The sequence below is a fragment of the Nerophis lumbriciformis genome, linkage group LG17, assembly GCF_033978685.3.
Source record: "Nerophis lumbriciformis linkage group LG17, RoL_Nlum_v2.1, whole genome shotgun sequence".
In the NCBI taxonomy this organism is placed as follows: Eukaryota; Metazoa; Chordata; class Actinopteri; order Syngnathiformes; family Syngnathidae; genus Nerophis; species Nerophis lumbriciformis.
Genome location: NC_084564.2, coordinates 12789522 through 12842500, shown reverse-complemented (window position 1 = coordinate 12842500; position 52979 = coordinate 12789522). Strand labels below are relative to the sequence as shown.

The following is a 52979-nucleotide window of genomic DNA, read 5'->3' as shown; positions in this document are numbered from 1 at the left end:
CCCCCTCATGAAACAGGCCTGTAGAGATGAAATAGTCTTGTGATTTTTTTTCCCACACATACATATATTGCGCTCTACTACGGTATCGAGCACTATTTTTTGGATAACCTTATTAAGACATATATATATATATATATATATATATATATATATATATATATATATATATATATATATATATATATATATATATATATATATACATACATATATACATACAGTCGTGGTCAAAAGTTTACATACACTTGTAAATAACATAATGTCATGGCTGTCTTGAGTTTCCAATACTTTCTACAGCTCCTATTTTTTTGTGATAGAGTGATTGCCGCACATACTTGTTGGTCACAAAAAACATTCATGTAGTTTGGTTCTTTTATTAATTTATTATGGATCTACTGAAAATGTGACCAAATCTGCTCGGTCAAAAGTATACATACAGCAATGTTAATATTTGGTTACATGTCCCTTGGCAAGTTTCACTGCAATAAGGCACTTTTGGTAGCCATCCACAAGCTTCTGGTTGAATATTTGACTACTCCTCTTGACAAAATTGGTGCAGTTCCGCTAAATTTGTTGGTTTTCTGACATGGGCTTGTTTCTTCAGCATTGTCCACACGTTTAAGTCAGGACTTTGGGAATGCCAGTCCAAAACCTAATTCTAGCCTAATTTGGCCATTCCTTTACCACTTTTGACTTGTGTTTGCGGTCATTGTCCTGTTGGAACACCCAACTGCGCCCAAGACCCAACCTCCGGGCTTATGATTTTAGATTGTCCTGAAGAATTTGGAGGTAAATCTCCTTTTTCATTGTCCAGCACCAGTTTCATTGGCAGCAAAACAGGCCCAGAGCATAATACTACCACCACCGTGCTTGACGGTAGGAATTGTGTTCTTGGGATTAAAGGCCTCACTATTTTCTCCTCCAAACATATTGCTGGGTATTGTGGCCAAACAGCTAAATTTTCGTTTCGTCTGACCACAGAACTTTCCTCCAGAAGGTCTTATGTTTGTCCATGTGATCAGCAGCAAACTTTTAGACGAGCCTTAAGGTGTCACTTCTGGAGCAAGGGCTTCCTTCTTGCATGGTAGCCTCTCAGTCCATGGCGATGCAAAACACGCTTGACTGTGGACACTGACACCTGTGTTCCAGCAGCTTCCAATTCATTGCAGACCTGCTTTTTGATGGTTCTCTGTTGACGCTTGATCATCCTGACTAATTTTCTCTCAGCAAAAGGTGATAGCTTGCGTTTTCTTCCTGATCATGGTAGTGACAAAACTGTGCCATGCACTTTATACTTATGAACAAGTGTTTGCACAGTTGCTCTTGGGACCTAAAGCTGCTTTGAAATGGCTCCAAATGACTTTCCTGACTTGTTCAAGTCAATGATTTTTTTTTTCAGATCTGTGCTGAGTTCCTTTGACTTTCCCATTGTCGCGTTTGTAACCGAGTCTAATGACTGCATCACATGAGCCCTATTTAAATGGGCTCAGAGAAGTCAACAGGTGTCGTCAATCATAATCACTCACATGAAGTTAAGAGGCCATGTCATGAAGCTAATTTGATTTGATTTTAACTTTTCTACATTATCAAAATGTATAATGTATGTTGCTGTATGTATAATTTTGACCCAGCAGATTTGGTCACATTTTCAGTAGACCCATAATAAATTCATAAAAGAACCAAACTTCATGAATGTTTTTAGTGACCAGCAAGTATGTGCTCCAATCACTCTATCCCAAAAAAATAAGAGTTGTAGAATGTATTGGAAACTCAAGACAGCCATGACATTATGTCCTTCACAACTGTATGTAAAATTTTGACCATGACTGTATATACATGTACAGTACAGGCCAAAAGTTTTGACACACCTTCTCATTTCAATGCGTTTTCTTTATTTTCATGACTATTTACATTGTAGATTGTCACTGAAGCCATCAAAACTATGACACCTGTGAAGTGAAAACCTTTTCAGGTGACTACCTCTTGAAGCACATCAAGAGAATGCCAAGAGTGTGCAAAGCAGTAAATCAGAGCAAAGGGTGGCTATTTTGAAGAAACTAGAATATCAAGCATGTTTTCAGTTATTTCACCTTTTTTTTGTTAAGTACATAACTCCACTTGTGTTCATTCATAGTTTTGATGCCTTCAGTGACAATCTACAATGTAAATAGTCATGCTAATAAAGAAAATGCATTGAATGAGAAGGTGTGTCCAAACGTGTGTGTGTGTGTGTGTGTGTGTGTTTGTGTGTGTATATATATACAGTATATATATATATATGTATATATATATATATATATATATACGTATATACATATATATATATATATATATATATATATGTATATGTATATATATATATGTGTATACATGTGTGTGTGTGTGTATATATATATATATATATATATATATATATATATATATATATATATATATATATACATGTGTATATGTATGTATATATATATATATATATATACATGTATATATATGTATATGTATGTATATATGTATATTTATGTCTATATATGTTTATATGTATATTTATGTATATATGTATATATGTATGTGTATATATGTGTATATGTATGTATATATATATGTGTATATGTATGGATATATATATGTATATATATGTGTATATATGTGTATATGTATATATATATGTATATATATGTATGTATGTATATATATGTATGTATATATGTATGTATGTATATATATATATATATATATGTATATATATATATATATACATATATATACACATATATATGTATATATATATATACATATATACATATATATATATATATATACACATATACATATATATATATATAAACCTTAATAAATACACTAATGCAGTGGTTCTCAAACTGTTTTTACCAAGTACCACCATAGTGACCAACATTAAAATACAGTAGCATAGTAGGCCTAGGCATTCATTAAAAACAAGGCAGATGTTTGTTTTTAACAAGTATATATGTAACATTACACACCGTTTGAACAGTAACACTATGTTTGGATATATGAAAATAAAACACTGTACTTTAAGTGATTCTTTGGCGTACCACAGTTTGAGAATCACTGCACTATAATAATTCCATGTAATATTATTACTCTTTATGAAGGCAGTTTGTGCATGTGTACCTAATGGAATGTTATGATTGTGTACTTATTGTGTGCTGTACTGCACTCTAAACAATGTGTGTTGTTCCTGCAGTCTGTCCTTCTGAGCAGCGACGGTCACAATCTGGTGACGGGCGGCGACGACGGCGTGGTGCAAGTGTGGCAGGCGTGGAACTTCAAGCGGCTTTACGTGTACCCGGGCTGCGACGCCGGCATCAGAGCCATGGACCTGTCACATGACCAAAGGTCAGAACAGTTGTTGTTTTTGCCAGGGGTGTGATCAGGACAATTATTTAAGCTGCGGCAACCACCAAGTGAAAGACGTGTCGATAACGCTGCCGGGAGGGGGGAAACAAATTCATGGTGCCTGTGTGACTACGTCATGGTTGTCACTGAGACTTTTGATTAGCGGATCATCTTTTTTCAAACGCAGCCTCAAGCAAGTCATCTTCTGGGAAAACAATTCTTATATTTTTCTCTTGCAATGACCGCAGTACACACAGACACACACACACGCCGTGTCTCGGGCCTACAAACGGTGCCGCCATGTCGCACGCTCGGGGGGCTTGAGGGCCTGGACAGTCAGGAGAGTTTTGAACGCCGTTGATCTTCATCAGCAGATAGAATGAATAATCACTGTGATGACTAAACGACATTTCAAACACTGAGTAAGCGGGAAGGGATTAGGGACCCGAAAGGGGCGAAGGTTTGAATCCCAAAAACAGGTTGATCTTCAAAAAAATTTGAAATATCATCTTAGTAATTAATCTGTTTTTAAAGTCCAACACTTTTCCATCGGAAATCATGTCAGTTAGTCTGTTCCAGGGTCAAACTGTCAGCATAAAGAAATACATTTACAGGCAATGTATCGCGTTAGTCATCCCTTTTTTATCGCTGTCAATTGGTGCCGTGATAAATACATTTCTGCAAAGGAGGAATTAATAATTATAGATCAAATATTTTCATAGCTAAAGTATAAAAAAACGGTTTGCCTGCCCCAAAAAACATTTTATTACCATTATGAGAGCTTTTTAGACATGAAATAACACCCACATAGTCACCTTTACACTACTTTAAAGGGGAACATTATCACCAGACCTATGTAAGCGTCAATATATACCTTGATGTTGCAGAAAAAAGACCATATATTTTTTTAACCGATTTCCGAACTCTAAATGGGTGAATTTTGGCGAATTAAACGCCTTTCTATTATTCGCTCTCGGAGCGATAACGTCAGAACGTGACGTCACATCGGGAAGCAATCCGCCATTTTCTCAAACACATTACAAACACCGAGTCAAATCAGCTCTGTTATTTTCCGTTTTTTCGACTGTTTTCCGTACCTTGGAGACATCATGCCTCGTCGGTGTGTTGTCGGAGGGTGTAACAACACGAACGGGGACGGATTCAAGTTGCACCAGTGGCCCAAAGATGCGAAAGTGGCAAGAAATTGGACGTTTGTTCCGCACACTTTACCGACGAAAGCTATGCTACGACAGAGATGGCAAGAATGTGTGGATATCCTGCGACACTCAAAGCAGATGCATTTCCAACTGGACTGGACAGATCAGCTTTCAGGAAAAGAGAGCGGATGAGGGTATGTCTACAGAATATATTAATTGATGAAAACTGGGCTGTCTGCACTCTCAAAGTGCATGTTGTTGCCAAATGTATTTCATATGCTGTAAACCTAGTTCATAGTTGTTAGTTTCCTTTAATGCCAAACAAACACATACCAATCGTTGGTTAGAAGGCGATCGCCAAATTCGTCCTCGCTTTCTCCCGTGTCGCTGGCTGTCGTGTCGTTTTCGTCAGTTTCGCTTGCATACGGTTCAAACCGATATGGCTCAATAGCTTCAGTTTCTTCTTCAATTTCGTTTTCGCTACCTGCCTCCACACTACAACCATCCGATTCAATACATGCGTAATCTGTTGAATCGCTTAAGCCGCTGAAATCCGAGTCTGAATCTGAGCTAATGTCGCTATAGCTTGCTGTTCTATGCGCCATGTTTGTTTGTATTGGCATCACTGTGTGACGTCACAGGAAAATGGACGGGTGTATACAACGATGGTTAAAATCAGGCACTTTGAAGCTTTTTTTAGGGATATTGCGTGATGGGTAAAATTTTGAAAAAAACTTCGAAAAATAAAATAAGCCACTGGGAACTGATTTTTAATGGTTTTAACCCTTCTGAAATTGTTATAATGTTCCCCTTTAATGCAATATAGCCTGAACCAATCAGAGGACACAATACTGAACATCTGTGATTATTTTGGTCTCCTCTAGTGATCAATGCTCCTGTAGTGTTGATATTTTTTAGTATATCTAGTCATTTTTATGCTTGAAAATGCTTCATTTAAGACCAAAAAAAGTATAGAATATTAAGAGTGTGAAACTTTGGGCACCTAACGATTCTATTATGATTCCATGGGTGACTATTCGGTTCAGAATGGATTCTCGCAATGTAATATTTGGTATAATAATAATTATTCAAAACATGATTGCATGGGGATGGCCTAATAATCTATTTTATAAAAAATGGATTCTTATGAGGAAAAAAAAAAAGGCTAACAATTTTGAAAACTTTTTTTTAATAGATTTTTTGGAAATTATGAATCGAGTTAGATTCAGGATGAATAATAATGGAGATACTTAATTGCAATGTTTGAAGCGTGATGTGACAGGTGTAAAAATAAGCTCACTGCTGTAAAAAGTATGCAGCCTTTGAAGGCAGTAATGAGACCTAAGCAGGAAGCTGTTTGCAGAGCTCTACTGTCACCTAGTGGTGCTTTAGAGCTATTGCTGGAATTCAACTGCATCGCAGTAAGTTTAATGTGTGGTTCTGTGGTTACCATCACCTTCCTCCCTCCACCAAAAAAAAAAATCACATATAACTCACCCTGTTGATGACGGTTTGAGCTCCATAGTCCAACACTTTCAACTGGGGAGAGGTTGCTGCTCACTCAGCAGACAGTAGGGGGATTTCTGCTCTGTGTTCTTTGTGTTGCAGTCTTAAAAAGCCTTCAGGCTGCAATCAGCTGCTTTAGTCAAGGGAGTGCATCATAAAGTCACAGGCAAGTCTGCAACTGTCACTCTGCAGACCATTTACTGTCCAGACCCTCGTTGGCCTTCTGGACGCCGTTTGAACAAACCGCTCCGTCTGTTGCCATGGCAACAAGTCCAACAACTTGAGTCTTTGATCCTGCTCGGCTTAAAAATCACTCAGAATCAATGCGCTTCTTTGTTTGGACAAGAATACAAATGTAAGAGCTTGACTATGTGGGTTCTTGCTGCAACTTTAGATTATTAATCATTTTGATTAATAATGACCATGAACAGGTCATCACTTGACCTTTAACCTCCTGTTGTATTGTCAGTCAAAATCAATAGGCTTCTTGCTCTACAATATAACATTCTGTATAACTGAATGAACATAAACACATCAATACAATTGTATGTTTTTTTCTTACCCACAAAATAGACAATATTAAAACTTAGTACGAGAGAACTCATGTGATTAATCACACAAATAGATTGCAATAATCACGTATAAAGGAAAATTAATCATGCAGTTTATTTTGAGTGCACATGTTCTTACCTTTAAGAGCAGCATGAGTTGTTAGACGGTCAGTGATCAGGACAATATGTCAGACCAGTGAGGACACTCCGATTGATGGATTTTACCTTCAAATAAACCCTGACGCCAGTTTAGTTCAGGTGAGTCCAAAAGGTGGCCCGGGGGTCATTTGCGGCACGCAGCCAATTTTTTAATGGCCACTGGCAATTTCTAAAAATACTATTAAAAAGAAAAAACATAAGAGGAAAGAGGTGAAATGTAACGAGAAAAAGTTGCGATGTTGACTCGAATAAACACAAAGCTGACACGTAGGCTGTTTTTTTTCCTTTAAAACTGTCATTTCTCAAAAATTAATAATGAATTAAAATCAACGTTGTTATGAAAATATTGACCTGTTGAAGGTTCCAATTATTGCTCATCAAATATTCCACTTTGAAAATTTTTTGGGGGAAAATATTGTCATACAAAACTAAGTATTCTTTAAAAATATAAATAAAAGGGACATAAAACAAAGATCTAAAGTTGATCAAGAGATTTAAGCGTTGAAAGTTATAAATAAAAATGACTTATTTTTAACATTTTCATTAGCTTGGATCCCCAAGAATGTGAATGGGATTTTTTTTTTTAAACCGTCATTGCTCAAAAAAAAAAAAGCATTAAAATGAATGTTGTTTTGAATTATTGACCCATTGAAGGCTCCAATTACTTCACATTAAATATTCGACTTTGAAATATTTTTTGGGGAAAATATTGTATATTTTGTGTTTGCCATATAAAAAAAAAAGAAATTTTAAAGGTGAGGTTTATAAAACAAACAAAAAACATTGAAACAAAATATAATAGATTGATCTGAAGTTGATCTGGAGATTTTAGCGTTGAAAGCAAAAAAAAAAATGTATGACTTATTTTTAACACCTATGAGTGGGGCCCTTTTTTAAAATGTCATTGCTTAAAAACAATGAATTAAAATCAATGTTATGAATTATTGATTTATTTAAGGCTGCGATTTCACCGCATCAAATATTACATCAAATATTGCAGTTTTTTTGGCATTAAAACAGGGTTTTGATTAAAAAGTAATAATAGTAATAATTTTAAACATTTTTATGACCGAGACCCTACATTGGCGAAGAAAATTACGAGAAAGCAGCTTTCTCTTGGTCCTTTCTATTGGTTTTAAAAATTTAAAAAAATATCAAAGTGGCCCCACATGCTTTGATTTGAGCAAATAAATGACGTGCGTTCAAGTTCATTATGTTGCTAAAATTGCATTGTGTACAAATATTGGGGTCTTTTTTTCCAGGTAATTTGAATGATGCAAGCGGGTAATAACCTGTGATTAAAGGGGAACATTATCACAATTTCAGAATGGTTAAAACCATTAAAAATCAGTTCCCAGTGGCTTATTATATTTTTCGAAGTTTTTTTCAAAATTTTACCCATCACGCAATATCCCTAAAAAAAGCTTCAAAGTGCCTGATTTTAACCATCGTTATAAACACCCGTCCATTTTCCTGTGACGTCACACAGTGATGCCAATACAAACAAACATGCCGGAAAGAACAGCAAGCTATAGCGACATTAGCTCGGATTCAGACTCGGATTTCAGCGGCTTAAGCGAGTCAACAGATTACGAATGTATTGAAACGGATGGTTGTAGTGTGGAGGCAGGTAGCGAAAACGAAATTGAAGAAGAAACTGAAGCTATTGAACCATATCGGTTTGAACCGTATGCAAGCGAAACCGACAAACGACACGACAGCCAGCGACACGGGAGAAAGCGAGGACGAATTTGGCGATCGCCTTCTAACCAACGATTGGTATGTGTTTGTTTGGCATTAAAGGAAACTAACAACTATGAACTAGGTTTACAGCATATGAAATACATTTGGCAACAACATGCACTTTGAGAGTGCAGACAGCCCAATTTTCATCAATTAATATATTCTGTAGACATACCCTCATCCGCGCTTTTTTCCTGAAAGCTGATCTGTCCAGTTTTGGAGTTGATGTCAGCAGGCCAGGGAAGCTAGGGTCAATATTCTTCTCTTGATGATCTTGGGACGGTGTGAGCCAAGACATCCAGGGGGTTTAGCTCGCTCGTCTGCGGGATCAAACTGCCGCCATTGCTTGCCGTGCTACCGAGGTCCTTTGTCCCTGAATTGCTCACACACTCCGGCAGATTCAATGGGGGTCTGGCGGCAGATTTCTTTGACTTTATTGTTGGAAATGCATCTGCTTTGAGTGTCGCAGGATATCCACACATTCTTGCCATCTCTGTCGTAGCATAGCTTTCGTCGGTAAAGTGTGCGGAACAAACGTCCAATTTCTTGCCACTTTCGCATCTTTGGGCCACTGGTGCAACTTGAATCCGTCCCTTTTCGTGTTGTTACACCCTCCGACAACACACCGACGAGGCATGATGTCTCCAAGGTACGGAAAACAGTCGAAAAAACGGAAAATAACAGATCTGACTTGACTCGGTGTTTGAGAAAATGGCGGATTGCTTCCCGATGCGACGCCACGTGACGTCATCGCTCCGAGAGCGAATATTAGAAAGGCGTTTAATTCGCCAAAATTCACCCATTTAGAGTTCGGAAATCGGTTAAAAAATATATGGTCTTTTTTCTGCAACATCAAGGTATATATTGACGCTTACATAGGTCTGGTGATAATGTTCCACTTTAATCATGATTAATCAAACTTCAAAAGTGTAAAATCCAATTTAAAATATATAATTACACCACTTTAATATTAGCTTTGATTAGGGAGGGGTCTAATAACTGATACATTGATTGTTGAATAGATTGAGTGCACTACATGGCTGACACCAGCAGAGGCGCTGTTGATTCAGTGCCTATTAGTTTGTCAGTATAACGGATAAAGATGAGATTCCTGTTAAAAATAGTCCCAAAAATGAAAATGAATGGTTAATTTGATCCAAAAGGTCCACTGCTACTATGTTGACTCTTCTTTTGTTTACTCCTCAGGACTCTGATCACAGGCATGGCTTCAGGAAGCATCGTAGCGTTTCACATCGACTTTAACCGCTGGCATTACGAGCACCAGCACAGGTACTGACCGAGGACCAGGACTCTCCCTGGTAGACCGGCCAAGACACCGACACGTCACACAGCTGGGCGGGCTTTGGAAGGGAAAGAAAGCTAAGTGATACAAAAGAACTTGGTGTCACTAAACCCCGACGTGTACAGATGTTTTTAAAACGGTGCGTTCAAGTCCCTGGCAGGACCTGGTAGCCAAGAGAGGTCAGCAGTCACTTAAAGCTAACGCAACTAAAGCAAGGCGCTGTAATTCATGTCTAATTTGTATAGTTGGGAGGAAATATAGAAAAACAGCAATAAGATTTCAGCAGCGTGTCAAGTTTCCATGGAAGTGAAACAAGCATAAACAAACACCAGAGGCGCAGTTAGGATGGAAATTAATGTGACTTTTACAGGAGAGAAAATCACTTTGCCAACTTGTTTTTTTCCCCACATTCACGGCGTGTTTAGGTCACTGCGAAAAGGACGCAATCATGCTCTCAGGAGCAACCACAAAACGTGTGAGTTGTAACATCTTGGACTAACGCAGGTTAAATGAGGTCTTGGATCGTCACGTGCGTTAACACCACATGTCATTCAGCAGTGTTTCTTACTTCCACTTTTAATTGTTTTTGAAGCAGCGAGTTAAAAAGCAGCTTGTGTTGTCACTTCAACATGAATTTGACAACAATGTAAGACATTCTGGTGGCAAACATGCAAAGACTTGATTAAATAGTGGATTTGTTCATTTAGTTCGATTTTGGACCAGAAAGGACATTTTAATGTCGCCAACTTGGTTTGTCAGCATTCCTTGTGGCTTTTATGTGCACATGAACGTGTTTGTGTGTCAAAGAAGACTATTTATTGTGTAACTGTCAGAGAATGTGTTTTGTCCTGCGTGAATTGGGGGTGGGGGTAAAAAAAATGGAACTGCAATTGTGCACAACGTTTGATGACTGCTTGTTTACGTGTCGTTAGGATGTTTTGATTTCAGTGCTTTTTGGACGTGTCGGTACTTTTGTCTCAGTGAACAACTTTCTGGCTTCATGCTGTACTTTGTGCACCAGGAAGCAATACTACGGTTTTAAAGAAATGACCAGTAACAGCATCAACAGCTGCTGCCACCTATTCGAAGGACCGTGACAATAAAATATGCAAATACCGTAGAATCATTTTGTAGCAGAGAAATACTAAAGGAAAATAGCTTAAGATGTTTTTTTTGTGTATGTATATATATATATATATATATATATATATATATATATATATATATATATAATATTAATTTGTTCATATAAAGCAGTGCATTCACTTGTTTGAGTTATATTCATTTTAAATATATTTTACTGTACTGTAGCTGTTCAAGCATCATTTGTTGTGAAATAATTTATGCCATTATGTAAAATTATTTAAATATATTTTGCCTTTTAAATTTGAAATTGTAATAAAAATGTATTTGAGGAACAAAAACGTGTACTGAAACTAGCTGATGTCAACTGAAAAGTACAAGTGCTTATACTGCCATCTTGTGTCTAAACTTGGTGATGCAGATATTTTATAGAATTTATTTTTTTTGTTAATCCCAATTGAAAATATTTTTTTCTAACATCGAAAAGGAGTCCACAGGTTAGGTTGTGTTTTTTGGACATGAAATGGACATTCTCTATGAGAGGAGACTTTCACATTCATTTCTGTTTGAACCTCTTCTGGTCAGCCCTTTTAAGAACAAAGTGATGTTTTGACATTTCCTTCAGCATGTACAGTATGATACAATACAAACAACAGCTGCAGACATTGATGAACATTTCGAGAAGGAATAATCACTTTAGAGATGCATATCGGCACACGTGCAGATGACAGTCCTCACATTTACTCACGTTCACCTGACAAACGTTCCTTTTTTCTTTTCTTTCGTGGAAGCACCGTGCTACTTTTGTTATGTAACTTTCTTATTGACATTTATCACCGCCAGTATACAAAAATTTGCATTCAACACTGTGCTTTTTTTGGTGCAGTAATTGCACTTCAATCCATGTGCTCTTCAAGAGGTACTGCACTTTTTTTAAAATTTGCCTTTGTTTTTCTTTTTTTATGTATTCTAACTCGTAAACAAACTAGCAAAATTCAGCCAACAATGGAGTCATTGGGAGTCGCTGTAAAAAACCTCCAAAAACCTCCATTAACGTTTTATATACACACTAAATAAATATGTAACGTAGTAACAAGCTCATTCATAACAACATGTAAAATGTACCTGTTTTGCTCATATTTGAGCATACGCCCGCATATTAATTTCACAGACACAGCACAACTTTCGCTTTTTCCTTCAACAACAACACTGACTACAACTCATGACAGACTTCATGAGAGACAACAAACATAAAACAATCACTTACTGTACAATGTCTGCTCTCACTGTGATGCCGACTGATGCAATGTTTATATCTTCCTGTTTAGATGAAGAATTAATCATAATCCTCGCGAAAGATTAAAATAAAAGGTGGGTGCTAACGTAAAATACGCATAAATAATTGTATGTAATAGCTGCTATCTACTTTCCTTTAAGTTTTAATTATGCAATTTAGATGTATATTATTTATTTATGTTAAGACGTTTCATTAGTTTCAACGAATCATTAAAAAATTTTGTGTTTTCTGATTTATTTTGTTTGTGTTGGCTGATTATAATTTACATTAAATTATGGAGTTTAAAGTAGAAATATTTTAAAATTTAAATAGTTTTTGTAAATCTTATAATTTATTTATTTTAATAGCTGTACTTGAATAAATAAATAAAACTATTTACTTAAAGTAACTTGGGATGATCATTTATGATTAGTTTTATTTTATCCACATTTATGTTGAATAAAAACGTTTTTTATACTGTGCATATTTTTCTCCAGTCGATATTTTATGTTGCCATAATTTTCATTTAATTTTCCTGTATCAATATTTTCTTTCAGGGCAGCACGGTGGCAGAGGGGTTAGTGCATCTGCCTCACAATACGAAGGTCCTGAGTAGTCTTGGGTTCAATCCCGGGCTCGGGATCTTTCTGTGTGGAGTTTGCATGTTCTCCCCGTGACTGCGTGGGTTCCCTCCGGGTACTCCGGCTTCCTCCCACCTCCAAAGACATGCACCTGGGGATAGGTTGATTGGCAACACTAAATTGGCCCTAGTGTGTGAATGTGAGTGTGAATGTTGTCTGTCTATCTGTGTTGGCCCTGCGATGAGGTGGCGACTTGTCCAGGGTGTACCCCGCCTTCCGCCCGATTGTAGCTGAGATAGGCTCCAGCGACCCCAAAAGGGAATAAGCGGTAGAAAATGGATGGATGGATGGATGCTAACGAGCAACTTTTCGCGTCCTTCTCGCCAACTTCTCGGTTTATAGGCACAACCTTCAACTATCCAGGTGAGAGGCATGATTTCTCATCTAGAACTAACTTTCACCAACTCGGAGGCGAGAAACCAGCTCACTAGTTCATGATGTCAAAATAGCAGCATAAGATAGATGCCTCTTTTTTAACATTTGTTTTTGAGTTTTTTTCGACATATACAATTAACATTGATCCAATAAACACATGCCAAATGTGATCAAAGATCTAAAAGTAGGTCCTTAACAGCGCTTATAACAACAATATGGCTAATACACTTATGTGATTACTGTGATTTTTTGTCTTGGTGTGCAAAACGGACGTTAGTCTTTTTTTGATTTATTTGACCTTTTATCTACCGTATTTTTCAGACTATAAGTCGCAGTTTTTTTCATAGTTTGGGGGGGGGTGCGACTTATACTCAGGAGCGACTTATGTGTGAAATTATTAACACATTACCGTAAAATATCAAATAATATTATTTAGCTCATTCACGTAAGAGACTAGACGTATAAGATTTCATGGGATTTAGTGATTAGGAGTGACAGATTGTTTGGTAAACGTATAGCATGTTCTATATGTTATAGTTATTTGAATGACTCTTACCATAATATGTTACATTAACATACCAGGCACGTTCTCAGTTGGTTATTTATGCCTCATATAACGAACACTTATTCAGCCTGTTGTTCACTATTCTTTATTTATTTTAAATTGCCTTTCAAATGTCTATTCTTGGTGTTTTTTATCAAATAAATTTCCCCCAAAAATGCGACTTATACTCCAGTGCGACTTATGTGTTTTTTTCCTTCTTTATAATGCATTTTCGGCCGGTGCGACTTATACTCCGAAAAATACGGTATACATATCGGTGCGCAATATGTAGTATTTATCACTATGTGTTTGAATTATGTTACTGTATGTAAACACCTGCACTGCAACAATGTAATTTCCCTATTATAGGATTAATAAAAGTCTATCCTATCCTATCCTATACTGGGTAATATTCAGGTCACGAAATGTAGAGTATTGTTGTTGCTTTTTGGATGTTTTTATAGTGGGCTTAATGGGCACACAAGGCACAACGTCATGACTCCAGTTAGCTTAATTGTTAGCGTATATTTACGAGTTAAATTAATTAAAAGACATGCGTTCATGTCTTATATAAGGTTTTGAATGATAGGCAACCTTCCAAAAAAAAGTGCAGTCTCTTTACCAAGTGATGCTAATATGTAACTAACTGGACCATCACTAGTTAATAATATTACTGTTTTTAAATTGTATATGTTATAGCAGCATACTCACCACCACCTCCTTTTGCAGCACTAAAGTAACAGTTGCTGAAGTCGAGTACCATGATGCCGCATGTAAAACAGCTTTCTGTAATATACAATATTGACCACAAGAGGGCGGCAGAACACTAAATTGGAGCAGTTCTTCTCCCATACAGTCAAAAGGTCAGGTGGGTTAGGGGTGAAAACTGTCCCAAGGATGTCGCTCACCGTGTCCAGCGGCTGGATGGCTTCCTGCATGCACTTAGAAAGGAGAGATGGGGGAGCGCACCGTGTCCGCCGAACCCGGGGAATAGTCTTCGGACTCGGATGTGAAGTCGGCGGGCGACAGGACGGCGTTAGCACCACGCGATGAGGAGGAGGAGCTGGCGCCGTGCGGGAAGTGGGCGGCGAGATTAGCGTCGGGTTGCTGCTGCTGTCGCCGGAAAACCTGCTTCTCCTTATCAAGCGGAGTATTCTGAGAGGGAAGCAAAGTCTTCATTAGAAACTGTGATGGCGTCCATCACCAACAGTGAAGCGAATCCCACGTACACTGATGACCTTGACACCTGCAGTTGTACTGTTGCTCTTCGGTCCCATGTTAAAGTGCTTCCTGATCCTCATGGCCACAGGGAGCTGCTGCTGGTTCTCGGACACGCCATCATCCTGTGCAAGCAAATACCCCGCACACCACTGCTGTGTTGTTTGTAAAATGCACACAACAAAAACCTCCAAAGTCTCCATCAACTCACGTTGACCCAGGGGTGCTCCAGCGCTTGTGCGGCTGAGAGTCTTTGGTCCACGTCCACCTGCAGCATCCCGCTGATGAGAGCCTGAACAAAACACGCACGTTCATGTACGAGCACCGGCGGGTTCTGAAGGGTCCCGAGGAGCACAGACCTTGGCCGAGTCCGACACGTTGTCCCAGTGCGGCGCGGGGAACTCCAGATCACTCCTCAAGATGTGTTCCAACAGAACCTCTTGGTCCTCTCCACTGACATGGGAATCAAAACACAACTTATTGACATAAGAGTGTATTTAGTAAATGACTACACATCTGGAAATAATACTGTCAAAACAGTTCTTTATCTCATACTTGCCAACCTTGAGACCTCCGATTTCGGAAGGTGGGGGGGGTGGTTGGGGGCGTGGTTAAGAGGGGAGGAGTATATTGACAGCTAGAATTCACCAAGTCAAGTATTTCATATATACAGGTAAAAGCCAGTAAATTAGAATATTTTGAAAAACTTGATTTATTTCAGTAATTGCATTCAAAAGGTGTAACTTGTACATTATATTTATTCATTGCACACAGACTGATGCATTCAAATGTTTATTTCATTTAATTTTGATGATTTGAAGTGGCAACAAATGAAAATCCAAAATTCCGTGTGTCACAAAATTAGAATATTGTGTAAGGGTTAAATTTTGAAGACACCTGGTGCCCCAAACTAATCAGCTGATTAACTCAAAACACCTGCAAAGGGCTTTAAATGGTCTCTCAGTCCAGTTCTGAAGCCTACACAAACATGGGGAAGACTTCAGATTTGACAGCTGTCCAAAAGGCAACCATCGACACATTGCACAAGGAGGGAAAGACACAAAAGGTTATTGCTGAAGAGGCTGGCTGTTCTCAGAGCTCTGTGTCCAAACACATTAATGGAGAGGCAAAGGGAAGGAAAAACTGTGGTCAGAAAAAGTGTACAAGCGATAGGGATCACCGCGCCCTGGTCAAGATTGTGAAAAAAAACCCATTCAAAAATGTGGGGGAGATTCAGAAGGAGTGGACAGCTGCTGGAGTCAGTGCTTCAAGATCCACCACCAAGAGACGCTTGAAAGACATGGGTTTCAACTGCCGCATACCTCGTGTCAAGCCACTGTTGACCAAGAAACAGCGCGCAAAGCGTCTCACCTGGGCTAAGGAAAAAAAGAGCTGGACTGCTGCTGAGTGGTCCAAAGCCATGTTTTCTGACGAAAGCAAATTTTGCATTTCCTTTGGAAATCGAGGTCCCAGAGTCTGGAGGAAGACAGGAGAGGCACAGGATCCACGTTGCCTGAAGTCTAGTGTAAAGTTTCCACCATCAGTGATGGTTTAGGGTGCCATGTCATCTTCTGGTGTCGGTCCACTCTGTTTCCTGAGATCCAGGGTCAACGCAGCCGTCTACCAGCAAGTTTTAGAGCACTTCATGCTTCCTGCTGCTGACCTGCTCTATGGAGATGGAGATTTCAAGTTCCAACAGGACTTGGCGCCTGCACACAGCGCAAAATCTACCCGTGCCTGGTTTACGGACCATGGTATTTCTGTTCTAAATTGGCCCGCCAACTCCCCTGACCTTAGCCCCATAGAAAATCTGTGGGGTATTGTGAAAATGAAGATGCAGAATGCCAGACCCAAAAACGCAGAAGAGTTGAAGGCCACACTATCAGAGCAACCTGGGCTCTCATAACACCTGAGCAGTGCCAGAAACTCATCGACTCCATGCCACGCCGCATTAACGCAGTAATTGAGGCAAAAGGAGCTCCAACCAAGTATTGAGTATTGTACATGCTCATATTTTTCATTTTCATACTTTTCAGTTGGCCAACATTTCTAAAAATCCCTTTTTTGTATTAGCCTTAAGTAATATTCTAATTTTGTGACACACGGAATTTTGGATTTTCATTTGTTGCCACTTCAAATCATCAAAATTAAATGAAATAAACATTTGAATGCCTCAGTCTGTGTGCAATGAATAAATATAATGTACAAGTTACACCTTTTGAATGCAATTACTGAAATAAATCAAGTTTTTCAAAATATTCTAATTTACTGGCTTTTACCTGTATACATATATATATATACATCCTGAAAATATGCAAACAAAACTGTGTTTGGATAATTGATACTTCAAACTTGCATAAATACATTTTAAGGAATATAACATAACTTGGCTTCTGAGAGCTTCAAAATGTAATGAATAAAATGCTAAAGTTGTTGATAAACAAGAAATTATTTTAATAATTAAATATGGTCATTTTAAATGAATTATTATGATAATTTAAAATTAATTATTTCAAATATGTTTATTTTAATGTATAATTCTATGGCTGGATGTAATAAGGAGTCAGAAAAAAAAATACAATTAATTTTGATGTTTTTAGCAAAATATAGTAAAAATGTATTTAGTTTTTTTTTTTTTTTTAATTAATAAATATATTAATTTTTAGGTAAGATAAACATAATAATACAATTTATCTCTAGTCTGGATGCTTTAGTTCTTGTCACCCTGTTGTCCTCACTCAGGTCGCATGGAGCTGGAGGGGGCGTGGCCTCCAGCTCCGGCTGAAAATCGGGAGATTTTCGGGAGAATATTTGTCCCGGGAGGTTTTCGGGAGAGGCGCTGAATTTCGGGAGTCTCCCGGAAAATTCGGGAGGGTTGGCAAGTATGCTTTATCTTTTCTTACTAGATATAATTATTTTACATTTTGACAGAAAAACTGAAGGCTGTCAAAAATAAATTAACTCTTAAAAACTACTGCATCAATCATGTATGCATGCAGACTTATCAGGAAGTAATTGCATTTGTGTCAAAATATTGGGGTCTTTTTTTAAACTAATTTAAATTACGCAAGCAAGTAAAAATTTGCGATTATTCATGATAAATATGATTAGAACATTTAGTCATTTGACAGCACTAAAAATACATGCAATTGCATATCTTTTCAACTTTAATATCTAATAATAATAATGCAACAAATATATATTCCAAATATTGTTTTGAATATACAAATATCTGCTTGACTTATGATTCCTGAATCATAAGGTTATTCGAGAAAGTGTACACTCAAAACATTTTAATCAAAAACCTGTTGCTCATTCGCCAGAATTTTAGCATTAAAAAAACAACTGTTACCGTTTTTCCATTTACAGTATTATGCAGTAAAAACATTGTAAATTCCATCCATCCATCCATCTTCTTCCGCTTATCCGAGGTCGGGTCGCGGGGGCAGCAGCCTAAGCAGGGAAGCCCAGACTTCCCTCTCCCCAGCCACTTCGTCCAGCTCCTCCCGGGGGATCCCGAGGCGTTCCCAGGACAGCCGGGAGACATAGTCTTCCCAACGTGTCCTGGGTCTTCCCCGCGGCCTCCTACCGGTCGGACGTGCCCTAAACACCTACCTAGGGAGGCGTTCGGGTGGCATCCTGACCAGATGCCCGAACCCCCTCATCTGGCTCCTCTCGATGTGGAGGAGCAGCGGCTTTACTTTGAGCTCCCCCCGGATGGCAGAGCTTCTCACCCTATCTCTAAGGGAGAGCCCCGCCACCCGGCGGAGGAAACTCATTTCGGCCGCTTGTACCCGTGATCTTGTCCTTTCGGTCATAACCCAAAGCTCATGACCATAGGTGAGGATGGGAACGTAGATCGACCGGTAAATTGAGAGCTTTGCCTTCCGGCTCAGCTCCTTCTTCACCACAACGGATCGATACAGCGTCCGCATTACTGAAGACGCCGCACCGATCCGCCTGTCGATCTCACGATCCACTCTTCCCTCACTCGTGAACAAGACTCCGAGGTACTTGAACTCCTCCACTTGGGGCAAGATCTCCTCCCCAACCCGGAGATGGCACTCCACCCTTTTCCGGGCCACATTGTAAATTGTACAGTAAAATTATGGCCACTGAACATCCAGTTTTAATAATAATATCATGAGGCCGAATCCTTTATATCCTTTATATTTGTATATTATTCCGTGTTACAAACGGCTTTCTGAGGGCAGCCATAACTGCAAATGAAAACCAGTTTGACATCCATGTGTTAAAGTGTCGGGATGCAGAGGCACCTACCAACTGAAGGGCGGGAAGCCACACAGCAGAATGTAAGTGATGACACCGGCAGCCCAAATGTCCACCTTGAGGCCATATCTGGTATGGCACAGAGAATACACTTAACCACAACATTAGGTACACTTGCATCCATTATTATCAGAAGATCGCTGCACTCCGTCATGTTAGTACTTGTTTTCAATATTTCGGTTACTTTACAACCATGTTATTTAAAATGCATTCATTTATTTGGGGCGGGCTGTCACAGCACGACCTGCCTATAAACACATGACAATGGGACTGTCTGAATGCAGATTGTTGTTACAACTCTGTCCAGCAGGTGATGGTACCCACTGTGACTGCTTCTTAACCATCACACACATGTTGTGCAGCCCTCTAGATAGCATTTTTGTTTCAAGCAGCTGGTGAGAGACTTTTGGAGACCGACATGAAAACATGTATCGCTCTTCTCACCTAAAAGCCCTCAGTTAACTCTGTCTTGTTTGTGACTTAAAAAAAAAAAAACAGACAAAAACAAGTAACAGAAGAAAGTTAATTTGTAGTTCTAAATCAGGGGTGTTCAAATAGCGGCCTGAAGGACATTTGGGGCCCGCAGCACCAGTTGTGTCATGTTGGGGAGGGGTGGATTTAAAAAATGTATGAAGAAAGAGCAAAAATAAGTATTGTAATGAGAAAAAATCTGGAATTTTTTTAATACAAAAATTGTGAAGTATGCAGGGGATATTTAATATATTTTTTACAACGCTACAAACAGACATTGACCATTAAACTTAGTGCCAGCTTTGTGTGATAAGTATCAAAATGTCAGCTTTTTTTCATTACATTACATCATTCAGCTCATTTTTACTGTTTTTTTCTGAGAATTTGCAGGCCAACAAAATCCATGCTGGTGTCCGTAAATGGCCCCTTAGCCACACTTTGGACCCTCCTGAAATAACTAATGGTACACTTTAACACCTATAACACAAAGCTGACACAATGTTTTGTCTTTAAATATATACCGTATTTTTCGGAGTATAAGTCGCACCTGCCGAAAATGCATAATAAAGAAGGAAAAAAAACATATATAAGTTGCACTGGAGCCCGGCCAGACTATGAAAAAAACTGCGACTTATAGTCCGAAAAATACGGTAGATGGATCTGTTTTCAGCATTTTTATTTTTTTTTACAAAATACCGTATTTTCCGTACTATAGGGCACACCGGATTATAATGAATGGTCTATTTTCGAGATTTTTTCATATATAAGGCGCACCGGATTATAGGGCGCAGTAAAGGAGTCATATTATTATTATTTGTTTCTAAATTGAAAACTTGTGGTCTACATAACATGTAATGGTGTTTTTTTGGTCAATACGATGCATAGATTATGTTTTACAGATCATCTTCGAGTCGCTTTCTAACAGTCACTTCCGGATGCGCTGTTTTTTGGGCGGTCTTATTTACGTGGCTCACCTCCGGCAGCGTCTTTTCCCCGTCATCTTTGTTGTAGCGGTGTAGTGTGCAAGGACGGGGGTGGAAGAAGTGTCAAAAGATGGAGCTAACTATTTTAATGACATTCAAAACAAATTTAAAAATGGCTCCCGCATACTTTGACTATTCGTTATGCGGCCCTTGGTGGAAAAAGTCTGGACACCCCTATTCTAAATATTTTTGTAATTAGTCACTTGTTTTGTCTCTCCCACGGCGTCCATTACAATTCCATGCCAATGCAATTAGGCATCATTATGTCACAACTAGGGATGTCCCGCTCCAGGTTTTTGCACTTCCGATCCGATACCGATATTGTTTTTGCACTTCCGATCCGATACCAATACTGACCGATACCGATACTGACCGATAATGGCCTATCCGAGCATGTATTAAAGTTTAAAGTTATTTAGCCTACTTAGTTGTCAGAATCATGTTGAAAAGGGTTTTAGTACTCTTGATAACAACTAGCCAGCTGAATTAGGGGAGTTTGAATAATACACAATGGTTGGTAACAAGAAACTGACCTGTTTATTCAAGGATAAACACAAAATAGACAAAATTATACATGACAAACAAAAATGGCATCATTGAAACTAGGGCTGGGCGATATGGCCTTTTTTTAATATTGCGATATTTTAAGGCCATATTGCGATACACGATATATATCTCGATATTTTGCCTTAGCCTTGAATGAACACTTGATGCATATAATCACAGCAGTATGATGATTCTATGTGTTTTGATTGATTGATTGAGACTTTTATTAGTAGGTTGCACAGTGAAGTACATATTCCGTACAATTGACCACTAAATGGTATCACCCAAATAAGTTTTTCAACTTGTTTAAGTCGGGGTCCACTTAAATTGATTCATGATACAGATACATACTATCAGATATATACTATCATCATAATACAGTCATCACACAAGATAATCACATTGAATTATTTACATTATTTATAATCCAGGGTGTGGAGGGGGGCGCCGGATGTAAGTGTCAAAAAGACAACTAAAAGAGTTTGATATGAGAATAAATCTAAAGTTAAAATATAAGGTAGAAATGCACCCATTTGCAGGAAATGTAGTCTTGATTTTCAACATTTTCTTTCAAGGCTTGCATGTCTACATTAAAACATTCTTCTTCATACTGCATTAATATATGCTACTTTTAAACTTTCATGCAGAGAGGGAAATCACAACTAAAAAAAATCACTATTTTTTTTCATACGGTGTTGATGTGGAAATGTTTGCCTCGGCGATGGTGTGGACGTGTGGCACCGAATGGAGATAAGCGTCTCGACAGACCTTACAATATTTGAACAATGATGACGAAAACTGTTTTCTCTGTCGTGTCCGTGTGTCGAAAATTGTTATGCGCTTATTTTTTTATTTGATTTTGTGCGTGGCATAGATTTGCCGTGCGCAGAGGACGTTTGAGCAGGCGCGCACCTTAGCGGCTGCGCTAGCATCACAGCTAACGTTAGCCATGCTGCTACCTCGCTCTCTGCTGGGAGAGGGCGTATACGTATATGACGTGTGTAAGAAGGTGCGCTCGCTGTCTGTAAGAGGGAGACACAGGAAAGAGTGAGAAGAGCCTGTCGTGTAATGCCAGCAGCTAAAAGCAACTGCGTTAGAATCCACAGACCTGTGGATGTGTTGAAGGTGTGCTGGAAAATGCGGAACGGAGCTTAGGGAACAGCAGAAAAGTGGAATGTATTATTTAAATCGGTGCGTTGGAAAACACGGACCGGAGTTTTTTTTTAAACTGGATCTGGATCGGCATTTTCCCATGCCTTGCCGATACGCATTTTTTTGCGAATATCGGCGGCTGATCCGATCCAAATATCGGATCGGGACATCCCTAGTCACAACCCACCATCACCACAAATAGATTGCAGTCCTGTGTCATCTTTATAAAAGGATGAGTTTAGGATCTAGGTCCTCTATTGGTTCTTATTCAGACACCTATGTTGTGCATTTTAGGTTCTGGATTAAATGTCTCATCTATTATGTATCAGAGTTAGACTCACCCTTTCTCGGCAATGATCTCAGGTGCTACGTAGGTCGGCGTGCCACACACAGTGTAGAGGTAACCATTGACAACGGTGGCCAGGCCAAAGTCCCCCAGCTTGAGAGATTTACTGCCGTCAGGGTGCTGGTAGACCTGTGAAGAAAAGAAGCAGCTTTGGGCCATCACTGTGGGCTCACTGGGTGCAGATGCATTTTTTTGTTTTTATTGAGATTGTTGTTCACCAGCAGGTTCTCGGGTTTGATGTCTCTGTGCACGATGTTGAGACTGTGCAGGTACTTGATGGCGCTCGCCAGATTGAACAGCATACAGCTGGCGTCCCTCTCCGTGTATTTGTTGGAGGAGGTGATGGCGTCAAAGAGGTCGCCACCCTTGAATGACATTTAGTAATGGGAAATGAGGTTGAGTTAGGGCTGCACGATTGTGGTAATCTAATTGGAATAATGGGGTTCCTTAAGTGTGTTAAATAAATGTTATCCATATATTGCAAGCCAAATCTTTGTTTTTGTTCTTTATTATAATAACATGTCATATTTTCTCATTTGATGATATTTTTAGCTCCTATTTATTAGAGGGTGGAATCTTTGGGCACCTCACAATTCGATTACGATTCAGGGGCTACGATTTGATTAGAAATCTTTTTTTGCATCTTTATTTTATTGTATGTAATTATTATATTGAATATTGTTAATATATTGTATGTTATTATATTCAATTATCAATAATACGCATAAAGGGCTTCTCCTTTGTTAGTGTGCGTAGAATAGATTCACATGGTGTATTTGACATAATTTCAAAGGCAATTATCTTGTAAACTACTGTGTCTAGCTCAGGGGTCGGCAACCTTTACCAGTCAAAGAGCCACTTTGACCAGTTTCACAAATTATAGAAAACAATGGGAGCCACAAAATATTTTTGAAATTTTATATGAAATAACACTGTATACGAAGTTTTTGTTTTGCTTTGTGCTATGTATAACCAGGGATCTCAGACACACTGCCCACACCTTTATGTGGAATTTGAAAGCTGGTGCGGCACGCAGGTTTTAATTGAATGGCGCTTGTCAGCGTCATGCGTGCCGTAATGGTTCAGCATATAGCATCCACTACAGTCAGCGTGCCTGATCAGCCATACGTTGTATGGGACTCCCGCTTTGCTCACGTAGGTGACAGCAAGGCATACTTGGTCAACAACCACACAGCTCACACTGACGGTGGCTATATGTGGGCTTTGTACCGAGGATGTCGTTGTGGCTTGTGCAGCCCTTTGAGACACTTGTGATTTAGGGCTATATAAATAAAGATTGATTGATTGATTGATTGATATAAAAAAAAAAAACTTTAACACTCTTACTAATAATGCGCCACACTGTGAACCCACACCAAACAAGAATGACAAACAAATTTCAGGAGAACATATGCACCGTAACACAACATAAACACAACAGGACAAATACCCAGAATCCCATGCAGCCCTAACTTCCGGGATACATTATACACACCCCCCCTTACCAAACCCCGCCCACCTCAACCGTCGCACGGGGGGGGGGGTTGATGTGTGAGGGAGCAGGGTTGGGGTAGGGGCGGGGTTTGGTGGTAGCAGGGGTGTATAATGTAGCCCGGAAGAGTCAGGGCTGCATGGGATTTTGGGTGTTTGTTCTGTTGTGTTTATGTTGTGTTAAGGTGCAGATGTTCTCCCGAAATGTGTTTGTCATTCTTGTTTGGTTTTGGTTCAAAGTGTGGCGCATTATTAGTAAGAGTGTTAAAGTTGTTTTATATGACCACCGTCAGTGTAACCTGTGTGGCTGTTGACCAAGTATGCCTTGCTGTCACGTACGTGTGCAAGCAGAAGATGTATATTGTATAACAAGTGTTGGGCTGGCACTCTGTTAATACAGACCCTTATTATAGCCAAGGGTGAAAATCGATGAATATTAATCCCGGGAGTTTTCTGCGAGAGGCACTGAAATCCGGAAGTCTCACGGGAAAATTGGGGGGTTCAGCAAGTAATCTGCTGAGCCGCATCAGAGTGATCAAAGAGTGATCAAAAAGTGATCAAAGCCGGCTCCGGAGCCGCATGCGAGTTGCCGACCCCTGGTCTAGCTCAATGAAATTGAACAGTTTAGGTATTGAACATACTGGTAAGTTTATTCTGAAACCGATTTCATAAGTGTTCAATATGTGCACTGCCTGTGAGATGGCACACATCCAGTCGGTGGTGAAGACTCTGCTCTGATGAACTCTGCTTGAGTTCATCAATTCTAGCAGGAGGGGGACAGAAAGAAAGTCTTGATCTGTTCCTATACATTCTGTGAAAATTTGAGGTTATTTGAACAAAAGTTGCTAAAATGATTGACCTGCAAAAATATTTTTTTGGGACACCCTGTATATATGGAAGACTAGATGCGTGACAACTGAGGGATAAAATAAATAAACGTCCCTACTTGATTACAATTTGATTAATTGCGCAGCCTTAGTTTCGAGAATTGTGTATCCTTTTTTTTGTTGACGAGTGACAAGAGTTTTAGAAAAAGAGAAACATACCTTAACCAACTCCATGACGAGATAAAGTTCATTGCCGGTGTCCACTTCTTCAATTAACAGTACAATGTTGGGATGCTTGACACGTCGGAGAATGGACACCTCGCTCTGGATCATGTGTTCCTGCGTGGTGTAGAAAATTCAAGGATGGATATCAATAACGAGAAAAGCACTCAAAGAAGCGCTAACTTTCTCTAGGCTCGATCTTCTGATAGTAAAAAAAAAAAGTCCTGAATCCAGACAACCATCCGGATCAGCCACAAAATGTAATAACTTGTTCCTTATCCCATTTCTGACAAAGGTAAATTAAAACTCATCCACTGTTTTTGTGGGGCTGCACACACACACAAGTGTAATTTTAATTTTGAGTTAGTTTGCAAAAAGACAAAACAACTGCCACGATTACATAAACTCCTGGCGGAGGTAATAATATTAATAACAGCAGAAAGTAGCACAGACGTTATGTGTTCTCACAGGCACCTTTCCTCTGCACTTCTCCTTGCTGATGATCTTGAGGGCATATTCTCTTCCAGTGGATCTCTCAACACACTCCCGCACCACAGCAAAGTTCCCGCTCCCCAAAGTGCGGCCCACTTTGTACCTCTCTGCTATGGCGACAGGAACGGGGGTCTCGTCCATGGGCTCAGCTATGTGAGGGGAAAATACACATTTTCATATTCAATGGCTAAACACCAAGTCCAGTGGTGTCAAACTCATTTTCATTGACATATAATATTTGAATTTGCCTATGCATTACCGGTAGATTTTTTTTTTTTAATGTAGGCTACACTGTAAACAATATCTATAGATTTTACAGTAAAAAACTGGCAGAATTTTACTGTAAAATATACAGTTTTTATAACATATTACGGTAAATGGAAAACGGTACCACTGTTTTTTTACGGAATAAAATAGCAGTTTAGTCGCCAGAATTTTACTAAAAAATTTACACTGTTTTTTTTTGTTTTTTTGTTTTTACAACATACTGTATTACTATCAGACTTAGCTTTGTCGTGGTTTAACTCCGGATGCAGTGCGTCTCCCATAATAATGTGACCTCAGACTATGTTAAGGTAACGTGCGGAGTTCCTCAGGGTTCGGTTCTTGGCCCTGCACTCTTTAGTATTTACATGCTGCCGCTAGGCGACATCATACGCAGATACGGTGTTAGCTTTCATTGTTATGCTGATGACACCCAACTCTACATGCCCCTAAAGCTGACCAACACGCCGGATTGTAGTCAGCTGGAGGCGTGTCTTAATGAAATTAAACAATGGATGTCCGCTAACTTCTTGCAACTCAACGCCAAGAAAACGGAAATGCTGATTATCGGTCCTGCTAAACACCGACATTTATTTAATAATACCACCTTAACATTTGACAACCAAACAATTACACAAGGCGAATCAGTAAAGAATCTGGGTATTATCTTCGACCCAACTCTCTCCTTTGAGTCACACATTAAGAGTGTTACTAAAACGGCCTTCTTTCATCTCCGTAATATCGCTAAAATTCGTTCTATTTTATCCACTAGCGACGCTGAGATCATTATTCATGTGTTCGTTACGTCTCGTCTCGACTACTGTAACGTATTATTTTCGGGTCTCCCTATGTCTAGCATTAAAAGATTACAATTGGTACAAAATGCGGCTGCTAGACTTTTGACAAGAACAAGAAAGTTTGATCATATTACGCCTATACTGGCTCACCTGCACTGGCTTCCTGTGCACTTAAGAAGTGACTTTAAGGTTTTACTACTTACGTATAAAATACTACACGGTCTAGCTCCGTCCTATCTTGTTGATTGTAATGTACCATATGTCCCGGCAAGAAATCTGCGTTCAAAGAACTCCGGCTTATTAGTGATTCCCAGAGCCCAAAAAAAGTCTGCGGGCTATAGAGCGTTTTCTATTCGGGCTCCAGTACTATGGAATGCCCTCCCGGTAACAATTAGAGATGTTACCTCAGTAGAAGCATTTAAGTCCCATCTTAAAACTCATTTGTATACTCTAGCCTTTAAATAGACCCCCCTTTTAGACCAGTTGATCTGCCGTTTCTTTTTTCTCCTCTGCTCCCCTCTTTCTTGTGGAGGGAGGGGGGGGGGGGGGGGGGGGGCACAGGTCCGGTGGCCATGGATGAAGTGCTGGCTGTCCAGAGTCGGGACCCGGGGTAGACCGCTCGCCTGTGCATCGGCTGGGAACATCTCTGCGCTGCTGACCCGTCTCCGCTCGGGATGGCGTCCTGCTGGCCCCACTATGGACTGGACTCTTACTATTATGTTGGATCCACTATGGACTGGACTCTCACAATATTATGTCAGACCCACTCGACATCCATTGCATTCGGTCTCCCCTGGGGGGGGGGGGTTACCCACATATGCGGTCCTCTCCAAGGTTTCTCATAGTCATTCACATCGACGTCCCACTGGGGTGAGTTTTTCCTTGCCCTTATGTGGGCTTTGTACCGAGGATGTCGTTGTGGCTTGTGCAGCCCTTTGAGACACTTGTGATTTAGGGCTATATAAATAAACATTGATTGATTGATTGATACTGTAAATGGAAAAACAGTACCACTGGTTTTTTTTTTTATTCTGGCAACTGAGCTTCCAGTCTTTTACCGTAAAAAAAAAGTGGCACTGTTTTTACATTTACAGTAATACACCGTAAGAACAACCATAGATTTTAAGGTTAAAAAAAACTGGTAGCTTTAAAAAAACAAAGGTAGTGTTTTGTCAATTTACAGTAATGTTGTAAAAAACAGTTAATTTTACACTAAAATGTATTGTAATTTTTACAGTGTACAATTCGATGGATAACTTGCTTTGAAGTCATAAATCAAGCAGATAATTTATCCATCCATTTTCTACTGCTTGTCCCTCTTGGGGTCAAGGGGTGGCTGGAGCCTATCAGCTGCATTCGGGTAGAAAGCGGGGTACAACCTGGACAAGTCGCCACCTCATCGCAGGGCCAACACAGATAGATTTTTATTTTATTTTAACCAAAAAATGCAGTTTTGAATAATATTAAAGTTTAAAATGTATTAAATTTCATGTAGTACATATATGTTTTCTGTCAAAATAGCAAGAACGAAGACATTAAATAAGATTACTTTATTGACGCATGCTATTTCCTGGCTTCTGCAGGCCATTTAAAATGATGTGGCAGGCCTTGAGTTTGACAGCAGTGACCTCACCTTCACTGCTGGGTCCGTCTCCTTCATCCATAGAGCTGCACACCTTGGTGGAGGCTAAAGAGAGGGACGAACTGCTGTGCTGAGAACCCTACAAAAAAGAAGAAGAAGACAATGGAAAAATTGTGATCTGGTGCTGTAATAAAATGGTGTGTCTGACCTGATGTCTCCTGAGGCTTGCAGGACTAGTCGGAGAGCGACAGGGGGATTTTCCAGACCGAGGGGTTGACAGCTGGCTTCCTGCTGTCCCGTTAACTATTGGGTAGGACAACAATTAAAAATAAAAATTCAGATGTAAATTGAAATTTCAACAACTTTTGCTTTCTCCACATCCTGCCTTTGACTCACCAGAGCCAGTAGATGAGGGAGACTTGCTCCTGCGGGACATTCCGCCACTTCTTGGAGAACAGCGGCCGTGCACAGACGGAAGTCGACCGTAGGATGAAGACTTGGCCACCCTGCAGTCTGTAAAGTAAAGAAACCAATAAGGATGCTGTGAGTTTACCTTTTAATGTTAATTACAGTTATATGTTCTGCATTAGTCTAGTAATGTGTATTTTCGATATTGCTGCCAAATCGGTACTTTTGTAACTACAATTGTGCTTAAACTGCGTCTGAAACGGTACTTGGAACTTGGTACTTAAATGGAAAACATACGCCTTAAATGGTAAACATGCGCCTTGTTTACTTTGACTGATTTTTGTGACACGCAAGTTCAACAAAATAAGTTTAACAATACAAAATAAAATCTGCAACTAATTTTAAAAATTATTGCAGCAAAAAACAAAACAGAAAATGTGGGAAAAAAACTTTTGTGCTTGTGATGTACTGTTGATGATCAGAATTCCAAGGTTCATGAATGCATCTTGTTTGTCGTGACTGTATTGGTTGCATTATGAGAGAGAGTTGTGCAGCTGCTGTGAGGAGTGCGGCAATAAAGTGTAAAAATAATGTCAGACTACAGAATGCCTCTGTCAGGTCGCTACATAAATTACATGATGTTACTTTTACACAATATCACAATCCCGATTTGCACTTGTTACAGGTGGCTGAGTCTGCATTCATTTAACACCGAAAAGAGGCATAATGATAATAATAATAATAATAATCTGGATGCAAGGTTAAGCAAACCTTGTTTTTGGTCTTGGGCTGCAACTAACGATTATTTTGATTAGTCAACGATTATCTTAACGATTCGTCGGTTAATCGGATAATAAAGCGTACACATATTTAATGTCTGTAATTTTTCCATCAACTTCTAAATGCAGCTTAAGTTATTCTAAGCAAGTGCTTACGAACAACAAAAATGACTCATTCATAAATATGTATTTTTACTGTAACTGTGCTGCTCATTCAGCTATTACAAACATTTTAATGTTGTCCATTTAAAATAAAGGAATGGCAAAAAACAATTAACCTTGTTTATATATTTGCAAAACAGTTAAAACAAATATATATATACATATATTTAATATATATATTTTTGTTGTTGTTGTTTTTTTAAATCTTTTTATGGCTGTTAAGTAGAGGAGACACGGACATTAGCGTGGATCTACAGTACGTTAGTTTTATTTATCCTGGATGCAACTGCGCCACAGCGTACACATCAGTTCCGGTCCTTTAACAACCGCCTTTTTTTTTTTAGGAATTAAAGTATATATATATATATATATATATTATAAAGCCTATTATTTGCACACTATTGGCTATTGATGCACTGGAATTCGGCCGCCGAAAAATACTTTGATCACCAAAACAGCGATGCCGAAACCAGATGTTGTGATGTCGTAAGCAATACATACGCGACTGTCTGTAGTGAACGCAGCATGTATCCAAGATATACTCGCAGACAGCAATCTACATAATGTGCAATGTGCAAATATGGAGAAGACAGTAAGAAGACAAGGAAAGAAAATGCAGTTGGAGCAGCAGTGTGAAGCAGATGGGATGTCAGGCTCGCTGTTCGTCGCATGCATTGAGTGACAGACGTAAAGAGTCTCCAAACACAAATACAGTCTTCAATAACACCAGAAAAAGATGCTAAATTTGTTGCCAGTTGTTTTCCATCCATCCATCCCATCCATTTTCTACCGCTTATTCCCTTTTGGGGTCGCGGGGGGCGCTGGAGCCTATCTCAGCTACAATCGGGCGAAAGGCGGGGTACACCCTGGGCAAGTCGCCACCTCATCGCAGGGCCAACACAGATAGACAGACAACATTCACACTCACATTCACACACTAGGGCCAATTTAGTGTTGCCAATCAACCTATCCCCAGGTGCATGTCTTTGGAGGTGGGAGGAAGCCGGAGTACCCGGAGGGAACCCACGCAATCACGGGGAGAACATGCAAACTCCACACAGAAAGATCCGGAGCCTGGGATTGAACCCCAGACTACTCAGCAACTTCGTATTGTGAGGCAGACGCACTAACCCCTTTTTCACCGTGCTGCCCTTTTTTTATTTTTATTTTATTTTTATTTTTTTTCCACATTCACCCACACACACATTCACACACTGATGGCGGGAGCTGCCATGCAAGGCGCTAACCACGACCCATCAGGAGCAAGGGTGAAGTGTCTTGCTCAAGGACACAACGGACGTTACAAGGTTGGTAGAAGGTGGGGATCGAACCGGGAACCCTCAGGTTGCTGGCACGGCCACTCCCCCAACTTCGCCACGCCGTCGCCAGTTGTTTTCATTAAAGAAAAATCACTAAAAGAATTGGAGAAGTCTCTAAAAACTTGAAAAATGATCCAAGTAAATTGTACAATAAGCAGCAGCAATTAAAAAATAGAGCAAATCAATATAAACAAAAAAAAAGTTGATATTAATTGGTAATACCACAGATTCATTTTTAAAAATATGCATAAATTTTTTAAAGAAAATATATGCATCATTGCAGATTAGGCAAATTATACAATGACATCATGTTGACCACGCCCCCGCCGCCACAGGTATGTTGGCAATATGGGGGAAACCCTGCTTGCTGCATGTTAATGTCATGTTTCATTTAACAGTAGAGTATAATAATAATAATAACAATACAGTCCTACCTTGTCACGTGATCCAATCCAATCCACTTTATTTATATAGCACATTTAAACAACAAAATGTTTCCAAAGTGCTGCACAACAATATTAAAAACAATATTCAAATATTATCCTTAGCTCCACCAATGACTGAATAAAAACAAAAAATAAATACATATAAAAACAATATAAAATAAATATGATTGCTTCAAAACAGACAACAATTAAGCATATTTTACATATAACTAGCCTAAATAAAGTGGTAAATTGAGTCATATTTATGTCTTGTACTGTATGTCAGTGCAATATTTGTCTTATTTTTAATTATGTTGTGGCGATTGATAAAGATTAACATCAAGCAGGACTTCCGTTTCTGGGTTAAAGGTGAACACTACTAACAACACGGCGGTAAATCTTGGCGCTACTGTATCTTTACCGCTACAATCAAATTGAACAACTTTTTGATGCACTACATCTTCAACTCTCATCAATGACACATCTCCATTGGTGAGTACTGTCAAAAGACGAGATGTAGCAGTATCGGCGCGCCACTTAATACAAGACTGTTATCAGCCATCATCAGCTGTACGGGCAATGCTAAGTGGATGTGAACTCTAGTGATTCAAGGATACATTTAATCTTTGACACCAATGGCAGCTCCACATAACATTGGTGAGCCTTGTGAGCCATGTGGACTGACAACACGGAATGTTAACAACATGGCTAATGATCGTAGCTGCAACTGTCAAGTTGACAAAGTTTTTGGCGCGTACACGGCCAGTTCTAACTAAGAGGAATTACCCAGGATAGGATGAAATATTTTCATGTACTGGCCGTGTCTTAGTGACTGGGCGACAGCCATAGCAATGACACTCGGAGGACCCGTTGTAATCTACAGAAGAACACACTCAAGGTTACTATATTAGGTCAAATTAGTGTTCAAGTGACAATTTGTGTTTTAGTTCATGTTTAGAGGGCTCTAATTTTGTTAAAAAAATATCTAGATGCTCATAAACAGTTATTTTGCTCTAACAATGAAAATATCCGATTTTATTTATAACAATCCTACTTCTCGAAAATGTGTTTACCACGGTTAAGCCTGGAACCAATTTGCCACGATAAACGAGCATTTACCGTGATATCAATCTACAAAGACAACACTTACCACTCTCATCCAAACTGAAGTCGTCTTGGTATCGATACTTCTCGGGCCCACAAGCAAAGAATATGTCGTCCTCCCCAAAAAAGTCCTGAAGGCATGTTACCTGCAAGGAATAACGTCTGTATCAACATAAATATCACTTTTTTTAATGGAAAATAAACTAATGTCTTAGTGGATGCAGCTTATTTTCTCATTAAAAGGAAGCTAAAGCCAGCTCATAAATAAATAACACTGATGGAGTCCTGACCTTCTCCTTAAAAGCGGTTATTGATACTCTTAACTACTGTTCCTTTGTTTGCTCTCACAGGGAGAGCACCCCTGCCATCATAACCAAAGCAGTTAGTGCTTATGGATTTGATTTGGCGACTTCAAAAAGTCTCCGTAAACTGAAGATTTAATACATGTATTGTGTAAGTGGGTGGCAAAACAAGCGTTCCGAATGGCAAGATATCAAGAGAGCAGATGATGACAGGGAAAACAAAACCTACTAGAAGCGTTCAGAGCATTATAATACATTATTCATAATTTAAGTGTCAATATTAGGAGGTTCTTTGCAAGGATACACAATGTAAGTGAAGGCCACACCAGAAACCCAACATAATGTCCTTAAAATCAATCCTTTTTATCTAATGGCTCAAATATAAATTTATAGAAGTGGGAATTTTTGGGCCCTTCATGATTCAATTTGATTCAGAATCGATTCTCGATTCAACATGATTCTCGTAATATATTATTTGGTACCGGTATATAAATAAAAAAATAAAAACTTTTCCAAACAGGTTACAGTTTACAAAACACCGTCTTGGATGCTGACATGCGACTTACATGCGCAATGTTGGTGTAAAAAAACCCGCCTTTTTAAAGTCTATTTTTAAAGTCTATTTTTAAAATGTATTTACAAAATCTCAAAATGTTATTACATTTAATAAAAAAAGATAGGGCAACTCCAACTCCTATCCAATCCATTTTTACAATACTTATAAAGAATAATAAGTACTAACAATAGAAATTTACAAAGCAATTGAGAAGACTTGCCAATTCTATTAACAATTTTATTAAAAGTTCAACACTAAAAAAAAGGAACATAAATGATTAAAAGCAACAGTATCAATAATAATAATAATAATAATAATATTATTATTAATATCAAAAACACTTGATTGTTTTTAGTCAAAAAGATTGATTCTTAAAAAAAAAATTTAACCGCAAAAAAAAAAGGATATATATTTTAAATTGATTCTGGAACATTAGGAGGTTAGGATTTTTTTTAGCACCCCTAATCATTTCTATTGTCTGAATCTTACATAAAATAAGCAAATGAGCAAAAGGGAGTGGCTTTATTAAATCTCAACCAAAAAGGTCTGCCAGACAATGTATATATTGGTTTAATGTGGGCTTTTGCACACCAGACACGCCCACCGACTCAGATGGACCCCTGCCCCCCACTGGTGTGCTGTCTGGCTCCCATAGGGAGGGGAGCGTTGCCAAGGAGACCAGAAAAAAAAAGAGAAGAAAACAGGGAGTGCTGACCAGTGAAAACCAAACAAGCGTGAATCATAATAAGGCATCCTCACAACAGACGTGCAAATGCTCAGTGTATGTAGGCCAGTTGTGATGGTGCTGCTTTTTATTGATCACTTGTGCCTGCTGGCTCCATCAGGCCTGCCCCCACCCTATCCCAGCATCACGTGCAATTATCGACTGGCTCACTTTTAAATCATTTGAACCAAATGACTTATCTGGTGTCAAAGAAGGTCATCATTATGAGGCGTGTGACGCACGAGAGAGCCAATGGACAGGTGGCGCTCTACGCGGTGTTGAAACGTTTGTTTGAAGTGAGAGACTGAGCGCGGCGGTCGGCCGGTCAGCACGCCAGAGAAACCGGACTCATTTTCACAGTAAATTCCTAAAAAGATCTAAGTGTTTTATACCGGAGTCTACACTCTTGAGAAATACTTTGGTGTCATCAAGATGATCCAGGCAAAAATAAAAGTGCTGCATTTTAGAATTCCCTAGATCCTGTTTAGTTATCTGAATACAAGCACAGTCACATGTTCAGCCCTGCTAATTGCACTTCTTATCTAGCCCCTTCTATATTTAGCCCTCGGGTAGCACCAACTACGAAAAGCTATTTTCGAAAACTTTCATCTTTATAAAAGACATTTACATTTTCTGATGCAATATCGCAATTAATATGAAGATGATGCCTAAGTTGTGGCTTTAAAATAAAACTATTTCTGGGCTCCTGGGTGAGGATGACAGGGAACATCTCCTGTGTTCAACAGCCAAGTCACAGCGAGCAAACGCATCTCCTTCTTCCTCATTTAGTAACAGTCACTGAGTTCACAATTGGGATAAGGAAATAATAGCACAAAGTATCTCCTCTACAGCAGGGGTGTCAAACTTTTACTGAGGGACGCACACTGAAAAATCAAAGCACCGTTACAAAACATCAGGGTTTTTTCCATCTATAGGGCTCCACTTAAGTTTGGTCCCGGATACCCAGAAGGGTCTCAGTCTCGTGTGAACAAATACGTCATATATAATATTTTTATGGTTAAATCTCTAGATCAACTTCAGTGCTATAAATCGATATAAAGTTGTATTTTTTTTAAAAATAAAACCCTGTTTGTTATGGCAAAAACACAACATTTACAATATATCCACCCTCCAATTAAAGTGGAATATTTGATGTGAAGTAATTTGAGCCTTTAATAGGTCAATAGTTCTTAACAACAATTTGATTCATTATTATTGTTTGAGCAATAACAGTTAAAAAAATCCCACCTAAATTCTTAGATATCCAAAAGGGTACTGCCCAACTCATAAAAATGTTAAAACTGAGTCATACATTATTTTTCTTTTTTTACTTTCAACACTTAAATCTCCAGATCAACTTCAGATCTATCAGTCAATTATAGGTTTTTATTAATTTATTTTTTTTGGTTTGTTTGTTTTATGCCCTTTTTGTCATAAAAAAAAACTTAATTTTTATGGCAACGACTCAAAACATGTAATATTTTCTCTTAAAAATATTTTAAATTGGAATATTTGATGTTAAGTAATCGGAGTCTTCAATAGGACAATAATTCATAACAACATTGATTTTGATTCATTATTTTTTTGAGCAATGACAGATTTAAAGAAAAGAACAGCCTGCATGGCAGCTTTGTGTTTATGCTCTTTTACTCCACTTTTCTGTGTTTTTTTTGTAATAGTATTTTTTAGAACTGTTAAGAAAAATAGCTGTGGGCCGCAGTTTGGACACTCCTGCTCAACAGGGAGTGGAATTCATTTGAGAGGAGATGCTACTGTTTTGTATGCACTCTAATACAGTGGTCCCCAACCACCGGGCCGCGGCCCAGTACCAGTCCGTGGACCGATTGGTACCGGGCCGCACAAGAAATTTAAAAAAATAAAATGTTTTTTTTTTGTTTTTGTTTTTTTAAATCAACATAAAAAACACAATATATACATTATATATCAATATAGATCAATACAGTCTGCAGGGATACACTCCGTAAGCACACATGATTGTATTTCTTTATGACAAAAAAATAAATACATACATTTAAAAAAAACATACCGGTCCGCAGCTACAAAAAGGTTGGGGACCACTGCTCTAATAGACCGATATTGTCTTTGTGTGTATGTATGACTTAATCAGAGTGCAGAAATATGCTGATAAAGATAAGTTAGGGTGCCATAAAAATGTTGGTTATGTAATGCTTGACTCGCATTACTTTTGCATTATTTCACAATAGAGGAGTGAGCAAGTATGCGTCCTCGGGTGCAGAAAAAAACGTTGACATTAACATAGAGACGTGTGCATAATACAATTACAGAGCGGCGGGGCAAAGCCGCATCCATTACATGTGGGGTGCGAGATGCCACAAGCCACCTCAGGACAACTCGGTCATGCAAATGTTTACATTTTAACAGCTGGCTCCCAGCATGCCATTGTAGTCTTGCCTGCACGGGTCAGTTTGCCCATCTTCTACCCACTAAAGAGCACCCAATTAATTGCCTCATAGTTAAAACTGTACTTTCTAACCTCCAATACAAGCACTGTGACACACAGAGTAAAGGTTTGTCAGTACACAGCGAGTATGTAGTGGCAAGCAAAGGGGATTCATTATTATATTAAGGGTGCAGCAGAATGCTAACATTGCAACAACTCAAATAGCCAGGGGATCTAAGCAATAATCTCACTGAAAGCTGATTTTTATTTGCTCTAGTCTCATGCAAGGCGCCAGCTGTTCCTTCTACACAAAATTGCAGAAATGGGTCCCGTGTTGGGATGGTGGGATTAGAACTTGGCCATGTGCTCCATCTTGCTACCGCCGCATCCCACAGCCCTTTCACACACACTACTACACTTACAGCGCTGATATCACCGGCCACTGCACCGCTCTGCAGCAGTTCCTTAGCAACCGGCTCAGGAAACCATGTCACCATGGAAACCATGAACACCATCAGAGACGAAGGGAAGAGGTTTTTTTTTATATTTTGTAATAATGTCCTGAGCACAGTCACGAGTTTGTGGACATGCTGCGTTAAAGAACTCAGTGGGATGTAATTGCGTTGTTCATTAGTGAATGAGTTAAATAAAATGTCATATGACAATACTGTCAAGTAATATAAAGTAATATAAATTACAGAAGTTGTTTCGGTACAGAGGAAAAGAAGAACATGACAGTAAAGTCACTAAATGAAATTGATCACCAGGCGTTTTAGCGGATACATCCATCTAACTTCCGCACTGGCAGGAAGTACCGGTACATTAAACCGAGCCCTGGAAATCTAATTTACCATCCCCAGTGGATGTATGTTTAAGAAAACAAGTCTCTGAACTGGTTCAAAGGCCTGTGAAAGTGAACTCTTAATCAAAACACAAGAAATAAGATTTATCACACAATTTGTGAATATATAAGTGCAAACAAGTTTTTTGTGTGTCATTTATTAATTTATGTATGGTATTTTATTCTGGCTTGTCCCAAACTTTATCAGATGGTGATTTTATATTCTATCCTCTTTATGGGGAACTTTGAATACATTTTACAATTTATAATCAAACCAAGTGTTTGTATTGCTTGTTATGTGGTACTGTTAGTCTTTGCATTGCACGCATGAGATTTACTGTATGTTTGATGGATGTCCTGATTTTGCTGGCTGCAAAACAAGTTCACTAGGAGTGGGAATCTTTGGGCACCTAAACTATTCAATCTGATTTTGATTCCTGGGGTAACGATTTGATTCAGAATCGGTTCTTTATTCAAACTGATTTTCGCAATGTATTATTTGGTATAATAATTATGAAAAAGGGTTTAAGAACAGATTACAGGTCAGAAAACTTCTGGTTACATGGAGATAGCCTAAAAACGTGTGTGTGTGTGTGTGTGTATATATATATATATATATATATATATATATATATATATATATATATATATATATATATTGTTTTGCAGGTTTCCCTCAGGGGATTTTATACATATATATAAAATCCTGCGAAACAGGCTTGTAGGGATGATATAGCCTCTTGTGTTTTTTCCTGACCTAACGTGTATGTATATATATATATATATATATATATATATATATATATATATTTATATATATATAGTCGAGGTTTCTGTGGTTTGTCCGTTATACAGTCCTCAATACCGGGGTAGAGTGGAATATACGTTAGGTCAGGAAAAAACACAAGAGGCTATATCATCCCTACAAGCCTGTTTCGCAGGATTTTATATATATGTATAAAATCCCCTGAGGGAAACCTGCAAAACAATATATATATATATATATATATATATATATATATATATATATATATATATATATATATATATATATATATATTATATATAAACCTGCAAAACAATATATATATATTTGCAGGTTTCCCTCAGGGGATTTTATACATATATATAAAATCCTGCGAAACAGGCTTGTAAAACAATATATATATATATATATATATATATATATATATATATATATATATATATATATATATGCCAAATTTTCAAAGAGAACGGCCTACGGATCACGATTGAAGCCAACAAGCAAACCGTCAACTTCCTTGACGTCACTTTCAACCTGAGAAATAACAGCTACCAACCATTCACGAAACCCAACACAACAACACTCCAATATGTGCACCATGACAGCAACCACCCACCCACCACCACGAAAAGAATACCTACCGGAATTAATAAAAGGCTATCGATGCTGTCATCTAGCAAAGCTGAATTTGACCAAGCAACCCCCCCGTACCAAAAAGCCCTTGATGAAAGCGGATACAATTTCACCCTCACCTATGAACCCACGCCAGGAAACCAGCCAAAAAAGAACAGAAAACGAAACGACATCATCTGGTACAACCCCCCATACAGCAAAAACGTCTCAACTAACATTGGACACAAATTCCTCAATCTGATTGACAAACACTTTCCCAAAGACAACACCCTAAGAAAAGTATTCAACAAGAACAACATTAAATTGAGCTACAGCTGCATGAACAATATACGACAAATCATCTCAAACCACAACAAAACAATTGCAAATGAGCCGTCGGCCCCCGGACAGAGCGACTCCAAAACCAACAAAGGCTGTAACTGTCGAAAGAAACCTGATTGCCCTCTCAACGGGGGGTGCTTACAAACATCAGTTGTCTACCAATCTAAGGTAATACGCAAGGACATTAACACATCCGACACATATGTAGGATTAACCGAGGGAGAATTCAAAACCAGATGGAACAATCACAAGGCTTCTTTCAGGAACCAAAACCTGCGGAATACTACAGAACTCAGCAAACACATTTGGGACCTCAAAGACAATAATGTTGAATATTCAATAACATGGCAAATTCTTGCATCCAGCACACCTTACAATAGTGGTAATAAAAGATGCAACCTATGCTTGAAAGAGAAACTGTTTATTATTTACCGTCCAGACCTGTCATCCCTCAACAAGCGCAGCGAAATTGTAACAGCATGCCGCCACAGACGGAAACACCTCCTAGCCAATCACCACGCCCCTACGCCAGCCTGTACCCACCCACTCTGTGCCCTATATAAACCATGGTATGTGAATGCTCCCATTAAAATCTCCTGATGATTGAGGGTACCCCCCCTCATGAAACAGGCCTGTAGAGATGAAATAGTCTTGTGATTTTTTTTCCCACACATACATATATTGCGCTCTACTACGGTATCGAGCACTATTTTTTGGATAACCTTATTAAGACATATATATATATATATATACATATATATATATTGTTTTGCAGGTTTCTCTCAGGGGATTTTATACATATATATAAAATCCTGCGAAACAGGCTTGTAGGGATGATATAGCCTCTTGTGTTTTTTCCTGACCTAACGTATATTCCACTCTACCCCGGTATTGAGGACTGTATAACGGACAAACCACAGAAACCTCGACTATATATATATATATATATATATATATATATATAAAAACTATTTTTTGTGCAGCCCTAAAGTTTATATTTGGGTAATAATAAAATAACCTAACTTAACAAACAAGTAATGACCTGGCTAATTATGCTGCCAAACAAGAAAAAGAGGCTTGCATGGTACCTACCATCTTGCCATCAACAGTGAACAGCCTTTTCACGGTGCCGCTGTCCAACTTAATGGCGTCCGTGATGTCGGTCATGACCTGCTCGAACGAATGCGCCGTCTTCTTGTTGAGTAAGACGCGCACGGCCTTGCGAGGCTTCACTCCGCTGCGAACTATGGTGACCAGTTTGGGCTTGATGAAGTCTTTGCTTTCCCGAGTCTCCGGAGATCCGGCTCTGGCGCTGCCAAGAGAAGGAGGGTCGCGGGAAGACGCGGCTGTCTTCGCTGCTGCGGACCAGTTGGGGTTGACGTTTTTGGTGTATTCCACCGTCTTGTAGGGCTCGAAGGAGGCACACACGTAGCTTTCTCCTACAGAAGATGCAACAAGACATTTATTTGGCTTTACGTGAACTTGCATTAGTGTGCACCTGTTCAGGAACACAGCCCACCTTCCACCAGTTGGTCCATGCTCATAATCCTTGTCGTCCCATCAATGGAGTATATGGTCCGAACCCCTTGGGGTAGGTTGACGTTATCAGACAGCGCTCGCGTGAGGTCGGCCAGGAGTGCGTCGATGGACCGGAATCTCTCCTGAGAAATGGCGTACACAACCCCTTGGAAGTAGCGATCCCCGTTGCGGTAGAAGCGAACCTTTTTGGCTTTCTTCTCCGACGTCAGCGCTTGTAATGTCTTGGTTCTGTACAAGCTGCAGTGGGCGCTGTGAGTGGGACTGGGGAGCCCGTTGCCTCTGGAACCCCTGCGGGCGTACCTCTGTGTTTTGTCCCGCCTGTCAAAGTGCTCCAGCTCCATGCTTTGTGATGCTTTTACACCCTGTAAGATAGAGAGAGATGCTGGTAACGCTAATAAGTGAAGTGTAGGCACTTTCCTTATGGAGCAGGTCCAGAAGCGCACTCCTGATACATAAAAGAAAAACAACTAGAGCTCAGGTAGGCCTGGGCACTATGTCTAAAAAATTGTATCACGATATACAGTGGGTACGGAAAGTGTTCAGACCACTTTAAATGTTTCACTCTTTGTTTCACTGCAGCCATTTGCTTAAATCAAAAATGTTTATTTTATTTCTCGTTAATGTACACTCAGCACCCCACCTAGACAGAAAAAAAAAAAAAAAGTATAATTTTTTGCAAGTTTAATAAAATAAAAATCACACGTACATAAGTATTCACAGCCTTTGCTCAATACTTTGTTGATGCACCTTTGGCAGCAATTACAGCCTCAAGGCTTTTGAATACGATGCTACAAGCTTGGCACACCTATCTTTGGCCAGTCTTCCCCATTCCTCTTTGCAGCACCTCCCAGCCCCAGGCTCCATTAGGTTGGATGGGAAGCGTTGGTTTGTATCGAGGATGTCTCTGTACATTACTGCAATTATCTTTCCCTCTATCCTGACTAGTCTCACGGTTCCTGCCGCTGAAAACCATCCCCTTGCCACCAGCATGCCTCACTGTAGGGATGTTATTGGCCTGGTGATGAGTGGTGCCTGGTTTCCTCCAAACATGATGCCTGGCATTCACGCTAAAGACTTCAATCTTGTCTCATCAGACCAGAGAATTTTGTTTCTCATGGTCTGAGAGACTTTCAGGTGCATTTTGGCAAAGTTTTTACAAAAAATGGCTTCCGTTTGGCCACTCTACCATACAGGCCTGATTGGTGGATTGATGCAGAGATAGTTGTCTTCTGGAAGGTTCTCCTTTCTCCACAGAGGAATGCTGTAGCTCCGACAAGAGTGACCATCGGATTCTTGGTCAGCTACCTGACTAGACTAAGATGAATGCAGCAATTTACAGAGACATCCTGTACGAAAATTAACACTTCTCATCCAACCTGATGGCGCTTGAGAGGTGCCGCAAAGAGGAATGGTTGAAACTGCCTTGTGCCAAGCTTATGGCATTAAATTCAAAAAGACTCGAGGCTGTAACTGCTGCCAAAGGTGCATCAACAAATTATTGCGCAAGGGGTCGGAATATTTTTTTTTTTTTTTAATACATTTCCAAAAAATTCTACATTTCTGTTGTTTTCTGTCAAGATGGAGTGCTAATGAGACATAAAATGAACTTTTTTGATTTAAACAAATGGCTGCAATAAAAAATATTGAAACATTTAAAGGGGTTTGAATACTTTCCGTACACGCTGAAGGTGTTTTACATCGGTCAATATCAATAGCTATCGATATTTTTTATGACCTACTGAAAATAAGAACCAGTCTAGGAAGAAAAAAAAACAGTAAATGTGAACATTTTCATTTAACCTTCCATTGATTATATCCCCTCAGCTATCAAGGCAGAGAGGAAAGAAAATGTCAACACAAACCTGGAAAACAATCAATGTCAACAACATTTTAAAAAAATCACATTGAACACTTAACCATAACAACTTAAAATTAAGGTGCAAAAATAAGGAATATGTAAGAATTCTTTAATATAGTGCACTGAAATAGTGAGAGATAGAGAAACCTGAGAAGAACTATTTTCTGCAGGTTTAGTGCCGGCTCAAAGGTGAACGTGGCTAAGGTGGTGTGGTCTTTGGTCTGACCACACACAAAAAAACTGCCATACTGTTGACATGAAGAATCATCCGCGGGACAACAAGATGGCGCAACAAAACATGATAGTTAATACTGTTACCTGATTGGCAGTTCACGTGTGACTCCCACTGATCAGTAATCACTTCCTGCCTTTGTTCGTGCAACCAACATTGCTTCACAACTTCCGGTTTCTTCCGACGAAGAAAAGAAAATATATCAAACTTTTTATCGAATACAGGTTTTACTGTTATAAATTACGTGTCTATCGCGATATATGTTGATATCGTTTTATCGCCCAGCCCTAAGCTCACGAATGGAAGTACTTTGGCGACAAAAAAAAGGAAAACTCCCCTCTGCAGAGGAAACCTTAAACAGAATTGACACATCTCAATTTGGAACTTAACTAAAGTGATCGGGAAAATGTTCCAGAAGTAACACAATAAGTTGTCGGTAGAACAATAATGTGCAACATCCAGACACTTATGCTCATGTTAACTGCTAGCTTGAGCTTGTTTGTTTGTACAGTGCTACCTAGGGATGTCGGCCGCCGATATTTGCAAAAAAATGCGTATCGGCAAGGCATGGGAAAATGCCGATCCAGATTCAGTTTAAAAAAATAAACTCCGGTCCGTGTTTTCCAACGCACCAATTTAAATAATACATTTCACTTTTCTGCTGCTCCCTAATTTCCGTTCCGCATTTTCCAGCACACCTTCAACACATCCACAGGTCTGTGGATTCTCACGCAGTTGCTTTTCGCTGCGGACATTACACGACAGGCTCTTCTCACTCTTTCCTGTGTCTCCCTCTCACAGACAGCAAGCGCACCTTCTTACACACGTCACATACTGTCACGTCATACGTCACATACGTATACGTCCTCCCCGAGCAGAGAGGTAGCAGCATGGCTAACGTTAGCTGTGATGCTAGCGCAGCCGCTAAGGTGCGCGCCTGTGCAATTGCGCTCTGCGCACGGCAAATCTATGCCACGCACAAAATCAAATAAAAAAATAAGTGCATAACAATTTTGGACACACGGACACGACAGCGAAAACAGTTTCCGTCATCATTGTTCAAATATTGTAACGTCTGTCGAGACGCGTATCTCCATTCGGTGCCACACGCCCACACTATGAAAATGCCGAGGCAAACATTTCCAGATCAACACCGTATGAAAAAAATAGTGATTTTTTTAGTTGTGATTTCGTTCTCTGCATGAAAGTTTAAAAGTAGCATATATTAATGCAGTATGAAGAAGAATGTTTTAATGTAGACACATAGAATCATTATACTGCTGTGATTATATGCATCAAGTGTTCATTCAAGGCTAAGGCAAAATATCGAGATATATATTGTGTATCGCAATATGGCCTTAAAATATCGCAATATTAAAAAGCCATATCGCCCAGCCCTAGCTCAATGATGCCATTTCTGTTTGTCATGTATAATTTTGTCTATTTTGTGTTTATCCTTGAATAAACAGGTCAGTTTCTTGTTACCAACCATTGTGTATTATTCAAAACTCCCCTAATTCAGCTGGCTAGTTGTTATCAAGAGTACTAAAACCCTTTTCAACATGATTCTGACAACTAAGTAGGCTAAATAACTTTAAACTTTAATACATGCTCGGATAGGCCAGTATCGGTATCGGTCAGTATCGGTATCGGATCGGAAGTGCAAAAACAATATCGTTATCGGATCGGAAGTGCAAGAACCTGGATCGGGACATCCCTAGTGCTACCTCAACTTATAAAAGTGCCCTGACTAAAAAATGGTTTGAGATAAGAACTGTCGCTCGATAAATGTTATGTTACAAGCATCCCCGCCATTAGTTGTGGTAGAAAAGGCCGAGTGAACTCCATAGGATCCGCCTAAAACATCTGGTCTTACTCGCTAGCATTAGCTTGCAGCTAGAGATTGTGCGTACCTTTATTTTTTCAACCGAGGTACAGTAAGGAAAAAAGTATAAGACCGTGCTAAAAAGAAAAAGTGGATGATATGCATTGGATAAAAGAAAGAAACATGACTGAGCCTGTCGCCAACTTGGCGAAGCAATTCGAGTGTAGCACTACTCGTCTACACCATACTGAAGCAGAATTAGTCCAACGCCAGCCAGAAATCTTAAAATATTATCTAAAACGCCAGACATTTATTCATGAAAATATGTAGAAGCTGGTCAAGGTGTGTTTGACGGAGCCGAACCTGGAAGGAGATACTCTAGAACAGTGGTTCTTAACCTGGGTTCGATCGAACCCTAGGGGTTCGGTGAGTCGTGCTCAGGGGTTCGGCGGAGGTCAAGACACACCCGACTCATCGTGTGAATAAAAACTTCTCCCTATCGGCGTATTACGGATACGGCAACAGCAGAAGTCACACTGATTTGCAGGTGTGTAATTTGTTGTGAGTTTATGCACTGTTTTGGTTTTTTTCTTTGAACAAGGTGATGTTCATGCACGGTTCATTTTGTGCACCAGTAAAAAAACATGGTAACACTTTAGTATGGGGAACATATTCACCATTAATTAGTTGCTTATTAAAATGCAAATTAGTAACATATTGGCTCTTAACTCGGCATGGCCTTATTATAACCCTAGCCCTAACCCAGGGGTTGGCAACCTTTACCACTCAAAGAGCCATTTTGACCCGTTTTACAAATTAAAGAAAACAATGGGAGCCAAAAAACTCTTTTGAAATTTAAAATGAAATAACGGTGCATATAAAGTTTTTTTTTGCTTTGTGCTATGTATAAACAAACTATTATGAGTTACATTTATGAAATCAATGAACGACTGTAGAGAAAATGAAATTAAATTTCTGCACGCAACAAAACGTTTTTAACTCCCATGATTTACGTGGACCCCGACTTAAACAAGTTGAAAAACGTATTCGGGTGTTACCATTTAGAGGTCAATCGTACGGAATATGTACTGTACTGTGCAATCTACTAATAATTAGCCCGGAAGAGTTTGGGCTGCAAGGGATTCTGGGTATTTGTTCTGTTGAGTTTATGTTGTGTCACGGTGCGGATGTTCTCCCAAAATGTGTTTTTCATTCTTGTTTGGGGTGGGTTCACAGTGTGGCGCATATTTGTAACAGTGTTAAAGTTGTTTATATCTCCACCCTCAGTGTGACCTGTATGAGTGTTGATCAAGTATGCCTTGCAGTCACTTACCTGTGTATGCAGAAGCCGCATACAACTTTTGACTGGGCCGGCATGCAGTTAGTATGGTGAAAAAGCGGACGCGATGACAGGTCGTAGAGGACGCTAAAGGCAGGGCCATCACGGCACGCCCTCAATATCGTTGTACGGGTGAAAATCTGAGAATGGTTGCCCCGGGAGATTTCCGGGAGAGGCACTGAAATTCGGGAATCTCCCGGAAAAATCGTGAGGGTTGGCAGGTATTCAGCTGAGCCGCATCAGACTGATCAAAGAGCCGCATGCGGCTGCGGAACCGCGGGTTGCTGACCCCTGCCCTAACCAAATAACTCTAAATTAAGTCTTTGTTACTTAGAATATGTTCCCCTAGTGTCCAAAAAACTCTAAATTAAGTCTTTGTTACTTAGAATATGTTCCCCATACTAAAGTGTTACCAAAAACATATAACTTTGTCTTGAATTTGAAAAAAAAAAACATTTTATTTTTCACTAAAGAAGGGTTCGGTGAATGCGCATATGAAACTGGTGGGGTTCGGTACCTTCAACAAGGTTAAGAACCACTGCTCTAGAAGTCCACTTTCCAAGGTAAATGCTTTACATTATTATTACATGAATTCATAAAAATACTGTAATTGTTAGTAGTACATCTATTGTATTGTTTAGTCCCATATTTCTTATCTAAAAGGTTTGTTTTTTGTTACATGTTAAAATTGAGCAGGTTTTTTTTCTTCAATGATTTGAGATACAAGTGTTTTGATTTAAGAGCTCCGTCACAGAACCAATTAAGCTCAGATGTTGAGGTACTACTATATTGTTTGTATCAATTAAAATTACTTTAGCGGTCAACTTCTTTTAACACTTATACATGTTAAAAATATACATTTGTGAGGCAATTTCTGCAACATCCATTAAAAATCCAGCGTTCTGTTGTTTTGATGTATTATTAATCCAGTAGTTAGGCTATTTTTACATTTGTACGAGAGTTATGAATGTTTACCTGCAATTCAAAGGTATAGGTATATTGGACACAGACCCTGGGACAGATTATTTCTATTTCAAATACTTTCTATGCGAAATCCAAACAAATAAGAGGTTGACCAGCGTCACGGAACAGATGTTGTCTTTGAGCGCCTATTCATACAAGCTATTCTGCTGCCAGGACACATAAACAGCATGGGGCATGTCACACCCATCCCATGCTTCTTGTTCGGACATTTACAATCTGGACATTTCTCAGTCTATTACGGGAAATAATGTAACGCTGTACAGTAGCACAGTATAAAAGCATGGACGTTCTTGCAAAGTATAAACACAAAATACAATATAAAGCCACTAAATGCAATTTTTAAGTGCATTTTTATCCTACCTTTAAGATGCAATCAGAAGCCAAAAAAAGGTGAAACTTCCTTCAATGACTCCTGTATTCATTGGATGTCATAGATGGACAGTGAGCCCCTTTGTTGCTGCGTGTGAACGCCCGCCCGCCGTGTGCTTCCACGCCGAGGGAGAGGAGGCAGGGATGGAGGATGGAGGATGGTGGATGGTGGATGGAGCCGGTGTCCTCCCCCCCACCCTGCTCGTCACAGTCCTCCTTCCTCCCCCCTCCGACACTGCGGTGATCACAGGGGCGCCCTGGCTGTGTGCACTCAAGTAAAGTGCGATAAGACTGCAAAACAAATGGATTAGTTTAACATACTTCAACATGACCTCAAACGTAGTGTATGCAACGAATCACTCAACAAGAGGACTTGTCTAGGGCAGTGTTTTGCAACCTTTTTTGAGCCAAGGCACATTTTTTGCGTTGGAAAAATCCGGAGGCACACCGCCGGCAGAAATCATTAAAAAAACGAAACTCAGTTGACAGTAAAAAATCGTTGTCGCAATTGTTGGCTATGACTTTAAACCATAACCAAGCATGCATCAGTATAGCTCTTGTCTCAAAGTAGGTGTACTGTCACCACCTGTCACATCACACCCTGACTTATTTGGACTTTTTTTTCTGTTTTCCTGTGTGTAGTGGTTTAGTTTTTGTTTTGCACTCCTATTTTAATGGCTTTTTCTCTTTTTTTGGTATTTTCCTGTAGCAGTTTCATGTCTTCCTTGGAGTGATATTTCCCGCATCTACTTTGCTTTAGCAATCAAGAATATTTCAGTTGTTTTTATCCTTCTTAGTGGGGACATTGTTGATTGTCATGTCATGTTCGGATGTACATTGTGGACGCCATCTTTGCTCCACAGTAAGTCTTTGCTGTCGTCCAGCATTCTGTTTTTGTTTACTTTGTAGCCAGTTCAGTTTTAGTCTTGCTCTGCGTAGCCTTCCCTAAGCTTTAATGCCTTTTCTTAGGGGCACTCACCCTTTGTTTATGTTTGGTTTAAGCATTTGACACCTTTTTACCTGCACGCTGCCTCCCGCTGTTTCCGACATCTACAAAGCAATTAGCTACCGGCTGCCACCTACTGCTATGGAAGAGTATTACACGGTTACTCTGCCGAGCTCTAGACAGCACCGACACTCAACAACAACACATAATTTGCAGACTATAATCACTGGTTTGCAAAAAATATTTTTAACCCAAATAGGTGAAATTAGATAATCTCCCAGGGCACACCAGACTGGATCTCATGGAACACTAGTGTGCCGCGGCACAGTGGTTGAAAAACACTGGTCTAGGGCAGGGGTCGGCAACCCAAAATGTTGAAAGAGCCATAATGGACCAAAAATACAAAAACAAATCTGTCTGGAGCCGCAAAAAATTAAAAGCCATATTACATACAGAAGTGTGTCATGGGATTAAGAGGACTTAAATGAAACTAAATGACCTCAAATATAGCTACAAATGAGGCATAATGATGCAATATGTACATATAGCTAGCCTAAATAGCCTGTTAGCATCGATTAGCTTGCAGTGACCAAATATGTCTGACTAGCACTCCACACAAGTCAATAACATCAACAAAACTCACCTTTCATGCACAACCTTAAAAGTTTGGTGGACAAAATGAGACAGAAAAAGAAGTGGCATAAAACACGTCCTAGAAAGTCGGAGAAAGTTATACATTTAAACAAACTACGGTGAGTTCAAGGGCCGCCAAAATTAGTAGGACAAAACGGCGCTCGCCAAATATACTCGAATCAGTGAAGCATGTTTAATATAAACAGTGTGCTTGGTAACAATTAGGGAAGTTTGTGTCATGTTTGTCCTGCTACAGAAACCATATTAAAACAAAAATATTTTTTTTTCCCCTCATCTTTTTCCATTTTTCATACATTTTTTGAAAAAGCTCCAGAGAGCCACTAGGGCGGCGCTAAAGAGAGCCGCGGGTTGCCGACCCCTGGTCTAGGGCAGGGGTCGGCAACCCGCAGCTCTCTTTAGCGCCGCCCTAGTGGCTCTCTGGAGCTTTTTCTGAAATGTATGAACAATGGAAAAAGATGAGGGGAAAACAATCTATTTTTTGTTTTAATATGGTTTCTGTAGGAGGACAAAAATGACACAAACCTCCCTAATTGTTATAAAGCACACTGTTTATATTAAACATGCTTCACTGATTCGAGTATTTGGCGAGCGCCGTTTTGTCCTACTAATTTTGGCGGTCCTTGAACTCACCGTAGGTTGTTTACATGTATAACTTTCTAGGACGTGTTTTATGCCACTTCTTTTTCTGTCTCATTTTGTCCACCAAACTTTTAAGGTTGTGCATGAAAGGTGAGTTTTGTTTATGTTATTGACTTGTTGGAGTGCTAATCAGACATATTTGGTCACTGCATGACTGCAAGCTAATCGATGCTAACATGCTATTTATGCTAGCTATATGTACATATTGCATCATAATGCCTCATTTGTAGCTATATTTGAGGTCATTTAGTTTCCTTTAAGTCCTCTTAATTCAATTTATATCTCATGACACACTATCTGTATGTAATATGGCTTTTAATTTTTTGCGGCTCCAGACAGATTTATTTTTTGTATTTTTTGTCCAATATGGCTCTTTCAACATTTTGGGTTGCCGACCCCTGGTCTAGGATGTACCCCGCCTTCCGCCCATGTACAGCTGAGATAGGCTTCAGCAACCCCCGCGACCCCGAACGGGACAAGCGGTAGGAAATGGATGGATGGATGGCATCAGTTAGCTTTAAACTTGAGTCTAAATTGGCTACGTCAAAATGCCACTAATTAAAATTAGTTTTGCTTTTGGTCATAAGAAGTCACTAAAAAAAGACTTTTGACCAAAAAAAATATATCCAATATGACAATGTTACGTAGCTAGGTGTAGCCTACCTGCGTAAATCGTTTGATACCAACTCTACGGAGGCGCTTTTAGTTGACACAAACAAGTTAATTGTATAGTTTAAAATTAGACATTTTAGTCTTAAACGTTATTTAAGTCAAGGTTAAAAAGAAGCACATGTAAAATTAATGTGACTGTATAATTCCGATAAACATACCCTGGCTAATAAATGACACAGCGAGCTACTAGCTGGCTAACCTTCAGTTCTTTTATGTGTTACGGAAGCCGACAAGCATTTTCTTTTCAGCGCACAGCTCTAATATATATATGCAACATTTTTGGAAGCCTGTTTGTTTACGCCACTAAAAAACTACCCCGGTGGTAACTTAGTCATAGTTATGGGAGTCATAATGTTGAGGTAAAAAGTCGAAATTATGAGATAGAAAGTCGACATTGTGGTATTGAAAGTCAAAATTATGAAATATAAATTTGTAATTATGAGAAGTATTTTTTTTTGCATCTAATAATTTTATTTTTGTATCTCATAATTTTGACTTTTCCTCTAATTTCGATTTTTGTCGTACTTTGATTTATTATATCATGGTTATGATTATTTATTTTTTAATCTCATAGTTTGGACTTTTTATCGCATGATTAAACATTTATATCTCATAATTTCGATTTTTTTTTTTTTTTTATCTCACAGCGTCGACTTTCTATCTCAGGGGTAGGGAACCTATGGTTCTCGAGCCAGATGTGGCTCTTTTGATGACTGCATCTGGCTCTCAGATAAATCTTAGCTGACATTGACACGATAAGTAACGAATAATTCCGCTGGCAATCACAGTGTTAAAAATAACGTTCAAAATATAAAACATTCTCATGCATTTTAATCCATTCATCCGTTTTGAAGTATTGAAGTATTTTATTTATTATTGGTTAGCTTCAGAATAACAGTGTTATTAAAAAGAATAAGAGACTTATTATACTCTAAAAATGTTGGTCTTACTTAAAAATGCACGCATTTAGTTGTATTCAGTGTTAAAAAAATATTATATGGCTCTCACGGAAATACATTTTAAAATATTTGGCTTTCATGGCTCTCTCAGCCAAAAAGGTTCCCGACCCCTGTTCTCTCATAATTTCGACTTTTTACCTCAAAATTATGACTTGCACTGCAAAAAGTCAGTGTTCAAAAACAAGAAAAAAAAATACAAAAATTAGGGGTATTTTATTTGAACTAAGCAAAATTACCTGCCAATAGAACAATAACATTTGCCTTGTCAAGACTTTCCAAAACAAGTAAAATTAGCTAACCTCAATGAACCCAAAAATACCTTAAAATAAGTATATTCTCACTAATAAGTGCAGTTTTCTTATTAAAAAAAAAGAGACCTTTTTGCTCAATATGTCGAAAAATATTCTTAAATGAAATAAATGCTAGTGCCATTATCTTGATATAATGATATGCGCTCTGCATTACATATCTTGAAACCAGCAAACTTATACTAAAAACTAATTTATAGTTCTTAATGGAAAGGCAACCGCTCCTTACTCTCGGGGTCTACTAGCCGCTCAGGCAAATCATATTGTTTAAAAATTCATTTTTCCATCGACAACATGACATCATCGCGCCAAGTGCGTGCTCTTTCAGTCAATTAGTGCGCATATACACAGCCCGGCCAAAATTGTTTATATTGTAGTTTTGAAGAATTAATCTGAATGTGCATGAACTATCTCTGTTCAAAATTGTTTGAAATGTTAAATGTTTAAATATTAACTGTCAGTTTACTGTACTGTGCCAACTGTACTCCTATGAGTACGTATTTTCTATTGTTTCATTGAAAATAAAACAGCAAAGTCCATTTGGCTGTCATCTGTTTTAATTATGAGACACAATTTGTGTAAAAATCATGATTTTTTTTTTCATGCTTGAAGTAAGAAATTATTACTTTTAAAAAAAGGAGTTTTATACTTGTGAGTGTTGATGACACAGCTTTGAAACAGTTGATATTCTAGTTTTAAGCATGTTTTACTCCAGTGTTTTTCAACCACTGTGCCGTGCGAGACAGTTTGGTGTGCCGTGGGAGATTATCTAATTTCACCTATTTGGGTTAAAAATATTTTTTGCAAACCAGTAATTATAGTCTGCAAATGATGTGTTGTTGAGTGTCTGTACTGTCTAGACCTCTTCCATATCAGTAGTTGGCAGTAAGTAGCTAATTGCTTTGTAGATGTCGGAAACAGCGGGAGGCAATGTACAGGTAAAAAAGGTGTCTAATGCTTAAACCAAAAATAAACAAAAGGTGAGTGCCCCTAAGAAAAGGCATTGAAGCTTAGGGAAGGCTATGCAGAACGAAACTAAAACTGAACTGGCTGCAAAGTAAACAAAAACAGAATGCTGGACGACCGCAAAGACTTACTGTGGAGCAAAGACGGCGTCCACAATGTACATCCGAACATGACATGACAATCAATGTCCCCACAAAAAAGGATAAAAATAACTGAAATATTCTTGATTGCTAAAACAAAGTAGATGCGGGAAATATCGCTCAAAGGAAGACAGGAAACTGCTACAGGAAAATACCAAAAAAAGGGAAAAAGCCACCAAAATAGGAGCGCAAGACAAGAACTAAAACACTACACACAGGAAAACAGCAAAAACAACCTCCAAATAAGTCACGGCGTGATGTAACAGGTCGTGACAGTACACCTACTTTGAGACAAGAGCTATAGTGATGCATGCTTGGTTATGGTTTAAAGTCGTATCCAACAATTGCGACAATGACTTTTTACTGTCAACTGAGTTTCGTTTTTTAATG

At 39.0% G+C, this 52979-nt stretch overlaps 2 protein-coding genes across 6 annotated transcripts in view; one reads left to right on the top strand and one right to left on the bottom strand.

Moving 5' to 3' along the window:
• LOC133614516 (neurobeachin-like) overlaps positions 1-9854 on the top strand; it is a 726573-nt gene extending 716719 nt beyond the window's left edge. For all 4 annotated transcript variants that reach the window (XM_061972518.1, XM_061972517.1, XM_061972519.1 and 1 more), the window contains 2 exons: positions 3227-3378; positions 9701-9854. In XM_061972518.1, coding sequence (XP_061828502.1) covers positions 3227-3378; positions 9701-9791 — 243 coding nt within the window. In that variant the 3' untranslated portion in view covers positions 9792-9854. The remainder of the gene's footprint in view (positions 1-3226; positions 3379-9700) is intronic.
• A 4255-nt stretch (positions 9855-14109) lies between these two features.
• On the bottom strand, positions 14110-47549 carry LOC133614519 (serine/threonine-protein kinase DCLK1-like). 2 transcript variants are annotated; one of them, XM_061972522.1, is made up of 16 exons: positions 47297-47549; positions 40679-41060; positions 40252-40598; positions 32641-32740; positions 28794-28910; positions 28606-28700; positions 28449-28536; positions 25737-25903; positions 25260-25379; positions 22941-23087; positions 22718-22851; positions 19216-19293; positions 15294-15387; positions 15146-15226; positions 14946-15086; positions 14110-14871 (listed from the first exon to the last, which is right to left on the bottom strand). In XM_061972522.1, the coding sequence occupies exons 2-16, from the start codon at positions 41037-41039 to the stop codon at positions 14659-14661; spliced, it is 2283 nt and encodes a 760-aa protein (XP_061828506.1). In that variant the 5' UTR covers positions 41040-41060; positions 47297-47549; the 3' UTR covers positions 14110-14658. The 2 variants fall into 2 exon arrangements, with proteins under 2 accessions (XP_061828506.1, XP_061828507.1); XM_061972523.1 differs by having other exon boundaries at positions 14946-15059; positions 47297-47548.
• Positions 47550-52979: the final 5430 nt, after the last annotated feature.

Excerpts from the sequence above, each read along its gene's own strand:
- LOC133614519 (XM_061972522.1), bottom strand. The coding sequence starts at position 41,039 with ATGGAGCTGGAGCACTTTGACAGGCGGGACAAAACACAGAGGTACGCC. Across the intron at positions 25,904-28,448 it reads AGACGGACCCAGCAGTGAAG|CTGAGCCCATGGACGAGACC; the intron begins GTGAGGTCACTG and ends CCCCTCACATAG. Across the intron at positions 14,872-14,945 it reads CAGGTGTCAAGGTCATCAGT|AATACTCCGCTTGATAAGGA; the intron begins GTACGTGGGATT and ends CTTCCCTCTCAG.